Below are 72,089 nucleotides of genomic sequence, written 5' to 3' on the forward strand. Positions count from 1 at the left end.
TGGTTCTTTATTTACCTGCTTCTTTACTTGCTGAAGGTAGCAGTGAATGAATTTCACACTGTCTAGTGAAATTCCATACTGGCTAGTGAAACAGCCAGGAGACTGTCACAATTAAAGCATTCAGACTCAAATTGTGCAGCACCTATGGCAAAGCCCAGACAAGTTCACAGCTTCTGTCCTGGCCTGTGGCTGTAGGCAGCATCTATGGTTGCCATCTGTCCCTCTTAGACACTGATGGAAGGCGGAAAGAAACTGGCACAGGAAGAGGGTTTGGGATGATCCTTGGTGTATTTTGATGCTGAGACAGTGAGATGTGTCACTCTTTATTGAAGCTACAGCGCTCACTTAGTTAATTTGTGCTTTCCTCCAATTTATTAGGAGTTCCATTTAAAGGAAGAGTACATCTTGAAATGGCCTCTTTTGATTCATATAAGATATATTTTCTTCTAGGCATCCATGCACAATATTTTGCTATAAAGTCTCTGAGCAGTGTAAGACACCCTATTTCAGAGCAATAGAAATTCTTTGATATTTCATCAGATTCAACATTTTTAGCCTTTCTATTCCTATATGAACATAATTTCAAAATTGTACATTACTATTTTATATTCTTAATTGCTAATTTGATTTCCAGCATCAGTGAAATTACACTTAAAATAGGAACTACTCAGATAGTGAGTTCACCTTTATAACTAAGATGATTGGTCAGAAATTCTGTTTGTTAACTAAAATTGCCACTTGAAAATAAGATAGGAAATAGAATTTGGAAAATGAAAAAATAAATTCAATCCTAAATACAGTAAGAAGAAATCTGATAGTTCCTGTAGATTCTAAAATGGAGACCTTTTTCTGTGACAATTATGAAGGGTGTTAAAAAATTGTTTATTTTAGGTTTATTTTTTTGCTATTATTTATCGAATATTTTAAAATGAAAGTCAGTCAAAAGTATAATTTTACATGTCTTTTTCATACTCTAGCATTCTACCTATGTGCAATGTGTAGTACTTTCGTTTTTTCAGGTAATTGGTATCAAGGCTTTTTTGAAGTAACTTGGCTTCTTTAACTCATTCATGCAATATTTTTACGTGTTTCTTCCAGGAAGTTTAATAAAACAACATTTTAACCATTAAGAATTTCCTAGTTATAGAGTTTGTAAATATTAATGTATTTCTTTTTCTGTATTTTTTCAACAACAGTCTGAAATGCAAGCATTCAATTACATGGATATGTGAGTCATATGTCTTTGCCTTACCTACACTATTTGCTGAATTTGATTTTTACTGCACTTTTTTGTTTCTGTTAAACTACTGGATTTTTTCCTGGGTGTCTCATGGCTTATACAGGTATCACATTTTATTGGAGTGGTTTTCAGGTTATTGTCTTGAAAGACATATGGGATTTTCTCATAAATGTCTGTCCTTTCCAAAGTCTCTCATACTTTCCTCTTTATTGCAATTCTGGCTGTGTCACCAGACCATACATTCTGAAGATATCTCTCAAACTCTTCTTCAAGTTCCTTTTTTTTTTTTTGTGTTGAGAAAAATCTCGTTACTTATCTCTCTTCATTTATTCCTATTTTACATTTTCTGTGGAAATTCACTTCACTGAAAAATTGTCACAGACCTGAAAGGAAAACAAGCTAGTACTTGTGCAATATTTTACAAGGTCTGTAGTGATATCCAGGGAAAAAACAGCTCCCAACAGTGGCTTTATTCATCTCCTTTAATAATGGGTTTCAGTTCAGGTGTAATTTTATGTATCTTGAAGAACCTTTTAAAATCAATTACACAACTCCGCAGCAGTTCTTTTCCTTGACCTCAGTATAAAATGCAGTGAAATGCTTGAGAAGGCAGTTCAGTGTTAGCAATATTTTATAATAGTTTTATATCTTGTGTTTGGATCTTCTATTTAAAGATAAGTGAAATCCTGGTACCAAAAGATGATAAAAAGGATGATGAAATGGTAACTTTATTCTCTGTAACAGCAATATTCTACTCACAGCTCACACAGCTGAATTTTTAGCATAAGGGCAGAAACGGATTTGGATCATAAATTATTAGTAGTAATTATTAGTTTGTAGAACCTTTTCTACCATATGAGTCACTGGCTCAATGCAACCACCAGAAGTCAGTAAGTTTGATTTTGTGAAAATATTTTTCTGAAAATACAATTATGACCAGAATTCTCCAAATGTTGGAGGTCGAACAGCTGAAAGGGATATAGATTTTTGAATAGAAAAATTAATAGAATTTTGCAGATGATGATGATTTAAGTTATCAAAATGCAACTTATACTTTGGACAGAAGCAAAGAGAAGGGACAAAGAATACAACTGTTGCAACATTTTTGCTACTGAAAAGCATCTAAGAGTCCTTCAGACTCTTATATACCTAAAATTCTTTTGGGCAGCTCCATCCTCTTATCAATTGGTCCCTGAAATGCAGGAGTATAGAGACTAGCCATGCAGAGTTTCTGTAAGTCACCTTTCTATCAGACAGCAGAGTGAGAATAAAAATGAAATTATGAAGGGATCATTCACACAGAAGTAAGGTCCAAATAAGTATGACTTTTTGTACAATAACTTGCATCAATACAGGTAAATTTATATTCACATTGATTTAAACACTGTTCTATATGAAAAGTCTCCTCCTAAAAAAAAATCCCCAATGAACTTGGATGCTAGCAAATCAAGATGAATTTAGCATTATGTAAGATTCATAGCTTATAGATAAAAAAATAGTGAATAATCTAAAAACATATGTTGCTATGACTGCTTTAAAGTCTAAGAGTTTCAGCAGTAAATAATGCAACATAAAGTCTCATGCCACATATTTATATGTGGCATATAGTTTTGCATTACAGTATATGAAAAGAGTATATTTAGTATTTTTATTTAGTCATAAAAAACTGAGCACGTGTTTTGATATATTGGAGAAGGATGCTTTTTTTTGTTTTGTTTTGTTCAAATAACTATAATTTATTTTTTCAATCTCTCAAACCAGAGAAGTTTTTAATTTATATTTTGAAGGTAATTCTTGAAACTAAAAGAAAGATTTTTTTTTTTTTTAGAAAAAAAATCCTGAAAGTTTGAATTTTGCTTTTCAAAGGAAAATAATTTCAAAAACTTAAACCGAAGGAGTAATGTATGCTTTTATTTTATTTTATTTTCCATTTTTTTTTTGTTCATTTGTTTAATAGCAATTTTATAGTTCTACATTCAAGAAACCTAAGAAAGATTTGGAAGGATATGAACCAATTTTATGATAAATAATATTGAAAAATTGTAAGATTAAATACTGGTAAATATGATGTCTAACTGTTGTTTATTAGACTGGGAGCCAAAAGGATCAAAGAGATGAAAGTGAAATAGTTTCATTAAGGCACTTTAACTAAAATCTCTTTCCCATCTTGTTCTTTCCTGTTCCTCACATCTGGGTGGAAATATTGTGGTTGTATATCTGCATAACCACCCACATGAAAGCACACACACACACCCACACCCACACCCACACACACACACATACACACCCACACCCACAACACACACACACATATATGCATTGCTCAGCTGGTCACTTCATGGTGCTAACACCATAGTTGTGGGATCAAGCTCTGCATGGGCCACTCACATAAGAGTTGGACTTAATGATCCTTGTGGGTCTCTTCCAACTCAGAATATTCTGTGTATTATTCTGTGTATGATTTTCCTGCAGTGAGAGACTGGAATGTTACTGGCTGGCCATTTGCAGAGATGGCAGTGTGCTTTGCCAGGGTTTCTATCACCCTCCTTCCGCTCAAAACCAAAGGGGAGGAGGAGAGATTTTGGATGTGTAGTGGCAAAACCTCTGACCCACTAAAGACAGAGAGCACCCACTACCAGAGGCTACAGAGTGGGGTTTGAGCAACCAGGGGGACCACAACCAATGAGGAAAGAGGGAAAGGAGAAACCAAGGGAAGTTGGGACAAATGGGGAAAGGAACAGGGATAGATCATTAAGAGTCCATAAGGAACAGTGAGAGTCCATGAGGAAGACATTTCTGTCTGCCCAGGTCAGGGGGAACACTATGGTAAGTCTCTCTGAGTGAGGGCTCTGGGGATTTCCCTGAGGGGGAAGGAATCAGAGGATTCCACATAGGTCCAAGAGGAACAAATACTTTATTTTCATAAGAAAATGAAGAGACACATCAGCAACACTGCAAAGCCACAATGTTCCCCTATGAAAGGAGAATCTACTTGGGATACATTTTAAAAGAGATGGTTGACATACCTAGATCACTGACTGAAAATACACATTATTTTCCCCAAAACTAACTTCACAACAAATATTCAGAAAATAAAATATTTTTTTCATCAAAAGTTAACAAAAAAAATACAGCAAGGTAAAAATCAGGATATAAAACACCCATCTATACATCTATGTATTTGCATGAATTATTACCATATTTTATGCCAATAGTGAATAAACAAGTTCATTATGGAAGGAGCTCCTTATAGGACTCTCACCTTTAAATACAAATGAAGACCTTGCTTGATTGTACATGAGTCACAGTGGATTGTAATTCTTCTCTTCCTAATTAAACTGATTTTTTAATTTCATTTGATATGCAAAGATTTTCATCATCCTCTACAGTCCCTGAGTTTATTACTGATCTCCTAGCATAGAAAAAGGCCCAATAGAAAAAATGAAGGGGAAAATGACTGCAACACAGAATGAGAATGCTGTCTTTTCAAGTGACTTTACTGCAATATTTATGAAAAAATATCAGTCTCTGAATATCATAATTCCATAGCACAAAAATATTTTAGGCTTCTGTAAATATGAATCTAATAAGATCAAGACTGATCTATCTTTATTGGATATTAAACCAGACCAGTTTTGAGCTGGGTGTATCAACTTGTTGTGCAAGTGGCCTTCCTGGAGCTAACCAATAGAGATTGTTGCCCTCTTGAGTTGGCAAGACCAGCTTGGTGAAAGTGCAAATGTGGCTTAGTCCAACAAAGGATATAAAAACTGAAGAAAAATTAACACAGACCTTGAAGAGGTCAATGAACTTAAGCTAGCTTCAGTCTATTGTTCCTCTCTAGTGACTGGGAATGCCCAGCATCAGGATGATGAGCATGCAGAGAGACCAGTAATGGGAAGGAGATTTGTACGGATTCAGCTGTATGTTACAACTGCTATGTGCCTGTAATATGCTCTCAGTATAGTTCTTGTGTACCCTTCTTAATGTGAAATACTGCATAATGGCAGCAAATTTGGCATTACAGGTTAAATCCTATTCATTCAGTGGAGGGTTTCTCTGAAAGAAGCTAGAGACAGAGCACTGGACACTGACAGAAGAACATAAACCTTACAAGGTGTTATTTCTTTTATTCAGCTGAGTATGCTTGAATTCTCTCAGGAAACCTTCAGTAAGCCAAAGGCAGAGGTAGCCGTTTCTATTCTGTTTTGAACCTGTTACGAATTTCTCCTGTAGCATTATCCTCAATTTGATCATTTGCATATCTAAAATAATTGCAGCTTGGATTTAAATTTAAAAGGTACTTTTAAAGAGGACAATTATACACACATATTGCTGCTGTACTATATTATCATCATCAAAGAAAGAGTTCATTTACATCAACAGCGTGAAAGTCAAACAGGCAGTCATAGGAACAGTATAATGAATAAAAAGAAAACCACCTCAGCTGCTAATGGGAATAAAGCTTTGTCACAATAATAGCTTCACTAATTCCAATATGATTTCATTTTATTCATCCAAATATCATCTGGATGAAAATTCTCAATAGTTACAGTGGGTAATATCTAAAAAAATAACTTGTGGATTCTATCAACTTTTTTTTCTCTAAATGCATTTGACTTTTAAAGTTAAATAAAAGTAATAAAGTAATTAATATCATGATTCTGATTCTACTCTGGTTAATTACATATATACATTGATCAAATCACTATTGATGATTTTTTTGTTAAAAACTCTTCCAAATGGCCAGCAGCAAACTTACTGTGGAAATGTTCCTATCAGTTATTTTTGGGCATGATATTCACATTCTAACATATTTATATAAGATATGTAAGAGATTTTATAAATTATCACACTGTGCAGGACAATGGGTCATCTGTTCCATTTTTTGTAATTCAGGGAATGGCAATAAGGCAAGAACATGAAAACAAGTACAAAATTATCATTACATTGATGTATTTTTCACACCTACAGGCCACAAGGGATTTCAGAACTAGATACTGCATTTAGAATGCTGTACTTAACAGGCACTGATAACTTGTCTTATCTATCTGGAAGTAATTTATACCTACAATTATAAGTTGTGTGGAAAAATAGTTCTTTTTCTTTTAAGCCTGCTAACTGATAATTTCACTGAGTGGACTTCTTGTGCTCAATCATTCTCTATTTATCACCTTAACATCATTCATCTCTGTATAGTCTCATTCATTCTCTTTTGGCCCCTCATCTATTACTTTTTCAGTCTGATGAATACTCTTCCATTAGTATGTCCTGATTTTGTCCTGAAACATTTTTGTTACCTTTCCATGTTCTGTTCTGCTGTATGTTACTATCTGTTCTGTATGTCAGTGCTCCAAGCCATTTTCTATGTTGTGTGGTGGATCCATATCTAATTAAGAGTGAGTGCATGGCTGAGCAATAGTCTAATGAACCACTGCAAGGGCTTGCTATGAGCAAAGCTTCAGTTTGGTATTAGTGTCACATTGTGGAAGATTGAACACAAAGTCTGTTGGAGTTCATATGTCAATGTCCTGGTTTAGGGCAAATTTGGAGAGAATCCCCAAAAAGGGCTTCTCCACAAGCAAACCCACAGGCCCCTTCCCCAATTGGTTCAGGAAGAATTCCTCGGAGAGAGGTGGAAAGCATCTCGAGTGGTTCTATACTGCCGGCGATGCACTGTGGAAGTGGCAATTGGCACCTGTTGCTCTTCTCCCTTCAGAAGTCCTACTGCAGATGGGTTTTCGGACAGCCCAGGCAAAGTGTTCAATTGCTGGATGCCCTCAGTCACTACAGCTGCTATCCCAAATGCCCACCTGAGTCCTTTTGGGTCCTTGAAATACCCACTTCGAAGGTAATCTATGCCCAAAATACATGGGGCCTCCGGGCCAGTCACAATGGGGTGTTTCTTCCACTCATTTCCCGTCAGGCTCACATCCGCTTCCACCAAGGTGAAATCCTGGGATCCCCCTGTCACACCGGCAATAGACACAGACTCCGTCCCCACATGTCTCGATGGGATTAATGTGCACTGCGCACCAGTGTCAACCAAAGCTTTGTATTCTTGTGGTTCAGATGTGCCAGGCCAACGAATCCACACAGTCCAAAAAACACGGTTTTCCCTAGCCTCTACCTGGCTAGAGGCAGGGCCCCTCTAAGCCTGGTCATCCTTCTTTCCCTGGGCATATGTCTTGGATGTTCCTTCAAGGGGATCAGACATATCATCATCATATCTGGCAGTTCGGCTATGGGCAACTGGAGCTGCTTCCCTCTTGGTGGAACTCCCTCTCTGAGTCCTGCCTTCCTTCAATTCACGTACCCGTCGTGCCAGAGCAGCAGTAGATTTCCCATCCCATCTCCTCATGTTCTCTCCACTATCACGCAGGAAGAACCACAGCTCAGCTCGTGGGGTGTACCTTCTCTCTCCATCTGGGGAACGTCTGTATTGGGCACTAGGACGTCTGATCTGTACTGCTGAGATTTGGAGAAGGTCTTCCTTAATTTCCTCCCTGAGCTTCTTGTGATTCTCCTCTATCTTATCCTCTAACTTCTGCAGACGTGTTTCCACTGCTGCGATCCTGGCATGTGTTGGGCCATGCACAGCGTCTGCATATGCTCGGAGCTTCTTCGCCATATCCAGCACGGTCTCATCCCTCTCATCCCGCTTCATTATGGCTAAGGCAGAAGCATATTCGTGTGGCCCGAGTCGTACAAGTTTCCGCCACATCACAGACGTGCATGGTACCAAGTCTGGGTTCCTAGTTGTTACGTCATCTGAGAAGATAATCTCTGCCACTGCCATTTCTCTCAAGCGTTGGATCCCTTGCTCTATGGTCTTCCACTGAGTCTGCTGCATATAAAGATCATCTGCACACAGGTATCTTTGTGCAACACTGTCCAAGACCCGTGCCCAGAGGCTGTGAGGATTAACCCCCCTCATCATTCCTTGGTCGATGACAGGATCATGTGACAGGGATCCCAAATGCCTGGCTTCAGTGCCATCCAGGATTGTGGCCTCACCTGCAGCATCCCAGAGACGGACTAACCAACTAATTATGGATTCATCGGGTCGCCGGGTGTAATCCTTCCTTAGGCCACGGAGGTCCTTCAGGGAAAAGGACTCCATATGGGCTTCTGGTCTGGCACCTGCTGCTTTGACTTCTGATTTTACATCAGGAGGCGCTGAGGGTCCTTCTCCTGCATCATCCTCATCATCATCCACTGGTCGATTGGTCTTGCCCGTGCATTTCCCACTTCTAGTGCTGGTAGCTACAGCCATTGGTTTAGCTGCTGGCTTAGGCTCACTATCTAGCTTGGCTGTTTTGTCTCCCTGCCCCGCTGCCTCTGTCTGCTGGCCAACCGTATCTAGCAATGTGCGATAAGCGTATGCCAAGGCCCAGCTCAGTGCAATGATCTTTTTCTCTTTAGGGTCATCCTGGTACTTCTCTTTCAGATATTTCCCCACCTCAACTGGGTTCTGAATTTGATCATGGGGAAAGTCCCAGACTATAGGGTCAGAGAATTCCTTCAGGATTTGGCCCATATTCTCCCATTTCCCACACCACTTAGGATTTTCCACACCTGGGTCTATTCCTGAGTCAGGGATCTCATCAGCCCGGCTAGAAATCTCAGCCCTCATTCTAGAGATGCAGCAGACTATATAGAGCAAGCTTACCAGATTGAGTACTAGAAAGCATGTCTCTTTAAATTCAGGGGAACGAACATTCTCCAAGCGATTGCCAACAGATTCAGAGGAGAAGAGGAGCAAGGCTGAAAAGCTCACACCCTTGCTCTTCCTCTAACAATCTGGATGCATAACCATAGCATGAACCATTCACACCTGGAGCAGACCCCAGCATGTTTACAAAACTTCTTGCAAGCTATTACCACCAAGCCAGCAGGATAGCTACTTGGTCACTGCCCATCGGTGAAAAACTAGATTAGAGACAATAAAGAGCTATTTCTGGGATAAGAAACAAAACCAAGGCGACCATAGAGTATTAAGATCTCAAAAAACTTAGGGACCAGAAAGGCATGCAAGCTTCCCCAATAGGACATTATGAATTCAAAAAAGCATGTCTATTACTGCTTTACCTGAAACAGAATAATGGTAACCAAAATGCACTCCCAAAACAGGGTCTCTCCACTCTCTCTCGAGCCGCACGTTGGGCTGCCAGATTGTCCTGGTTTAGGGCAATTTGGAGAGGAACCCCAAAAAGGGGCTTCTCACCACAAGCAAACCCACAGGCCACTTCCAATTGGTAGAAGATTCCCGGAGAAGAGGTGGGAAAAACCTTTTATTTATTGGACAAGCACAGCACCCCCAGCACACACAATGAAACAAGACCGGGTGGACACCACTCTTCCACTGCTCTGAGAAAGATGACAAATTCAGGAAAAAGTCTTCCTGGGGGTTGCTGTGTCAGTCCCTACGGTTGCTGGGCAGCTGCTTTGCAGCCACAAGGTGTGTAACTCTCTCTCGCTCGGTGTCTGAATCCAGTCAGGAGCAGTCAGGCAGTCCCACGGGGGGGGGGGGGGGGGGGGGGGGGGAGACAGTCCAGAAGGAATTGGACTGTTAGCTAGGAAACTAATGAGAAGGGGGGAAAGAAGCAAGAGCAAGCAAAGCAGAAAGCAAGAGCGGGAGAGCAAAGCCGGGCAAAAAACAGAGAAGCCGCAAAAAACATGCTCTGGAGGGCTATCTGATGTCCCGCGAGTAGTGATAGGAGCCCAAAACAAAACTCTCCACTCTGCCAGTCTAAAGGCACAGAACATAATATCCAGCAAAAATTACATACACCCCCCCCCACTCCGCACGAATGGGGATAACAGTCACCCTAGGACAGTCAACAACACCAAAAAATAAACAAAATGACTTTCAGTATGAAAGGCACTAAAAAATGTAATGAACACAGAAATAGAAGCCTTAGAAATTGTCTGTCACTGACAGACAAGCTGCCTACCACCACTGAAAAGTCCATCCACAGTCTGTGGACACCACCAGAATACATTTGATTGGAAGACCATACAGAGTTTAAGATGTATGGACTTTACTGTGGATCCTGATATTTTAAAGGTGCTCAGTTTCTTTATAAATGCATCTTATTAAAAAACTCACTCTGCTGTGAATTAAGTCCCTACTAGTACAATTTTCTCAAGTGTTCACTTCATCACATTTGTATTCTAATGGCTTCACTTTGAAAGAACATAGCATGTGTCAAATAAAAATGTTTCCTGATGCTTCCCAGTTGTTTGCACCTCCCAGCCAATAATATCCATTCGGAAGTAGGTTACATCTTCCACATCCTTTCCCACAGAAAAAAATTTTTTAGAATTATTGTCGGGTTTTAATGGTCACATCTTCAAAAACTGTGTGTCTTTAATACCAACAAAGCCAAGATATTTATTATTTAATAAGCCAACTAATAGCTCTGTGCTGTGATACTCATATTTAAATTGCCTTAGAATTCTGTGTGAAATGCATTTCATTTGTCTGGGCCGAAGGTAAGAAATTTTCTGACCGATAACACTGCTCTATAACATAATTTCAGAAAAAAAGAATAAGATAGAATGTGATTTAATGTTTCAAAAATTGTGGGTAATGCAGTCAGAGATGAACTTATTAGATGGATGGATGGTATCCTCTTTTTGGGTTAAATTCCTAATCAGAGGGAATGGAAAGATAATTTATTGGGTGTTGGTTATTTGTTTGTTGGTTAGTTTTCTGTTCTTATTTATAATACAACATGAGATTCTGTCTTCCATAATTGATATGAAATAATAGGTCTTGAATTATCTTTCAGAGATTTCAAATAGATTTTTTGTAGAACCTGTCAAGGTTTCAGTGATCATGAGGAAGAATGGATTATAAATATCAGTTTATCATCACCTTCATTGGACATATTGTGAATTAAAGGATACTTATAATTCCAGAGGGTAAAAGTTTAAACACCAGGCAAAATACACAGGTAATGCCTAGAGAGGCTACCAAAAGAGGCTAGACAGTTGTAAAGGAATAAAGTAGGTTTGTTTATGAAAAAGCTTCAAAGGAGGCACCTTGGGCGTGCCAATGCCCCCAAGGGCGGGCCATGGCTACACCCAAGAGGGGGATGTCGGGGTCACAGAGTTGTCCCCTTTTATAAGTTTTGGTCCTTTACATTCCTGGGTTAATGTCCAATTACCGCTTCAGGTTATGAAAGTCCCATCCCTCCAGATGCTCTCCTCAGTTTGCTGTTTGATTTATGACTTTTTGGGCCTGAAGCTGCAATTTGTTGTCCTTGTTCTCAGGTGAAAAAGGAGTGGTTTGTCTATATTACTGTGAGGGGGAACTTGCTAACACTTTATATGAAATTCAGAGTGATATACTAATGCAGTACAGAATCTGGAAAATATGAAAGCGAAACCTTAAGTCATCACAAGATGTATGAAACTTTCTTGATTTTTATTATGAAGTCTACAACACAATGAGAATTTCATTTGGACAAGGCATGTCCTATTTGGTTATACTACTATGCAAAGACATGGACTAAATCTCACCTTGCTATGAAATAGTTATCTGATGTCAGTGAAGCTTATGCAGAGTCAAATTAAAATTGTATTTTTTAACCCTTATATGACACAGAGTTGATGTTGCCTCTGTTGCTGTTTGTTTCTTCCTTATTTGTTGACTGAAGAAAAATTGCTTGTAGCTCATATAGGAAGAGTACATTTTTTATGCCTTGGCTCAAAATAATATCCTGCACAATACTGCCACAGTATATTTTTTACACAAAATGTCAGTACATTGCAATAATTTTTATTTTTTCCATGCAAATAGATGTGAGCATTATTCCTACAACTAGTTGACATGAATGAGCCACACTTACAGTATCACAGTATCTGTTTATGTGTGAAATACGGGATACTATTGCATTTATCTTTCATTTTCTTCCAACAATGGAGATTTATTATTTTCAGCCTAACTTCCAGCTGTTATGTTTGGTTACCATCTATCTTGTTGCTTTTATAAAACATTAAGGAATTTGTATCATCAGTGACAGAGTTAATTTTGCCACCAACCCAAAGGCAAACTGAGTTACCTGTCATCCTTCCAATTGTTGAATATATCTATTAATTTCTGGGTTTGTTTTTTTAAGTCTTCTAGTCTCTTCTATTGACGAGTTTTATTGATACTTTATCCCCAATGCCACCATATTCTTTTTTTACCATATACATTACTGTATAAGTATTACTATATATTGTTTGTATCCACCCTTCTGAAGATATTGCAAACATTTTCATTAACTTTTTCTACAATTCTTATCCTCTCGACAGTTTTGGCTCCTCATGGAGACAAGAAAGAGAAAATTGGCAATGAAGATGAGCACAGGAAGAAAGGAGAAGCAGGAAGAAAGTGTTTTTTAACTTTGGGTTTATTTATCCTACCCTATTCTGATTTGACTGCTGATAAATTAAATACATTTCACTAAGATGAGGGAAATGTATTTTATTTATTAGTAATGTATTTATTTTATTCTCTGGACCCTGTCCCCCTGAGGAGGGGAATGATAAATTTGCTGTGTTGGGTACTTGGCATCCAGTACATACACTAAAAAAAAATATTTTTTATCAAACTTTTTTATAAAAGTAAAAAAATTTCCATGTGCTGTGTGTTTTCACATAAAGTCTCTAAGTAATCAAATTCACCTAAATTACTAATTCATTTCTCTAATTAGAGAATTTTCCAAAACATTTCACCCTTTCAGAAATATAATATTGATGATTTCCACACCAGATAGATCTGATAAGGTTGATTGTCCAATATGGAGCCATGCTACTAGCACTATTTTTGTAAATATACTATTTTGGTGAGACTTTTTTTGAGTTTGTTGTACAAATAAATTTAATAGAATAGGCTGAATGTGCAACCTCTGTGTAGAGTTTAGGTTTGTAGAGGTTTTAGAAGGCAAGCCAAAACTATACATATTCAGGGTATTAAACAACATGCAAACTTTAATTTTACACAACTCATGTTCAGAGCTGTCATACAGAGATTTTGTAATAGGCTTTCTGAAAATTACTTAAAAATTACTCCATTTTTTTCTTTATTCTTCTAAGGTATATTATTAAGTCTTCAATTCTTAAAGAAAAATAGAATTCTCTAGTGAAAACAAAGATCATGGAAAAAAGCTACATTTTTTGCTAGGATGGAATAGGACACTGATGAGAATCCCTTGCTAACCTTAAATTATTTGTAGCTATTCTCCTTAAATCAATAGCAAATAGACCAAAGACTGGGACAGCTACAGCACAGCGAAAATCTTAAGGCAAAATTGTTTTGCTTATGGTCTACAACTTGAGCACAAACATTTTTACTGCCTACAAGTTTCCTGAATGTGGACTCCCAATTGTCAGACCTAATCTGGACTGGTTAAAATGAATTTAAACATGGTAAGATTCTATCTGTCGCAAGGAAGGTTGAATATCGGAGGAATAAGTAAAAGCAATCAGAGTCATTAGTTTAAACTGCAGGAAGCCAATTTAATTTCACCATAAAATTCTTTTTAGAATGAATAAAGGAGTTAAAAAGCTGTTTTTTAATGACTATGACTGCCTTCACTTCAGGAGAGGATTTTTCATCATTCATTGCAGTGAAAAATTCATATTTATAATGTATAGAGGAAAAAAAAAAAACAACAGAAGAAGAGAGCATCAAACAGTCTAAAATTTACTTCTTCTGATCTCATCATAAAATCAAGTCCAGATGATATGCACACAATAGAATTGAGTTAGCCATTAAACTTTTGAATAAAAACCAAATGTTTTCCTATAAAATCAGAGCAAGTCATAAATCCAAAGAAGTTGCTAAATATTTCTTTTTCCACCAGAACATGAGTAGACATTATCAGATGTTGCCTGCTAGAGAAACTCTGTGGAAAAATTTGTTTATATGAATTTTTAATTACCACATAGAAATATTTAATGGTTCGGGTTCAACTCTTAAAATAGGAAAAAAACACCCTCAAAGTCATTACCATTGTTCACTTTTGTAATAAAAGTTAGATCTCCCAAGTCACCATCCTTTTCATAGGGTTTCTGACTTAAGCATCTGCTGTGACACATCCCAGAAGGCAAGGGTAACTGGGATTCTTGTTAATGGATCCCTTGGGGTGGATTAGATTGAAATTACACTGAAGGATCAGTGATATGTACAGTTTATTGGGAACAATTTGGAATGGAAAGGAAATATGTAGCCATTTTGGTTATTGTTATCTATAGAAATTCAGCAATGTAAAAGCATAAAAATAACACTTAACAAAATGCGTAAGGAAAAGGTAGAAAGAGAAAGAAATAATAAAAGTAGGAAGAAATCACCATCAGTGGATCCAGTAAGAGGCTTCATTGTAGCAATTTCTAAGTCCATTGGTGGAAGTGATGACTTAATCAGTTGGGGTTGGGGGAATCCTGTTGATGCCTTGGAGAGGCTGCCTAGAACAGAGTCTAGACAGAGTTGGAGGACAAAGGTAGGTATTTATTGAAAGCCTTCAAAGGGTACATCCTGGGCAGTGCAGGAGCCTCACAGAGACAACACCCAAGATGGATGATGGTTATGAGTTTTTCAGACAGATATCAGTTTGGTCTATTTGCATCTCAGAGTTAATTGTCCAGTTACAGCTTCAGGTAATTAAGTCATTTAGTCCAAGTTTGCCCCCCCCCCCCCAATTCACTGTTTACAATTTTTGGGGCCTGCCTGAGACAGTAAGGTGTACTTGAGTTTCAGGCCTACAGAGAAATGGTTTTGTCTGAATAAAATGGGAGAACAGTAGCTGACAGGCTATAGAGTTTTAGAGTTATACACTAAAGATCTGAAAAATATAAAAGCTAAAACTTTGTATAATAACGCATTGAACTTGGTGTTTCACAATCAGGTTCCACTGGGAATGCTCCAGTACCTCTCCTGAGTGTGAGGTAGAATTCTACACTGATGCAACACTGCGGATCATGTGCAGTCCTCTGGTAGAAGGCCCTAGAAATAGGTCTGGGAGTCTTCGGGGGTCTTTGGGGGTTTGTCACACCTTCTAAGACATGACAGCTGCCACTCACTTGTGACGTGTAGATGTCCTGGCACTTCTCTCAGGGGGAGTTTTCCCACCTGAGCCAGCTATGCCAGTTATCAGAAGGGATGAATAAGCTGAATGTCCATATTCCTTTCCTGGGACAGAGATTTACAACTGAGCCAGTTACATAAAGGACAGCATTGGCATGATAAAAACCACTATCCCACCTTGCAGAATCTGCTTCTTATTGGCCTTCCTCCCCATCTGACTCAAAACCCAGCTTGTAGCCCCTGGTGGTGGGTGCTCACCCTGCAGCACCGGGGCTGTTTCTTTGCACATCAGCAGCAAAGCACCTTTACAAATGGCCAACTGAGTCATTGCCTGTTCACATTTCAGTCTATCACAGCAGCATGACTGTGCAGAGTCTTTTTTTAACTTTAAATACCAAAACTGTACTTTTTAGAAAATTGTCAAGGACTGAAGGAATACAAAAACTCAGTTGACACTGATTTCCAGAGAACAATGACAATCTACTAGAGCGAAGAATGACATTAAAGAAGAATATGTAGTGTCACTATTATTAGTCAATTAATGTGTCAAATGCTAATATTTGATCCATTCTCCTCTGTAAATAGACTTCAGCTTTCCAAGGTTAACAGTTTTACTATTTCCAAGAGAATTCGGTTTTCATGCATCAATTTTTAAAGTAAAAAAGAAGTCTAAATTTAAAGTTTTCTAACAATATGTTTTACATCATTCTCTTTAATGTAACTGGGCAAATAAAAACCTGTTATGGCTTCAAAGCCATTATATTTATCATGCCTCCATTTTTCTCACCCTGAAGCTTCTCCACATAATAGATTTCCAGGTTCTTGTGCCTGTAACAACTGCAATATCTTGTCATTTTTAAAAGCTTCCTAATAGTGAGAGCTATTGAGGTGCTTGAGTAGGAGATGTTATTGTTTGATAAATATCCTGAGAGCTTGCAGAGACTGTCCTAACAGTGAGCTGTTTTCAGAGAACCATATTTTTTAATTATCTGAAGGGTAAAAACCAGAAATATATTTTATGTCCACCCTATATTTGTAATCTGTGGCTGCTAAAACCTTGAGGATAGGTATATTCCAAACACACTATTATTACACATTTTTGAACAGATATTTTTGAGCAATGAACACATTTTACTGCATTTCTTAAAAAAAAACCCCTTCAGCTTACTTTACTTTAGCAACAATGATTCTGTTTTCTGTTTTAACTATCATAAAGCTGTTCATGAGGAGTGACACTTTGTGTGCTACAGACTAAAGATAATATGAATCAACCTAATTATTGAGCATTCTGGAGAAACAAAGGAGTTTTTAATATATTTCTAGAATACTGAATCTTGATCTGCTAACTGCTCCCTGGTGGGTTTAGTAACACGCTAGAGCTCTGTGTTGAGATGATTGGTTGCAGTCTAAATATGAGGGAACTGCCCATGTAGTGCCTGACCTTCTCCTGTGTGGAGCATGGGAGCTGTGTTGAGGGACAGGAGGTAACTCTGGGCTGGGGCGGGGGGGAAAACAATGTCAAAAAAACAAAGTTGCAAGTTTGACTGTTAAAGGGGAGCAGAGAGAGGCAGATAAGTTTTATCAAGACAGAAAGAGATCAAATAGTTACTAAATTATTTTTGGGGAGCTGTCGACAATTTTCTGTTCACTGCTGATGCTTTGTGATTTTGCAGATATTGGCAATGTGAAGAGATACACTAAGAACAGAAAAGATTTGTTGCAGGGAATCTTATGTAATTTGATGGAATGGAGGTAGTGTATTCATTGGCTCTATAAAGGTAAAAGACATCTAGGAAGAAAGTGAATAATATTTGAAGGATTTTTATGGCTAAATCATGGAGAAATTATTTAGAGTCTTTTGCAGAAGTGGGGAGCAGGAAAGGAATCTGAACAACTGAATTGGAAAAGAACTTAGAAACTCTACCACTAAGCACTCAAACTGCACTCTCTGAACTGAAGAAAAGTTTTATGAAATTTGATAAAAGTCAATTACTTTGGGAGCTAGACAAAATCCAGGCAAAACTATTAGAGAGATGGAGGACTGATACTTTCACAAAGGCCTTCTTTATGTCTATTTGTATGAAAAGATTTCATAAATTTCAGTAGGCTTGGATTGAGAAACATTTACCAGGAAACAAAGGTCTGAAAAGAGGAAAAGTATGTGCTGAATAGAGCAAGTGTACAGGCTTAGGGACAACATCTGGCAATTAGGAGTCCTGTTGTCTTAGATAGCACAAGTGCTAACATCATTATAGTGCAAGGATTTCATATCACCAGAGCTCCACACCTCCTTGATGTTTCTTACAGGCAGCTCCTCTAAGCACTGCCCGTTCCTGGTCCTTGCAGCAGCCATCTGACTCCAGCTCCCATCAATCCACTCTTTTATACCACTTGTTCTTATTGGCTCCAGCTGTGGCCTGTTAAGATCAGGGCTGCTTCTAATCTTTAGTAATTGGTCCAGCTGCAACTCATTGGGGGATAAGATTTCCTTCTATACCACCTTCATTTACCCAACTGTATCCCCCTACAGAGTCCTGCTGGATATGTAAGAATATCAATAAAGTCAGGACAGGAAGAGTTTGCTCAGTCTGTAGAAGGCCACTAAAACACACCTGACATCAAGAAAAGATTGTGTACGTTGGGGCACATCCAAAACTGCAGTAGCACTTGTGCAGAGGAAGACTACAGCATTACAGAAACACCTAATCAAATAAATATCGCTCTGAAGAAATGCCCAAACTCCTGCCTAAAAGCCAAGTGGCCTTACTATGTTCCCTGCTCCTGAGGAAACAGCTGGTCTTTGTCCCCAGCTATGGCTCCAGCTGGGTAACTAAAACGGGAGGTGAGAGTGAGTGAGCGAGTGAGTGAGTGAGTGAGTGAGTGAGTGAGTGAGTGAGTGAGTGAGTGAGTGAGTGGATGACTGGCTGACTCACTCACTCACTCACTAACTATACTGTGTGAATACTTACCTTTTGTTAATAATAACACTTTAATTGCATTAATAATAACTGTTTAAGAAATAAAATGCTCCATAGAAAGTCTGCAGATGTTGTGAAGCGTATCTCTCCTTGACTCAATCCCCCATTACAAAACCCCCAATTTATAATTCTCTCAGTACAAAGAAAAAATAAGATATTTATACAGTGTATTTGCAGCAAAAGCACAGTTCAGTGAAAAATGGAAAAGGAAGGCTTCACAGTGATACTTCAATTAGCATAAATTAATTATAAATACATCTAGCATTTCAAATACACTGCCTTCAATGCAATGCTTCTGATATCATTAAGCTGAAGAACATTATTACATCTTTGGTACTCAACATTCAGGGAGACAATGTTGGACAGCTGACAAGCATATTCAGCTGGCTTGGCTCCCAAATCTAACCCCAGGCTTCAAAGTGTTAGCAAAAAACACTGTAGGCTTTACATATTTAAAATTTGGAGAAAGGGAAGGAAACAAAACACTTGTATCTCCATTGTAAAAAAAAAATAATGAAAATATTTAGAAACATATATTACCATGTCTTTTTCAAGCTACAAAGAAAATCACAACCGCCAATTCATATTATTGTCTGAGTTTCTGCATCCAGAGAGTCTAAAGAAATTATTGCCTTCTGATTTAACTCATATGGAAAGGATCATTTCCTTTATGAGCAGAAGTTTCATAATAGCAGCAAATAGACTAGCATGATATTATGGACTCTGCTAAAGTAACATTTTGCTGTGCTTTCTCCAAGTAAACATTTCTGGATTTCAAGTCAGATATATTGGTGCTAAAAAAATGTAGCTTTATGGCTTAGTTTGTCTTTGTATTTTCAAAAATGCATATTAAAGCTCTTTGAGGAAGACAAAATAATAAAAAGCAGTAAGCAAATATGTGATGAGTTAAAGTGGACAAGGGAAAGGTTGTTTGTTGACAGCATATTAAAGTGAGCTATTTTTCTTTTTTATCATTCCTGTATCTGATTTGTTTTTTTACATATTTTCAAGGTGATTTTTTTGATATATCTCTTCTGCTTTGCATTTTGGCAGAGAAAATTTGCATGTTGTGACTGAAAATTCTTTCCTATGACTTTTTTTCTCTTTCTGGTGGGAGTTGACCTCTTCTCCCAGGCAACTAATAACAAGACAAGAGGATATAACGTCAAGCTACACCAGGGGAGGTTCAGTTTGAACATCAGAAAGAATTTCTTTATGGAAAGAGTTGCTAAACATTGGGGTGGAGTGCCCAGGGAGGTGGTGGAGTCACCATCCCTGGACATTTGTAAGAAATGACTGAACATGGCACACTTAGTGCCATGATCTTGTTGATGTGGTGGTCTTTGGTTAAAGGCTGGACTTGATATTAGAGGTCTTTTCCATTCCAAACAATTCTGTGATCCTGTGATTCCATCATTATTATCTCTTTTTTTATGTTGTGTGTCAGGTTTTCCCCTCCTTACATGCTTATAATACTCTCTATAATTTCTCAGTGATCTTTTCTTTTCCTAGGCCTTTATTTGTGGAGGTTTGGAACTGGAAGAAACACTGCAGCACAAGATTTCCCATTTATTATTTCCTTTACTTGTCATATTTATTTAGTTCTAGAACTAATTTTAGTTCTGTGTAAAGTGTATTGTAATGTAGATGTGAGCAGCATAGAATCTACTTATTATCTTTTATCAACACTATAAAAATACAGCATGGCAAAAAATAGCTAAAAAATTTCAAGTGCCAAAACTTGAAAATAATTTTAAGTCCCATTTTTTCCTTTTCCTTTTCTTTTTGGTTTCTTTATTTACTTTTAACAATAATGTGATATGAAATGGGAAAAAAATAACCTCACAGAAAACACAAGATTCTGTACAGTATAGATCTCAGCATAATCTATAAACATGGATTTGGGGGATAAGACATGAATTTAGTGATATAATGGGCTCCCGGGATTCTTTTTTCCCTTCTTTTTTTTTTTTTCTTTTTAATGATTCAGGTCAATCAAAGTGGAATTCATGTCTCTAAAGGTTTTGTCATCAATTCAGAAGACATAAATATTATCTATTTGAATATATACATTAAACTAATTCCAAGACTGAGGAAAAATGTTACAGATTAAAATTATGGTTTCAGACAACTTAAAGAATATGTTGAAAGAATTTCACTGAAGAATTTCTGTTTTCTTTTGAGTATTGTTTCTGTATTTTATTTGATGTTGTAGAATTACAGAAAGACTGAATAATTCAGTCTGCTAGGGACTCCTGCCCAACCTCCTGTGCAAAGCAAGTTCAGCTTTGGGATCACCAGTCTGCATATACTCATAACTTCCCCTTTCCTACATAATGGCTATGAGGCCTGAAGGCCCTTATTTCTTACAGCCCATAACCCATATTTCAATTAAAACAATTTGAAATTAAAATTATTATTTCACTGAGATAAAGGGTCACTTTTACAGCTCCTAATCTTGCATGACCTAAGCACAGTAACCTTGATTTACAATGTCATAAGCTGATATTTAAGCAGTGTTCATTCATTAAGCACTAATTTTAAATTCCTCTGTAATAAGCATTTAGCTTGCCAAAGTCTTATACAATGTCATAAATTTTTAGGCCACTGACATACAAAATTCCCTTGTACCACAGAAAAAAAATTGTAAGACACTGAATGTACAAGTTTCTCAAACAAATGGCCTATGCAACATTATAAAAAGCTTAACCCCTGTGAGCAATCCTAAGGATCAAGGAATGCTCCCTTTGTACAGGGTTTTTATTAATGTCTTATGACCAAGTAGTGAGCAGTAATGAACTGCAGGTACTGAAGCAAAACCTCAAGAAAAACACCTTTTCTGTTCCCATGCTTTTGGGTGTTTTAACACAGTTTCTGGTGGAGCTCCGGCTCACGGTTTGAATAAAAGACATAATTCACAGGGACTTTTAAAAACTAAGATTTTTATTTATGTATGTATGTGAACACAATCCTGTCAGCATTATTAGCATATAGCTTGTATCTGTCTTGGCACAAAATGGAATGAACACTACAGTCAAATTGGCACCAGTAATTAGTAGAAACTGTTACATGGGATGAACTCAACTGAGTCCAGGGAGGAGCAAATTTTAAGCTGCTCCTTAAAATCAAGTCAAACCAGAGTGATGATTAGGTTAACTAATATTTGCGTCATACAGAAATTCACAACTTTGCGGGGGTAAAAATGCGGGATGCGGAGGTTCAGGGACATCACACCATAACCAATATGATCCAGTGAAGCCAAGTTTATTATCCCTGAAAAGACTGTATTTATAATAATTTACTACTGTCCACGCATCTCTAGCTAATACATGATTGGTTAACCCTTGCTGTTCATGCGTCTAAAATAGGATGCTGATTGAACCATCTAATTTTACATGCGTCTGGCTGTAGTTGTTTGGCCCACCCATGACTTCTCTTTTTTTTTCTTACTTTCCCAAGCTCACTGACAAAGTGAGCTTGCTGAGTCCTGAGAACTCTTCTTCTTGTATCATTTTCAAGGATATACCGACCCCATTTCTGAATATGTCCATTATTCTTTCTTTGTGAATGTGTCCATTGTCCATTATCCCAAGCAGGCTGGATTGTGCATTGGCTGAATATGGCCACTGTCCTGCAAAAACTCCTCAATCTGCAAAAATTCCTCAACACAGCTTTCCAGGAATATGCTGTGTGCTACTGTGCTGAGTCTTGAGCAATCCTTGCTACAGAGACAAAAAGGGAAATATTTTAGGGAAGAACTAGGATACTGGTTCTTTTAATTGCTGTTTATATTTTGATTTTCTTACCTCCCAAGTCATAACAGTGAGTCTTTCAGCCTCAGTGTATAATCCATACCAGCACATGGACTCACATCATCAGTGAATGATGCAGTTATCTTTAAAGAAACACAGTGCTGCATGGGAATCACCAAAGGAGACATGCATTAGACAGTCTGCAAGAGAAACTTCAATTTATATTTTCCTGGTTGGCAAAAATGAGGACTTCTGTGAAATCAAAAATATTTTTTCAGCCTTTAAACCAGACACACATGCCCTACACAGACAGCCACAAAACTCTAGGATCTAATGTACACAGAGTGTCAAGAAAAGGAAGCTTTCTTCAGCAGAACTGAATCACTAGACAGTAATTCTTTTTCCTTTACAATGGAAACAAATTTGGTATGTTGTAATCTTTTTGATATGGCAATTAAAGCACAGATTAACCCACTGTTTTCATATTTTCTTTCTGATGCTGTAGTCATTATAGAAGGGCATTGTGTATGATTCCAAATCCCTTTTCCTCCCAAGTTCTTCCCAGCCCACCTCAGATGAAACTCTTCTACCATAGGAAAATGATAGTTCTTCCAGAAAATATGAAAGAATTTGACTGGCAATCCATAGAAATTACTTAAAAAAACCAAAAAACTTTATGGCAACCATGGTTTCATAGCTTTGGATACTAGCTAGAAAAGTGACAGCCTCTCCCTGTTCTTGTCTGTAACAACTCAAGTAGGTTAGAGCATGGTGCTAATAACACCAAGGTTGTGGGTTTGATCCCTTTGTGGGCCATTCACTGAAGAATTTGCCTTGATGATCCTGGTGAGTCCCTTCCAGCTCAGAATATTCTGTGATTCTATGAAATACATGCACTTTTTCTCTTTTGCTACTTCCCACAGTGCATTACTGTAAGCTGTAAAAAACAGACTCCTCAGTAAATCCTATATACACAACAACCTGAAGAAATTTCACTCTAGCTATGTGTAAAAGCTGATGTTTTCAAGTACTGGATAAGCCACTCACACAAAAGAGCTCTACAGAACAATCTACAAGAAGAAATAAAGCAGTCAGGGTCAGAGTTTATGTACTCCTTTTTTAGGCCCTTCTCACTGTAATGAGTGTGCCATAGTTCTAGCTAAGTTAACCTTGTCTTATTTTAGCTAGACTTTATTTGATCCAAAAATACAGTGACTTTTCTTATAGATGAGATAAGGCCCTGTGACCCAGCTGTGAAAAAGCAAAGAGCAGAAGCATGACAGGACTACATTATTTCTGAAAGCACAAAGAAATAGCAGTGTGTGCCTGGAGACATTTGTGTGGAAGTTCAGTGTGCATGAGCCACTCATGACCCTGGGCTCCAATTGGAGGCACTTGTTACATGGAGAGGTACCTTCTCCCTGGTGCTCTTCTACAGCCACCCCCACCCCCCCCCCACGTCTGGACTGCCACAGCAATTGCCTAATTCCTTCTTTTGCAGGCTTAGACTTCTTATCCTGTGGGTACTCCACACCCTTTCCTCATCCTGGGGATGTGCCACCCCTTCCACACAGTCAGACACTCATTTCTACTACCTTTTTAATGTGGGTCCTTTTTCCCATGAATGTCCTGAAGAGGTAAAACATAAATCTCACATACAAACTCTTCTATTGTTTTCTTGGGGTTTTTCTTCCATATTTTGAAAGAAACCACAAAAAAATTATAATCTCTGATTTTTCTAAACCTATATGATATAGCTTGCTTTTGGCCTTTACATCATCCTGCCAAGCAGCCTTTAAATTACTTCATTGATATTAATAAATACACATTTAAGTAGACTTATAGTACCTTATTTTCTTGTATCTTATCCACAGTATCATCTTCTATCTCACCTAGGCAGATTAGTATTTTTGGATTTCAGTCATATGGATTCCTCAAGAGACAGGCGTGGAACAAAATAACATCTGTTTTTCATCACATACAGCTACCACATAAGTAAAAGCCACACAATTACCCTTTCAAAGTGACTGGTAAACTTAGCACACAAATACATAAGCTTAGAGAAGGAAGTTTCCAGAGCTCCATGGAGTAACCATAAAACTGGACAAGTACCTTTTTCTGATACTGTGCTCTCTATGAAGTTTCTAAATTTGGAACTAAGTTTGAATTGGAATTTGATGTAATAATTGTGAATAATTTTATAAGTTGGGGTTTCTCTGATGAAAGTGTCTTCTAGCTTTATACTTCAACCCACTCAGGAATGGATACTGGTGCATAATTCCACATTATATGGACTTCCAACTGCAAAGTGTGATAATTTATGAGTAAATTTTGCTGTACTTTCACTTTTATTTTTCAGAAGCAGAGGATAAAAAGACCCTAGTTATTTTTGGTTTTGTATGAGACATGCTTTAAACTGAAAAGTGTAAAAGTAGAAAGTACTCCAAATATATAGGCAAACTTAAACCAAGCTCTTCTTCATAATGATTTATTCTCTTGACAGAAGTTTACAGTGACTTTGGAGAATTAGGAAGACCAAAGTATCTCAGTGACACTTCTGAAGCATGTGGAAAGCCTTTTTCTGCAATAAAGAAATTACTGAGATGGGCCAACCGTATATTTCAGAGGAAAAAAATCCCCACAAATTATTTAATATGGATAATGTACAGAGCTACTGTCCAAATAACAAGAAAATTTACTATCCAACAGTATACAAAAAAAAAAACCCAGGTTTTGTTTCCACTCCTTCCCTTCTGAAAAACAAGTAAAATGAAAAGGCCAGGTTACAGCACTATGTTGATCAGCCATGGTGATAAATACAAGTTATTACTATAGCCAACAGACCTCAGGGTTATTTTTCCTTGAAATCATGAGCTAGATATCAATTTAAGTACACAATGGACACTTAGAGGAAACTACTAAGGTTCAGAAATATTGGTAGACTTTTGAATACTGGGGAACTTTATCTATGTTTTAAACCATGCAAAGGTCAAATTCTCCAAGCTAAAAGCAAACCTTCCAAAACCACACAGATAGGGAGATAACTAATGTCTATTTAATATGCTGAAAATTTCCTAAACTTAACACATTGACCTTTAAATCTCCAATCAGAAAAATTCTGGTAAATAATAATGCTACTGAATAAATTCACTGAATAATCCACATCTCACTGCAGTATTTAAAAAAATACATTTAAAAAATACGTTTTGCAAACATACTTTAAAACATCCTGAACAAATCCTGATGGAACAATGTTTTTACAACCTCTGTCTGTAAGCAGTAATTTGTGTTATTTTTTTGTTATATCAAACATCCGTAGCTCTAAGAAACAATCTGTTCCTCTCCACCACCCTTATTTTTGTGACAGAAGTTTGTTTAACTTCAGCATGACTCTTTGATAGCACGCATGTTTCTTCATCAGCTTGGTAAAAAAATACAAGCAGAAAAATGTAATGTCCCAAATGTTATAAGCACCTTATCCTAAGCACTATCCTATTGAAAATATGAAGCAATTGATTTCAAAGCTATTTAAAAGCATGTAACCAAGATACTCTTGAATGGAAAATGTCCTTGTATATAAAAATAAAACAAAATTGGCTTAGATATTTTGGGGCTACCCAAGAAGCCTCCTGTTAGTAGCTTATTGACTTTCTTTAGAGTGGTCATCTTTAACTCATACCAAATAGCCAGTGAAAGATTGAACTATATCCTGGCCCAAAATAGAGAGCTTTTCCTTTCTTCCATTGTATACCATCTATTAAATTGCTATTGAATTTAAAATGCCACAGATCTGAGTATTCTCATTTTATATACCGTTCGTTTGCTTTTAGGCACTCAGAGTATTTAGCGACCCAAGAATAAATGTCAAGAGAAGTAAAGCAACATTGTTTCACTTTCAAATCAGTGCCCTGTCTTTTGCAAGCCCTCCATCCCAAATCCCACTGGAAAGACCCTTCTTACCCCTAAGAGCCTGGAGAGACATGTATAAACTTTTCACAGTGTTTGATCTGGCCTACTTCTCTCTTCCAGAAGTCAGTTGTGATAGTTTACCAATCTCTAGTGAAGCTTGGCTCCTGAGTCTCAAGTGCTTGTGTTCCATAGGCTAGAACCAATATTGCCTATCTGTTTTGAAAGTATTGCAAAACTTCTGTAAATCACCCTAGGTCCTGGGGTTTTTTGAATAAAGGTAGCAAGTGATAAACATTTATAATCAAGACAACTGTTATTAACAAATACATAAGGATTCCATATAATCTTATAATATCCAAGAGCTTAATTTTACAAATGCTCAATTTTACAAGAAAAGAACAGACAAACACAAAACTCCTCATGGAATCCTATACTGTCTCAAAAAGGCATCTGCAACTGTCTGCTGAGTTATTTACAAAAGATGATGTGTAATATTTATCTTCTCTATTAGATAGATGGTACTTTAGATGGAGATTTATCTTTAATTTTTGAAACACACCCATTTCAACAATATTCTGTAAGCCTTCAAATTTGAACTTCTATTCAGTAATTTTAGTAATCACTCAGGAATATCTCTTCATAAAAAATACTTTTTTTGATCAGCATTCTTTGTAAAAGAATGAACATTGTATATTCTTCATTTCTTGTGAAAATTTGAGAGAAAGACTGCTTTTAAAAGTCAAGGGAATTGTCCCCTATAATTCTCTTACATATCAATATCCCGGCATTCTTTCAAATCATGTATTCTGTGCAATTGACAGAAAGTGTTAGATAATGCAGATCTGAAACATGTAACAATAATAAAGACAGTGAATAATAGTTCAGTGGCAGATTTATTTTGGGTTTCAGTAACACTATCATCCTATTTAAACATCATATTTCCTAGATTTTTCCAAAATGCTTTGATGTAGAAAGCCTTTTTTCTTATTGTCAATGCTGTACATGTAAAGAAAGTGAACTGAAATATATGCCATCTGGATAATCAAACTATTAAAGTTAGCAATCCTCTTCTATTAAACCATCGTGAGTTTGGCTTTAAAATTCATAGTTTATTTGAAGAAAATTGTCAGCATCCTATTCATATCAGATTTGAAGGGGCACTAATTTGTTATTCAGATTCATAGTACTGCCTTCAGTATAACATTCAACAAGCCCACAAACTAATAAATGTTAAATAAATAAATTATTCTGATTTACAGCACATCTCCTTAAAGCAAATACATAGGATGAGAGATAAGGGGAAGGAGCTCAAAAGTAATTTCATCACAGTAAGTATGTAAAAAATTGGAATGCTTTATCTGGTCAATAGCTCAAGCTTTCAAACCCCTTAAGTTTAAAAATATCTGGGATGACTTCATTTGTAAGACACTCATGGATGAGTTTTGAGTTGGAATTTTTATGAAGGAGTTTATCACACATAGCTTGATTTTACATATCTAATTCTTACTTTTTAAAAAGATTTTTCTCTTGAGTAAAACCAGAGTCCATTTTGAATGTTTTGGGTTTTTGTGGTGGGGGAGGTTTGTTTGTTTGTTGTGGGGTTTTGTATTTGGTTTTGGGATTTTTTGGGTTTTTTTTTTTTTTGTGTTACAGCTATAAAGAAATTGACCCTTTTCAAACAGAAATTTGCATGTTTACATTTTTATTTTCCCAAGTGGACGCCAGTAAAATTTCAGTTTCAAAATAAGTTATAAGTGAAAATTTGATTAGTTAAATCTTTAATTACCTTAATGAAAGAAAAAAAAACAAAAACAAAGTTCTATTTGTTTTTTGCATTTTATGTCTGAAAAATATACCAGACATTAGCAAGAATGATTTAAATAAAAAGCAGAAGAGGAAATGAGAATTTCTAATTACAAAATCTTGTGCATGGTCTGTCTGGAGATGAACAAGGCAATTGTAAATTTTGACATGAAATTCACTCACCTGGTGCCTCATTGACTCTGGGTACAACACGTGCTTTTGAAGTGCACAAGTATACTGTAAAATATACTTAGCACAGGAACATAAAGCAGCTAAAAGAACCCTGAGCAATGGTTAACACACTCACAAATAAACAGCAAGGAATGTCAATGTACTGTACTAAGCAGCAGTACACCCATGTAAGTCCCACGTTTTTAAAACATGCAAGCAGTCTGCAATGAGGTGAGGATGGAGCAGATTCCCCCACTCCCTGAAACAGCTCCATGGAATTGCCAAGTCACCATCTTTCAACTTCTAGAAAACAGAAATTATCTTACTGGAGGCATAGCTACTATGAGGTCATGATACAAAGTAATGCAGAACCATTCAATCCTGTTCTCCCACAGAGCAGATAAATCTTGTCCCTGTGTCTAGACCTGCAAGTAACATATTCCTTAAGAAAGTGAGCATCCTAATCATGTCTTTAAGCAGAATTCTCAGTCTCCTCCTTTTATTTTGCTGTAAATGTAATCTGATGGTATCAGTCTCACCTTTTAAACCCCCTTTTAAGTGCAAATAGATGTTACCCGTGTGTTAAGCAGATGTTGCTTAATGTTTATGGAAATCTTTGTATTTTATTTCCTGTTTGGCATTTTTTTAAGAAGTGAGGCTGGGGCTGCAGATCACATCTTATTTGGAACACAATCTTGTGTTTTCTGCATCCTAAGCTGAACTTTGCTTGAAACTGAGCAGGGGATACCTCCCAGAACAGTCCCCAGAAACCACTGGAGACCCTCGAAGAGCCCACGCAGATGCAGTCAGAAGTACTGCACAAGGTAGCCCAAGCCAAATGACTGTATTGTGTAGGTGGTGACTATGTATTAGATGGGAGGGATTATGTAAATTTTAGTGCATGAATTCTTTTTGTTTTCCTCCTTGGCATGCTCAATTTGTGGAAAACTTCTGCCTAATACCCTGCACAGTCTTCTTTCTAAACCTGAGTCATTGCCCATGTTTAAAGAATTACCAACATTTGGCAAAATTAGGATAAGGCCATTCTACATGATAAAATTAATTTTCTGCACGGTTCACTGTCCCCCATTCTGCCACAGATCAAAGACTTACTGCTCTCCTATGAAAGTTTTCTTTTAAAGAAAAAAGATAAAATAAAATTTCTTGTTCTGTAATTATTTTATTACTGTAAGAATTTGTAATGTTCAATCACTCCAATATGTAGGAGGGTAATACTTTTTCAACATGTTACTATCTCTCTAAAATGTGGTCTGTTTCCTATCAGCAAGGCTACTGAAGGGCATAATGAGAGGCTAAATTACTTTTCTAGGAAATGTGCTTTTAAGTGTTGGTGAAATCCTGGGTTTTGTCTGATCTAAACCAAAACATAAATGTTTTTTCTTGAAGTGAAGCAGAACACTGCCCATTCAAGCCAGTGGATGACCTGATTTAAAATGTTTTTTTAACCAAACACAAGAGTGATCTTTTCTTTATGGAACAATTTCCTGAACATCATTTTTTTTCCTTATTTCTTGATGGTGCTTCCAAATAAACCTCTTACAGAACTAATTATATACTTGAAATGAATCAAACTTGTAATCACACCTGTAATGAAACCCAGCTAAGATCAGGGCAGAAGAAATATTCTTCAGGGAAATTTACTAACTTGAAATGCTGCAACTGGATCTTAAGGCACCTACATGTTTTCAGAGTATGTGACAGCTTTGAGCACCTACATTCTATGGATCTTTTGTGGACCTGGGCCAACATAATTAAGAATTCCAACTGATCTTACACAGCAGTTCAAATGAATTTTAACTTCCATTTTCAGCTTTCTAACCATGTACAAAGTAATGGACCCAAGGGAAAGATATAAATCCCTGTATTTCAGGCCAGACTGACCTCTAACTGTCAAGAGTTGGGAGGAAATTCTGTCAGGAAATGTTATGTCTTAATTGTCTCTTGCAGAGATTCTTGAACTTTACTGTGAGGCACAAAATTATTAGTTTGATTCAGAAAAGCATGCCCATGCCAATGTCTGAGTTTATCATCTGCTGGTCTCAAAACCTAGCAGATAATGTTCAGCTGCATAAGTACAAAACTGTAAGAAATAAAAAAGTTAAACTTAAAAAAATTTTATAAATAAAGAATTGTATTAAGTAAAATGCTTTTCTACTATGAGTACTAGAAACGAGAGCCATTTTTTAGTGTTATAATGTTCATTAAACAATGCTCTCACTATATGTCTTTTATTCTACATTTATAAAAGAATGAATGCAGAGTGAGATTTTCAATACATAGTTGCTCTGAGATACTCCAGTGTGATCAGAGAAAAATACCTCCAAACACAAAATTTCCATGTTGACTCAATCAAGAAGTGTTTCTTGATTTAAGAGGAATTTCTATGTGAATGCAGCTTGTCATGCATAGCATGCAATTTATAATAACGACTTTTGTACTATCTTTCAAAACTGGAAATTATTTTTAAGATTTTTAATGCAGGATAAATATTGATTCATGGAATGTTTTTGCACTGTTTTTTTGAACAGTAACACTTTTAAAATATGTTTAGAAAAAATGTTAATGTAGAAACTAGAACTGACTAGTTGCTGTCAGCTAAATATAGAGTGGAGGGAACCCCAAGCTTTTATCTTTATAGTTTGCATGTGAGCCTTTTTTTTATTCTCTTAGCTGTGCAATATCTATAAAGATTACTGAGTCTGATTGCTATCTTAAAATTAAACTGGATAACAAGCCATATTTCACATAAGAAAGTCTTGGTTCAAGGATTATTACCTTTCAACAAGATCAATAAAGTAATCACTACAGATCTGTACAGTACCTCTACTAGTCAGCATTCAGGAGATAGTAATAGATTTATTTAAGATTAATTTTAGCTATTTTAATGTGAAAGATTTCATAGTGGTTTAGTTCTTTGAAAATATTTATAGGTAAGAAACAATAGCACTTATGGGGCTGGTGTGTTTGTTATTACCTAGTGGCTCTTTAGAACTTAGTATCTCCCTGTACACTTCATTATTGTTGTTATCCTATGTGCTAATTAGTGTTCTTGTTTTGTTGGACTTCTGAGACTCTAGAACACATGTATTGAGAAAGTGTGCTTTGCCAGTTGGGGCTGTCATTATCCATCCTTTACACTCCCTAATTCCTATGAGAACATTAGCCTAAAAGAGAAGTTGTCTAGATTGGAGCAGAGAGTTAAAATAGAACTGGCATCTGGACTCAGGTAAGTCCTGAGCAGATTACATAAGTGCTGAAATATTGAAATAATTCCATCTTTCAATACATGAAAAGTCCAATTTTTCAGCAAGCAATGATGAAGCTATTGAAACCTTGTTTAGGGTCGGGGGGGGCGTATTCACTATTTTTTTCCTTTTTGCCTTGTTAAGAATAAAGACATTTTTCTGTACAACGATCACTGTGACAAGTTAGGCTACAAAAACCCTATGGGAAATACAGCCTTCTTAATCTTTGCTCTTCCTTCTCCTGAATTACTAGGAAGTGTTAAAATGCAATCAAAGAAAAAAAAATCAGATCAAAAGAAAGAAGCTTTGGATGCAAAACAAAAATGGGATCCAAAGCTTCTTATCTAGTTTTGTTTTCTGAATTTTTTTTCCCCATGAAAAGGTACCATTGCTAGCTTTTAATTCAGGTCCTATTCAATATCTTCATGTTGTTAACATAATCAATTCTATCCTTAAACTACTCAATAAATACAACTTTGAGAAGGCAACTTAATAAGAACAAGTTTCTTGCCTATAGCTGTCAAATCCGCCTTTCCAGTGAAAGGACAGGCAGACTTGACAGAAGCAGATTACTTCCTCAGGAGTCATCTGCTTCCTTCCAGGTACATATTCTCTCCTGGTACTCATTCAAAATACTGTTGAAGTATTGTGGGGGCACAGAATTCTTTCTGCTTAAACTTTCTGCAAGTCTGGTACTTCTAGATTTCCATCCTATGTACAATGGATAGTTACCACAATATTATCAGGTGTTTGGTTTGTTATCAACCAAACACCTGACAATATTGCTTTTCTGAACTATAGTTCAAAACAGTGACTCCTTTATTCTCTTTCAGTTGTGCAGAGATTTTAAAGAATAGTTGTATGCAAGCTGGCCTTAGAAATGTGTATTCTGAACAAGAACTGATCCCTTGATGTTTGTTTATGCAAAGGAAATGAGCTAGTCCGAAGCAGAAGTGAAATTCACAGCTGTTTAATGCAATAAATTGAAGTTTCAGTAACAATGGATCTATCATGGAAAAAAACATTTTGAATCATGTCTCAGTGTAGAAAGCATTGGAAAGAGTGAGGAGATTATTTTAGTTTCTCCATATCCTACATTAGCAATATAGCCATTGTATGATTTAATTACAGTTTAGCCTATAGTTGTATTGGACATAAAAAAAAAACTAGAGGAAAAAAGTTTAGGAAAAAAATCAACATATGTCATTGGGTATTAAGGAATAGTTCTGATATGGGAATCACTGAAGAGTCCTGCTCTATTTAGCTTTTGAGAAAAAAAAAATGGAGATTTGCAAGGGCAGATGTAGAGATCACTAAAAACTTAATAAATATCCATTAAATCAGTGTGGTGCAGAGAACACAAATAGGAGATAATAGTTTAAATATTGCATTGTTAATATAAAAAGATTAGACCAATAGAAGTCAAAAGATAAAAAACGTGCAAGAAGCTAAAAATGTGTTGGGTTTTTTCCCCATGCATGGGATTTCTGAAACCAACTGCCAAAGGATGTGGTGGGACCATTTCCATACGATAGAAATATATTAAAAAGGATAGCAGACGCATTTTCAAGGATAGGATTTTTGATTCTAAGGCAATCTATTACTTAGAAAGTCTGCAAATGGATGAATGCTGGAACCTGAGAGGGTAATGAGAAACCACTAGATCAATGTTTGCCATGAATTTATTTTTTCTAAAAATAACCAGGGTGATGATGAAGGCTGACTTGTGTTCTAATTCACAAGGAAAGTAAATAAAGTTTCCTCAGTTAGACTGGTAGAAAAAGCAAACTCCCTGGAAATAGTTTTCCATTGTATAATCATTATAGAACAGAGATGGAGTGTGGGAAGCGGACAAAGATGTCAACAGGGTCACAGTGCTGTCTTCCAACAAAGTGATTTCTGTGTTTCTTGTGCTAATTGTAATTCCCAGATTATTCACTTTCTACCTAATTGGTTTGCAGTGACATATTGTACTTTGTTCTGGTTTTGCTAATCATAATTATGTAAAGAAATACATTAACATTCTCTCGATGTATTAGTAACATGTTGATCATCAACATATATTAATATCTGTGCCACAAAAATACATTCTATTTGTTCTTTTATCAAGTTTCCTGGCTCATTTTTATTTCAAGGGCTGTTATTTTAGAATGAAAAAATAAGTTTCTTTACCAAAAGTCAGCATAATTCCTACAAGTGCTAGAAAACCTGAGCACTTATCCTGCACATGTACTTCCACATGAAAAATATCAAAACAGGAAAACTGTACCCAGTTTCAGCATCCAAAATTGAAATTAATCTAGGGAATCCAGGTAAAAAGTTTGAATTGCTGACCAGTAAGCCAGACAGTACCAGAAAAAGGTCAGTAGCAAATGATTGCAATGGAGTTGCTCAAGTGAATACAGATTATTTGACTGAAAAAGGTGAAGCAGCCACAGATCCTTAGCTACTAAAACAAACACCTGTGAGAGGAATGGGTACATTCTCTACTGAGAATGCTTGTACTGTCATGATGTCAAAGGTACAAAATTTATTTATTAAAAAAAACAAAACAAAACAACACCCAAAAGCCCCTTAAACGTAGGATTAACATTCAAATAACATCACAAGCTTGCATTCAGTTAATTGTAAGGGAGCTGCATCAGTCTGTTTTATTATTCTGAAATATCCAGTCATTAGCAAGTCAAAACATTAGTTTGCAACAGGTTTATAGTGGTGACACGCGATAATATTCCTGTCCAAACACAATACAGGTATTATTTTCTTCACCTATTCGTCAAAATCCTTCACCTTCTCCTTTGGATAGTCACTCAACAGTAACAAAAGTGGGAACTCTTACGCTTTTGCAAACTGCCATTTTTAAAGCATCCATCCTTCTCCGCAGCAATCACGCACTGAGACCTCATTACAAAATTACACTGCGTAAGAAATGCAGGCGGTGCCGGCGGCTGCAGCGGCCCCAGCGCAGGGCACGGCTGAGCCCCTGAGCCCCGGGGAAAGCCTGGGCAAGGGAGGGCAAAACGCTGCCCGGCAGCCAGGGCTGAGCCAGGGGAAGCGAGCGAGAAACAGCGCTGGGAGCCCCGAGGGGACAGCGGGAGCAGGGACGGGCCGGGAGAGACCCGGCAGGGATGGCCCTGCGGCCTGGAGAGAGCCCGGCCGGGCTGGGCTGGCCCTGCGGTTCATGGAATGGTCCGGGCTGGAGCAGGGAAAAACGCAAGGAGGGAAAAAATAGCAGACAGGAGCCGCGACGGACTGACAGCAGCTCCGCATTCCCCATCCCTCTGCATGGCTTGGGTTGGAGAGGTATGGCAGTCAGGAGAGAAGGAGCAGAGCTGAGCCTGAGGAGAGGGAAGGGGTGAGTGTCAGGAGGGTTTTCTCATAGTTCTCTTTGCTTCTCACCATGCTGTGCACTTTTAATTGTCAATAAATGCATTTTTCCCCAGTCGAATCTGTTTTGTCCACGTCAGTAGCAGAAACAGGATCTCCCTGCCTTTATCTCGATTTCTTTTACTTTATTTTCTCCCCTGGGCAGTTGAGGAGGTAGAGTAATATAGCATCTGTGAGGCATATGGCAGCCAGCCAAAGTCAGCCCTCCGCAAAAAATATGGTTAATTTTGTAACTATCTACTTGTGGAAATCAAGCACATATTCCAAAGCTTGCAGTGCTCAGTAATTTAAAACTGTCCTCTTTATTAAAAAAAAAAAAAAAAAAAAAGTACCTAAAATGCTGTCAAAACCACATAAGCTCTTTGTAGGTAGTTCCTATTTATAGTTATAATTAATAGCATTTTAGAGGGTGACTGTATTTACAATAAGACTTCAAGAGACAGCTATAAAATAGCCTTTATTGTCTATTTAATGCTCTAAATCTTCACTTTTTAAAAAAGTAAATTTTTTAGCTTCAGCTAATCAGGAAACACACCCTCCTTGTGAACAGAAACATGACTTCTCTTTAGCAGTTTAACAACGAAACAAGAAAATTTCTCTGCCAAAAAAAACATTAGGTAAAGAAATGGAATTGTCTCCATCAGTGTCACTAGAGTTTGGATCAGCACCTTGTCTTTGATTTGTAAAGACTGACTAATCTATTTGCAAGAACTAAATTGAGGTCTTGATTTAATAGTTCCACCAAATATATAAGAAAATTAAAGATCTTCCATTCACTTTTTATGAAATGTTTTTACTTTGCCAAGGATTCTGTTAAGACTATGAAGACGTGTATCAGCAAAATATACTCCTCTCACACCTTACTCTGCTTAGGAGAAAATATTAACCCCTGTCTCAAAACTCCTCAGAGGGTTGGAAGTTGCTTCACTGAAAAGATACCTGGAATCCTAAACTTGCCTTTTCTTTTCCTAGAGCCAGTCTTGAGGCTTCCCCTCCGACAGCTCTGCTGGGGGACCTTCTAGGTTTCATGAGTTCTGCTGGTATTTTTTCTTTTGACAGTTACATTAGTTCCCCACAGTTTCTATAATGAAAGGTGAACAAGGTCTATTCTGAGCTCTTTCTAGGCCTGGGATTCTGTAAGATATGAGAGAAAATCCTACAGGATATAAATACACATCTTGCACTGATCTTTTCAGCTAGTTTCAGTGTTCGCCCCCACTCTGGCTGTGCTATTCAGGATCTGCTAAGGAAAACTGTGGTCTCTTTCCCTTATATCAGTATCAACTCCCAGTCTTTCTCTACAGCTTAATCATATATCTGTGTCTGCTTCCTCATGCTGTGAGACTAGAGGACTCATATTTAGCTTTTGAGTCTTTTTCTATCAAATAAGTATTTTTGGATGGAAGACAGGTTTCTGTTAAAACATAATGCACAATCTATTTCAATGAGTTCACCAGGTTCTAATATATGGCCAGAAAATGATGGCTGTGAAATGGTAACTGGCTACCCATATAAAACAGCTTTAACTCCCTCCTCATGTTTAACGTAATCATTTTCTTAAGGGCATTCATGTTTTTGTGGTCCCAATAAAGGTTAACAGAGGTCTCCTGGAAAAAGTGTTAGCTCTGTTTAGCCTTAGCTTGTTATTAGACCAGCCCAAATAAAGAGGAAGTTCTGCAGCATAGTCCCAGATTCCTTCTTTCCCTTATTTTCAATTTGTTTTTTTCCTTCTAAAAGGTACATATATTGCATTGACTATGGTCTTCATGCCCTTTAATAGCTTAGTATACTGGTACTTAGTACTACACTTAGTACTAAAACTAAAATTTATTTCTTTCAATGCTTTAATTATTTTATTTTTCCTGACAGAGACACTGAGAAAGCTTTTGCCCATTATTTATTTCCCTGAAATGTAGTACAGCCAGTTTTGGCCAATTGATATTGCAGTGGTTGACATATATCATCAGCTCTCAAACACCTTCTCCTGTCCAGTGTTACTCGGCAACAGCATGTCTGGTGCTGCATTGTAATGGCAAGCATTCTGATCACTGTTTCTGTGGAACTAAGTGGTTGACATTTTTCTGCACTTGATCTTTATTAAAAGCCTTTGGCTTAATTCAAAAAAAGGAAATTCAGCATAGGTTGGTTTCATGTACAGTACTGCAACACAGTCTGGTCTCAAACTGAAATAATGTTCAGAGTTTTACATTTTGAAATTGATTTCTGTCTTTTCTGCTTCATTAAAAAAATATTTTCTATTTCAAATTAAAACATATAATATTATTCTTTTCTAGGGGATTTATAATTTTTGTTCAGGTGTGCAATGCATATTAATTCCAACAGCAACAGTGCAAATTTAAAAAGGAGGTAATATTTGCCTTAGCTCCCAGGTATGAATCAGTAAAAATAGAGAGCTTTAACCCCCTTTTCTAGATAATCGTAGATGGGACACATGCTGGTTTAGACACCTGCTGTAATTTACAATAGGCTGAAGGTACCTCCAGCTGTGCCATGTGTTGAGCATCTCAGGGGAGCATTACAGAAGCTGACTGCCATCATGGCTCAGAAGAGTTTTTCCTGCTCTCTGTTCTTGATCTCTATCACCTTCTGGTCATGACTCTGACGCTTGGTGCCAACAAGATGAATGATGTAAGAACTAATACCACAGCACTATCTCAAAAAATCCTGTCAGGCTGGGTGTTCTGCTAGTTTAGGGTCATTTCATGCTGATATGAAGGTGGGGGAGGATATGGAAAAAAAGAAAAGGAAGCTGAAAAAAAGAAAAGGAAGCTGTGATAAAGCAGCTGAACTTTGGTGCTTTTAGGCTCAAGTTCAATCAGTAGTGTTGTGTGTATTAAAGACCATTGAATAACATGCAATGTTTACATGGACTATCAAGCCAAAGAGAAGCAAGACAACATCTCTTTTCCAGTTACTTTTGGTCCACTAATAAATACAGAACAGTGAAATATTCTGTAAAATATGCTGAAAGGTACATAATATGACTGTAATTCCAATGGAAGTGTTCTGAGAGACAAGTAAAGAGGACAGGGAAGAAAGAACTGTCTCTTAATGGAACTTTGGAACTTTGACATAGAATTATGTCAATGAATTACAGTCATATCTTTCTTTCTCATTCATACAATGCAATTTAGTTTAATAATATGTGGAAAATGAAGTATTGATGACAGCAAGTAATTTTTAAAGGTCCTTTTTGGAGGGGCTGCTTTGCAATAACCCATTAATAATTGGGGGAAAAAAAATCAGTGGGTTTTGAAGTCACTCTACCCTGTAATGTTTTATGACATTTTGAAATCGTTCTTTAAATTGCATTGTGAAAAGATTGAACACTACTTTTTGAAATGATCTACAAACTGAAAATTCTAGCACTGCAAACCTTGTCTTTCAAACAACACTTCTTCCATTTAAAATATTTTTTAATTACAGATGGATGCGTAAATAAATTTTGAGAGTTATTTGGTATGAAATAGTGACAGAAGGGCATTAAGTTTCCCTGCCAAATACTTCAAAGCGCATTATGCAAATATAAATAAAATTTATTTTTTGATTCAAGGCTGAAGACTGAAATTTCAAGTGCAATAGACAATTGCAAGAAATATAGTATAGCAGTATGAAAGAATGTCACCTAAGAGCCAAGCAAAACAGTATTTGAATTCTCCTTCCTTCATTTTCTGCACAGAAGGTAGATAATGGTAAATAAAAATAAATTATCAGCTCCCATTTAGCTTATGTATGTAAAGTTATAAAGCTGAGCATCAAATTTGAGATCAATGATGACATATCTATTAAGCTATCATCCAAGTATTCACATTTGTTACATTAACACTTGCTAAACCCCACAGCTGGGTATCAAAACTGAACTAAAAATCATTCATAGCAGTGGAAATAGGTAGTGATATTGATTTACTCTGTTGGCTTTTCAGATCAATGTATGAGTCCTCTTTACCTATCTTGTCAAGTTTTGGTAGGACGATCACCTCTTGGGTGTTTTGGTTTTTTTTGTTTGGTTGGTTGGTTGGTTTTTTTTCTGTTTTAACCAGTAGCAGAAGTAAAAAGGCTTATAAGATTGCAATCTTATGCTGTTCTCTCCATCTCAGATGATAATTGCCATTTCTTAAATGTTCCATGGAGAACTAACCATAAAGAAATCCTTCTTCCAGTTCAAAGAAACCCCTCTTCCAGTCCATTCAAACAAAACAGAGTAGAGTCAGGCATCAGGCATCTTTCTCAGATGTGTGGAACTAGAGAAGACTTCCTCTAATGCATCTGTGAGCTATTCACATGCACCCCGTCACTGCATAACAGGGTGGAGAAATCAGCACATTCCTGTCTCCTATCCCTCCTCAGATGTCTTTAGAGAGCAAGGAGGTCTCCCTCCATCCTCCTTTTTTCCAAAACAGACAAGCCCAGAGTTCTCATCCATTCATCAGCAGACATTCCTTCCATCCCTTTCATCAGCTTGGTTGCCCTCCTCTGGACATATTCAAGGACACTCACATCCTTCCTAAGTACTCAAGGTGAGACCACACCAACACTGCAGCACAATCTCCTCTTTTGATGGGCTGGTGATGTGTTCAGTGCACCCCAGGATGTGAGTTGCCCTTGAGACTTCCAGAGCACACACTCCTGACTGACATTGAGCTGCTGCCAACCAGCACTCCCAGGTCTCTTTCAGCAGGGCTGCTTGCCAGCTGCATGTCTTCCAATCTGTACTTCACTGGGGTATTTTTCCATCTAAATAGCAAAGTTCTAAAAGTCCACAGGCAGTGAAAGTTCTTCAAAATTGTGCATATTCTCTTCCCTAAATTCCAGTGATCCACAATTAGCTTCCAAAGCAAGCAGCATGACAGATATTTCACCTTCTGCCACCTGTTGTCTTGATGCTGAAACAAGCAATTGTTTCCCCTGATGAATTACACATGTGCATTCCTGACAATTCCAGTGTCCGAATTTTAGGGGTTTTGATCATGCATCAGTTTAGGCAACATCAGGACTGCTGGCAAAAATTGGGGTACACTGTCTCAAAGGGAAAAAAAAAACCCATAACTCAGGACTTAGCAGAGATAATTTTACACTTTTACAGTGAGAGCTTTAAACTAGATATGAGGGGGAAGAGGATAAAAATCAGGACTAGACTGTGTCCACGTTCCAAATGATGAGCCACAGAGAAGAAGACTTGCCTGGTTGAAGAGAGTTGTGTCTGGAAGTCAGGAAAAAAGTGAGAATTTATGAGATTTGGAAGAATGAGCAGCCCACTCAGGGGGACTGCAAGGATGTCATGAGAATATGGAGAGAGAAAATTTGAAGCTCAAAAGCTCAACTAGAATTTCATCTGACTACTGCCATTACAGACAACAAAAATGTTTTTACAAATATCAACAACAGCAGGAGAGCTAAGGAGAATGTTCAGGTTTTATTTGATGCAGGGGAAAACAGAGTCACAAAGGATGAAGAAAAGCTGAGGGACCTAATGCCTTCTTTGCCTCAGTAGTAAGACTGGGATACTAAGGAGGGTCTGGGTCCTCAGGGTACCCAAACCCCACAGCTGGAAGACAGAGATGAGGAGATGGGGAGTGAAGTCCCCATAATCCAGGAGGAAATAGTGGCCTGCTGTTCCACATAAACTTGCACAAGTCCACAAGGCCAGATGGGATCCACCCAAGAGTATTGAGGGAGCTGGAAGAAGAGCTCACCAAGCCCCTCTCCTTCATTTTTCAGCAGTTCTGGTTTACTGGGAAGGTCATGGATGTCTGGAGGTTAGCTAATGTGAATACCTAGCTACAAGAAGAGCCAGAAGTGGAATCCAAGGAACTACAGGCCATTCAGCCTGACCTCTGTGCTGGCAAAGATCATGGAGCAGATCATATTGAGTATGATCACACATCATGTGCAGAAAAACCAGGATATCAGGTCAAGCCAGAATGGGTTTATAAAAGCAAGTCCTGCTTGACTGACCTTGCCTCCTTGTCTCCTTCTATGACAAGGTAACGTGACAAAGTTGTGAATGCTGTCTCTTGGGATCTTAGTAAAGTTTTTGATTGTCTTCCACTACTTCTCCTGAAGAAACTAGCCATTCACATCTTGGTTGGGTGTATTCTTCAATGGGTTAAAAATGGCCTGGAATGGTTAACTCCAAAGAGCAGTGATGGATGCTAGTCACGAGTAAGCTTCCCCAGGACTCAACACTGAAGCCAGTTTTCTATAATATCTTTATCTATGGTCTGGATGAAGAGAACAAGAGCACCCTCAGTAAGTTTAGAGGTGATGCCATGATGGCTGGCAATATTGATCTGCTGGAGGGCAGCAAGACTGCAAAGGCATTTGGGCAGGCTGGATTGATGGGGCAAAGCCAGTTGTATGAGGTTTAACAAAATGCCTCATCCCACACTTTGGCTATAAAACCCCATGCAGGCTGGGGGCAGAGTGGCTGGAAAGGTACCTGATGGAAAAGGACCTAAGGGTGCTGGTTGACATCCAACTGAACATGAGCCAGCATGTGCCCAGGTGGCCAAGAAGGCCAAAGGCATCCTGGTTTATGACAAAAATAGTGTGCTCAGCAGGACCAAGTCATTATTCCTCTGTACTCAGACCAAGCGAGGCCACACCTTCAGCCCTGTGCTTGGTTCTGGGCCCCTTACTACAGGAAAGACATTGAGGTGCTGCAGCAAATCCACAGAAGGGCAACAAAGCTGGTGAAGGATCTGAAGCACAGGTCTGAGAAGTTGCTGGGTGAGCTGGGGTTGTCTAGTGGGAGAAAAGGAAGCTCATAGGAGACCATATGACTCTATACAGTTACCTGAAAAGCAGTGGCAGTGAGGTGGGAGTTGGCGGCTCCTCCCACATGAAATAAATAGGACAAAAGGAAATGGTTTTAAGTTGTGACAAGGAAGGTTTAGATTGGATATTAGGAAAAAATTTCTTCATGGAAAGGGTGGGCAGGTATTGAAACAAGCTGCTGAAAGAAGTAGTGGAATAACCACCCTCTGAAGTGGTCAAAAAAATTTGTGGATGGGCCACCTGGGGATGTGGTTTAGTGGTGGACATGACAATGATGGCCTAACAGGTGAATTTTATGATCTTAAAAGTCTTTTCCAACCTTAATGATCCTATGACTCTGTGTAACATGCCTGTGGGAAAATTCTATGGGATATGGAATTAATCAGTATTTAGTAGACTAGGATGCCTTCATTAGTGACCTTGCTTGAAAATCCACCCTTTTATGTAGCAGTACTGTCTGAAATAAGTTCAACTAAATTTCACTGAAATCAAAATCACTGAATTTTCCAAAATCTCACCAATAAGATCAAAATGCTAAAATTCCCAAAAGAAAGAAAATCATAGTTGCGTGTCAGTGAAATTCAGAATTTTGTCACTGTTCCAATAAATTTTGTAGATTCCTTTCCAATATATTCAACAGATATAAGCCAAAATTAAAACTGGAGATTCCATTTTATTATACAAATGTATGTATTCAGTTTCCCCATAAATATCAAACTACCTATGCTGGCACAATCCTAAATGTCCACTTTATGGCAGAAACAGAATACTAGTCTATAGGAACCCAAATGAACAGTTTAGTCCAATTTGAGAGACTCAAATTCAGAAACCTTCACTGATCACCTTAGTTTTACCCTTTCCTTTTTAGTTCTATTTTCATTCTCAAGCCTGTCACTTTCAATTTTCCTGCTGATAGCCATCTGTAATTCCCTCCTGAACTTGCTTGTGTTCTCTTAGTTCCTTTCCAGTTTACTCAGTACCTTCTCAAAACATGAGAATACAACAAATGGGTAGAGAGAAGCAGAAACTTTATTGTAAAAGCAAAAAGTGGGAAAAAATTCTCATTTGATCATTTATGTTGAACATAAATTTTAAGAATGACAGCTGGAAAGTATTCTTTCAATACAGTCAAAGCAGAATATCTTTATTTTATTGAAATTCCTTTGTGAATTTATTTTTAAATAAAATTCTCTCTATACTGAGAAACTCTAATAATATTTCGTGGATTAAAAATCATACTTTACAGTGAAGGGAAATTGTCTTTGAAGCTTTGCACTGACTTACTCATGTAAAAATATCTTCATATTACATATTTCATGTATGAAAGAAAATACTTTAAATATTTCCTTGTATGTGCTTTATACACCATTATTTAATTTTTAGAACTTTCATCTCAAAATCATGTTAATTACACATTGTAAGTTAATGTAGTGCTTATGAATAAAAGACTGTAAGGAAAACTAGAGAGTTTGACTATTGATACTTATAAATTTCGTGTTGCTCTAGCACAATTAAATATTTAGGTGTTTCCATAGATCAGTGCAAAAAAAAGAAATAATTTTCATCCCAGAATGCAGATATTTTTGGCATATAGATATTCTTGGGTTAACATCATATTTAAGTAAAGTAGATTTTCAACTCCCATGTTATTTTAACTCTGAATAAGTGTATAAAGAACAATTTTATCCTCTAAGAGAAATAATAATCTTCTGGTCACAGTCACTATGATAAGCTGCTCAAATTCCTGATTCATCCTGTAACTGTCTTGGTTTGAATTCTAATTCTTTTAAAGTCAGTGGTCAGAAATATGCACAGCCTTTCAGAGGATGATTTATTAAACCATGTTCAATTGTACTAGTATTTCTCTCTATTGAGAAAAGATATTATTATCAGCCATAATAAATTGGCACTTCACATCATTCAGCAATGAACTGCAAAACTCTATCTTCTTTGGCCATTTCCACTGGTAAACTTCATAGATTAACACTGGTGTCTGTAATTACATTGATGTATAACATAGTATCTTCTGCTATCAGCTTTCAAATTTATTTTGATTACTCTAGCTTTCAGAAAACAGACACTATTGAATGTTATTTTAACATTCTCCGTGTTAAGAATACCCATAATTTGCTATTTGTGTCACAATACTTCTGAAAATTTTATTTACTATTTAAATACAAAAAAATCCCATTATCTACCCAATGCTGAAGTTAATGTCAAAGCTGTTCGCTTTTAATTGGATACTTTTTTTCACAATCTCTTTACTAATTTCCTCTTATCTATTTCCACTGATTCACCTTGTGGTGCTGTACCCAGTGCTTTTTACCAGATAGGAGAGAGCTACATTTGTTTTGTCTACAAAAGTCATTATGCTTGTTTAAAAAGAACAAACCTAGCATCACCTCAGCCCCACCAAAGAAAACAACAAATTAGAAGTTAGCTCGAAATTATCTACTTTTCCATTTAATCTCAGCTATTCTTTCCCTCTAGATTATTCAGAAGTAACACTGACTCTTGGCCATGAACCAACTTTTTGTTCTCATTCTTGCCAGCGTAGATTTTCACTTAGCAACAAGTGGTGCTATTTGCAGCAATCATATGAATCATACTTTTGCAATTTCAATATAAAACTCTCACCCATTGTACAAAAAAAAAATCCTATAATTAGAGTTTTCTGAAACTTTAAGGTTATACAAAGTTTAACTACCATTTTAGACAGAACAGATAAAGTGTTGCAAGAACATATATCCTTATTCAGTGACGGAAAGTCTAAATGACTGCTTTTAGCCTGGTATGACCTGCAGTAACTATAAAATTATTGCTTAGTCAAGCAGGGAGATAGCTGCTAGGAACTGAGCCACCAAGACAATTTTGGATAACAGAAGATATAATCTGCTGTGAGTGTGGTTCACTAAAATGTCAGGTTTAAGAATAATTACACAAAAATGTCAGGTTGAAGAATAATTCTAAGTGGTGAGTATTTGTTACAAAATAAACTGTGGCCGTCTTTAAAGTCTATTTGTCTTGTTAGGTTCATCACCTTGCTCTGCATCCTGCTAAACATAAAGAATGTTAATGCACTAAGCAAAGCCTTAAAGAAAAACAAGCCAAAACAACAAGCCTCAAACCAAAAAAAAAAAAAAACAACAAAAACCAACAAACCATAAACAGGCTAATTCCTATCCTTACTTTTAATAAATACCAGTAGTTGAAAAAAGAGTCCTTAGAAAAACCTCTTTCATAACAAGCTTAATCTGGAGCTTGCTTTCTAAGGTCAGTTTTTGAAAACTAAGTCCATTTAAAAAGTAAAGCACCTTGAAGACACAAATTACTAAAGCTGACAAAAGAGATACAAGACTGGTGGTGATGCTAGCATGGGACCAATAGTGGCATATCTAGTCTAAGACTTTTCCTCAGCAGTATTTTACAGCAAGTAACCCATGGGAAGATGCAACACATCACAGCCTTCCCCCAAAATATTTAAATCAGTCTGTCCTTCCTCTGATCTCCCTCCATGGTCTTCTTTTGTCCAGTGAGATGATTGCTCTGTCCTATCCAAAATCTGTGGGATTTACTAATTTTTAATGCCCTGTCATAACTTCGATGTTGGTTTCTTTTTCATTCACTCCCCTGTCCAACTTTTTTAGAACCGTACAATATATCAACTTGTCTGAAATTTTGTGCAATGAATTTTTCAGGCTCCTTTTGTGCTCCAGCAAAACATGCTGTATAGTTCAGGAAAATATCACTTTTTTATTGACTTTAAGGCAGACAAATTTAAAGTTTATTAAATGTAATTACATATTTGTGAGGGAGTCAGAAAGCATCTGTGTGTTACTTGGCTGCCTGTCACAGTCAATTTATACGCAGGGAGGAATAAATGTGATCTCTTTTTTAAGCAAAATAATTTTTAAAAAAGGATGTTTTGGTGTATAAAGTTATCTTTATTCACTCTTAGGCAATGCTGAATTTTCTTCTCTGTTTCATTTAATAGAAATGTTCAGAGGCAGTTTTAAACAACAAAGGCCAGTAGCCCATTCACTGAGAGCTAAGTTTTTCTAGTTGTAGAAAATTTACTCTGGAAATTTAAGGGCACAGTTAACTGGCATTTCTCTCAGTAGCAGTGACAGCTTTGAAAAAAACATCAGTGCTCTTACTTACCTGGGAGCATCCTTGTATCCAATTCAAGACTTTGTGGCACACCTGTGAAGGCATGAAGGAGGAAAAGGAAGCAGCAAGGGTCATAGATGGCTCTACACTGCCAAGAGCTGTACTTTGTCTCCTGTCTGGCTATGTATTATCCCAGAAATTCAGTCTCTTAGCCTAGTTACAAATAATTGCTGAGATTGCCAACAAAAGAAATAAACTGCATTGTGATGGAACAAGGCTTGCTGTCCCTTAAATGTATGACAAAGACAATTGTCATCTCACTAGTGGAACACCTAACCTTAAAGTAGGGCATGGGCAAGAGAACATTCTTAGCCTTCTCTAGCAAAATTAGCTCCTTTAACCTTGATTGATATAATGGAACTGACATTTGCTCAAGTGCAACACTCACAAGTGCCCATGATTATTTTTTAAATAATAAACTTATTTTACCAGCTCCTTTAAAAGGATGCTAATTTTCCTTTTTCTAATGAGATTTCGATTTTGCTTATGCAACATTTCTTCCACAGTTGCAAAAAATTCCTGACTTATTTGCTCAGGTGTGTGGTGAGGTCCTGGGTAGCTACAACATATTTCTATTGCATGTACAGTGAAAAGTAAAAAAAAAAAAGTAAAAGTAATTTACATGACTTTTTGCTTATAAACAAAAAGCTAATTACCCTTATGAATTCTCTGAGGTTAAACTGACAACTGTCATTTAGTATATTACAGTGTTTTGCTTGGTCCACGAAGAAATAAGAAACATACTACATCGAAGTAGATTAAAATGTAAAGACTGACCTGCCTCATTGTGGATGTTAAATAAGCCTCCTCAACAGATCAAAATGACTGCAGCAATTTTGCCTCTTGTTTTCCATAAAAATGCATTTTAATTCTACTTGATCTAATTTTTTTTCTCAATTCAATAGATTTTGCTACCTGTTTGATTGAAGAAAATCTCCATTTCAGAACAAAGTCACAAGGGTTCTATCTCTCATAGAATATTAATGCAAATAATCAACAGTTTTTCTCTTCACAAATAAACACCTCCTTTTGAAATTCCCTTGAATAAAGCTAACCTAAATGTATGCTTTTAGAAAGTGTTGACAGTGTAAGATAGAACAGATATAATATGCCAAAACATTAATACTGTGTCACTGTAGCTTTTTATTATGATAATTTCCTTGTTCCTTAGGTAACTGAAATCTGTTCAAGATGCATAAGACAAGACAGGATACAATCCTGTGCAGATACGTGGAAGGCACACACCATCTTCTAAGATTATGAAGTGTTTTCTAAAGCAAATCCTAAAGTGAAGAAAGCTCTCCTAAATGTACACTAGTGGTGTTAAGAGTAGATTTTGGTTTCACTGTTATGTAACACAGTTCAGGTGCCATCTGGATGTGTTGCCTCCACATATCTTGTGTGTTCATGCTCAGTACTAGCATGTTGTCAGCTGAGCAGTAGTCATCTATATTATAATTAGTTGTCACAAAGGTGAATAATTTGTATATTCACTGCTTTCCTAATCTCACACTCCACATACTCCTCTCTCAAAACAGTTATGCTACTATTCTATTGTCTTAAAAAGGAGCATAACTTTCTTCTTTTAATTCTGCCTTATTTTGTTTGATTTTTTTTCCGGTTAATTCACTGAGAAATGGTGTAAAATCATGGAATTGTTTAGGTTTGAAAAGACCTTTAAGATCAGATCAGCAAGTCCAAATGTAAACCAGCACTTCCAAGTCCATTACTAAACCATGCTGCCAGGAGTCACATCTACATATTTTTTATAAGACCTCCAGGGTGGTGACCCATCCATTTCCCAGGGCAGTTTTTCTTGTACATCGTTAACAGCCATTTTCTAATGTTGCTTATCATTGCAAATTAAAGCATAGGATGCTTGGGCGTTTGTTTTCAAAGAGGCTCAAATTGCTGTACAACTTGTAGAGTGATTTCAAATTATTGGAGGACTTCAAATTTTATGGGCACTTCAGTATGGAATTTAAAGCACTCCAATAATTTTAAATTGCTCTGTCTTGCACAAAGCAATTTAAATTTATTGGAAGGGAAATTTGGCAGTGATCAGGGCTCTGGGCATCTCATCATACATTGGTTTAAAATTAAAAGAGCAGTTTAAATTTTTATAAGCACTTCATTTAAAGATCGGGTCTTTGGTCTGGGATGGTGTAATTTACAGCTGGTAAAGGTTTTTTCACTTGCACTCAAATAAAAATAAAAATAAAAAAAATAGGCTTCTTTTCAGAATTATCTTATTTTGCTTAAAAAGAGATCTAAAATACAATTTAGACAGAAAAGTAAAAAAAAGCAAACAAGGTACAATCCTGTTAAAGCTATGTCATCCCATTCACTTCAGAGAAAGTCATTGCTCAACTAGTGAAACCAAAATCCAAAGAAATACAGACAAAGGTGTAATCAAAATATACACAGAATGATACTATGCAAATAAACCACAGCTATCCTTTTTCTTCTCCTTTTTTTATCTGCCCCTAATCTAGAAAAATCTTGTAAACGCCACGGAACAGGAGCAGGGTTTTAGCTCTGCTGGAAGAGGTTTAGCACAGTACAGGTGTTGACAGCTGTGCAATCCTCCATTTGCCTACAGCTATCCATGTGAGCACAAACTAAAATAAATGCTTTCAGGGCAGTGTACTGCCTGTTCGGGCTGAGGCGTCCCGGCGGTGGCAGCAGTACCGGGGCCGTGCCTGGGCCGTGCCGGGGCCGTGCCGGGGCCGTGCCGGGGCTGTGCCGGCGCTGCCCGGGCCGGCCCCAGGCGGTGCCAGCGGCTGCAGCGGCCCCAGCGCAGGGCACGGCTGAGCCCCTGAGCCCCGGGGAAAGCCTGGGCAAGGGAGGGCAAAACGCTGCCCGGCAGCCAGGGCTGAGCCAGGGGAAGCGAGCGAGAAACAGCGCTGGGAGCCCCGAGGGGACAGCGGGAGCAGGGACGGGGCGGGAGAGACCCGGCAGGGATGGCCCTGCGGGCTGGAGAGAGCCCGGCCGGGCTGGGCTGGCCCTGCTGGTCGTGAATAGTCCAGGCTGGAGCAGGGAAATGTGTGAGGAGAAGGAAGGAGCCGCAAGGAGGAGCTGTTACTCACTGACAACAGTCCCCCATTCTTCATCACTCTTGGGCAGCTCAGGAACAGAGTGAAGATGAAGAGGGAAGAGGGCGGCAGAAAGGAAGGGGTGCATGCGGAGAGAAAAGAGAAATTTTTTTTCATACTTGCTTTTGCCTCTCACCATGCAACTTTCTCTTAATTGTCAGTAAATGAATTTTCCAGAAGTCGAATCTGTTTTGCCTGTGATGATAACTGGCAAGGCATCTCCTTGTCTTTATCTCATCCCACAAGCTTTCTAAGTCCTGTTCTTTCTTGTTTTCCACCCCATCCCTTGGAGGCTGGATGTGGGGTGGGTAGCTGAACAGATGGATGAAAGTTTGGCTGTTGGCCAAAGCTAAATCACAAAAGCTCGCTGGTCTAAAGCTACTTCAAAGACTTTTCAGTAAAACAAAGGCTTTTACAAATCTGAACTCCAAGGGTAATCCCAAATACCCTAGTACAGAGATTGCTAATTAGTTCAATTGCTTTATCTAAACTAGAGAACTACGTGTAAACAGCTAAAAGTGTTTTCACTATCGATAAACCTTCCCTCCATTTCTGAAGGCAAGTGTACTTTTTTTCTTCCAAGGCTCAGCAATGGAAGAAAAAAAGTTACAGATTTTAGACCATTTATTAAGACAGCACAATGAGAATGAAAAACTCTACCCAAATTTTCTCTTTAGTTATATTACGCTAGATGGAATGTGGTAGGCAGAATACTTAAAAACTATTCAGGAGAAATCTATGAAGTCTTGGCACAAATAAATTATTGCTTCATTATTGGTTTTTTATAGGATGCCCCTTCAACAGAGTGAGGTCCATGGATTTGGTATAGATTTTTAAATTATTTTTTTCTCTTTAACTTCTAATAGAAGTCAGCCTCAATTCATATTTTCAATATATATTGTCACAAGCCATGAATGAACTGCCAAGATGGATGCTATGCATATGTTTGATTAGAAGGAAATATGATTCTACTAGACATTATTGGGTTCCACAAGACTAACTTCTGGTAACTGAACATTCACAGTCTGGCAGCACCTTCACAAATGAATCCAGAATGGTTGTTCACGGTAATTTGCTTCCAGTGCTATTCTTGGTAATTTAATTGTAAATTAAACAGTTTTTCTGTAAACAGATGCAAGATTCCCTCGCTCTGCTGCCCTGAGAGGCTGAAAAAGTAAAATTAATAATTTTTAACATCGCCTTTATAACAATTCTGTATCTACCTACAGATAAACTTTATATCTTCATATCATGGTAGCTTTGGTTGCTTAGAACCACATAGACATTCAGGTTGAAAGGGGCCTCTGAAGATTGTCCCATGCAACCACCTGCCCAAGGAGTCTCAGCTACAGCAGGTTGACTGGGACTGTGTCCAGCTGAGTTTTGAGTTAGTTCAAAACATGCTGACATCCTGGACAAAAGTTGGCAAGGAATACTCAGCTGACTTAAGGGTGGGTAAGCAAACCATTACCATGATGTTAGCTTCATCATTCCCATGAATTACACCCTCATCTTTGCTACTGGATTGCCATCCATGTCTGATCATTTGTGCTGATCATTGGTGCCCCCAGCATCAATGACAACAACTGGGCTGTTGTGTTAGAAATCCTGGATTATCCACAAGAGGCTAATGCAGTGTCTTCCATTTCCATCTAGGACCTCCCAAGCATGTAAACCCCTAGGTTTTTCTGGGGTCGTGGGCTCAACACCAATAGAAAGTCGCTTCAGCCTGACAGGTCAGCCTATGTGTATTATGGAAACTGACCCTTTTCATTGCATATGTAGTCAGCAACTTTGGTGGCTTTTCAGGGCAAACGCTCTGTTTTTGGAGCTCCTGTAACTTCTCTGCTGGTTATTAATGGAAAGAATTGCTAGTGTGAGCTGTGTGTCTCAGTTGGGTGAGGAGACATCACCACACCTTTTAATCAGGCCATTGGTCTGCTCAGTAATCCCATTCTCTTGGGGCTTCTATGGCAAAAGGAACACTCACTTAATGCCCACCTTTCAAGCCCAGTCTTGAAACACTGCATCAGCAAAGGATCTGGATGTGCTGGCTGAGCATGAGCCAACATGTGCCCAGGTGGACAAGAAGGCCAGTGATATTCTGGCTTGATCAGCAATAGTGTGGCCAGCAGGACCACGGCAATGATCATGCCCCAGTACTTGGCACTGGTGAGAGCACCAAATGAGTATAGTGTTCTGTTTTTGCCCCTCATGATAAGAGGGACATTGAGCTGCTAGAGCCTGTCCAGAGAAGGGCAACGGAGCTGCTTAAGGGTTTGAAGCCCAGGTCTTAGGAGGAGAGGCTGGAGGAACTGGGGTTGTTTAGCCTGGAGAAAAGGAGTCTCAGGAGGGACCATATCGCTCCCTACAGCTACCTGGAAAATAGGTTGTAGCCAGGTGGGAATCGGTCTCTTCTTCAACAGGTGACAGGACAAAAGGAAATGGCTTCAAGTTACACCAGGGAAAGTTTAGACTGGATATTAGGAATAATTTCTTCACTAAAAGGATTTTCAAGCACTGGAACAAGCTGGCTGGGTAAGGGATTGAGTCACTATCCTGGGAGGTAGATGTGGCACCTAGGGACATAGTTTAGTGGTGGACTTGGCTGGGTTGACAATTGGACTTAATGATCTTAGAGTTCTTTCCCAGTCTTAATTATTATATGATTCCAAATGCCTCTTAAAAACTGACTGTAATGAGGCACTAACCACTTCTCTAGGAAGCCTGTTCCACTGTGTGACTGCCTTTTCTCTAAGGAAATACTTCCCAATGTCAAGTCTGAAACTCTTCTGTTGCATCTTTGAAAATTCCCACAACTTATAGTTGTAAGAGACCATGATCAGGATGTCATATTACTAACACGTAACTACCACAGAATGCTACAGCATTTCTCCTTTCCATTGATGACATTTGTAGACTATGTAATGAAGTAAACTGAATCTTGTTAGCAAGTCTAAGGAACCTCTTATCTACTGTGGGCTGGTGACATAGATTCATGCAAATTCCCTTTACTAGGAGCAGTATCATTATGGCCTGAGTTCAGACAGGCAAGGTACAGAGAAGGAACAGTAGGAGGACCTAGTTGCCACCAGTGATTACTTGTTTTATGTCAGAAGGAGGTGGTCAGCAGAGCACATCTGTTGGCTCTATCCTTTGTGATAGCTGAAGCTCTGAAAGGAGGGAATGGCTAGCAGTGGGTTATAGCACACATGGGTGAATCAATGGCAGAAATGTGAAAAAAAAAAAAAAGCAGCTTACATGGAGGTCTGTGTCGAACTCCTCTTGTGTTTGGCTATGAAGTCGCCTGGCTACAATAAATCACTGTGTAATAAAAGTGACTTTGCAACCTGACCCCTTTTGCATCACCTTCTCCATGCAGATCCAACATAGATTCAGCATTAGCTCTTCTCAGATTTTCCTATATATGCTTTATTTATGTCACAAGCTATAGAGTGAGCCTTGCTACAGAACCTGCTAAAGTCACACTTTCACAAATTCAAGTTAAAACCTGTTTTTTGCTGACACCTTTGATGATTATTCTTTAAATGACTCAAACCGCTCAGTTGAAACAAGGATAGGGAATGAGGCTTGCAGTCAGTTCACAATGCTGTGTTTCTGCTGCTCCTTCCTCCCCACACTCTTCCCCTGCTCCCACCCTTGCGAGACAGTTCTCCGCGAACTTCTCCAGTGTGGATCCTTCCCACATTTTTCAGTTTTTCAAGTGCTCCAGTGTGGGTCCTTGTACAGAGTACTGTCCTTAAGGAATGGGCTGTCCCAGCATGGGTCCTTCCAGAAAACCTACTCCACTGAGACCTGTCTGTGAGCTATTGCTTTCTTCAGGGCACATCCACCTATTCTGGCATGTGATCCTCCACCAGGCTGCAGGTGGATCTCTGCACCATCACAGTCCCCCATGGGTTGCAGGGGCACAGCTGCCTCACCATGGTCTTCATCATGAGTTGCAGGAGAATCTCAGCTCTGGTGGCTGCAGAACCTCCTCCCCCTCCTTCAACACTGACCTTGGTGTCTGCAAGCCTCTTTCTCTTACATATTTTCACTCTTCCAGCTGCTGTTGAAAAACACTTGTACCCATTCTTGAGTATGGTATCAGAAAGCTGCTAACAATGTCCCCACTTGGCTCAGCTTTGGCCAGAGACAAGGCTGTCTTTAATCCTGCTTGGAATGGCTATTTTGCAGAATCACTGAATTTTCCAAATTGGAAGGGATACACAAGGATCATCAAGTCCAGCTCTGAAGTGAATGTCACATATGGGGAATCTGTCCAACATGAGGTCAGCTTCTGTTATCTTTGCACAGAAGCTACCCCTGCAACTCCTTGCCCCCAAAACTTTACCAGATAAACCAAATACAGTAAGGAGCAAAAGCAACAACAAAGATCTTAGGTGAAATATGGACAGACCAATTAGAAACATCATTAGAACTATACAGACAGGCAATAGAAAATCTGGCAGAACAAATGACAAGTTAAAATTATGCTGAACTTTTTTTAAACAAATTTAAAGTGACAAGTCAAACATATGCTATGTCAGAAATACGCATACTGTTGCTCAAGGAGTTGGGTTTTTTTTTGCCTCTAGTACTATATTCCTTCACAGTAATTTTGTTGTCATAATTGAATGTGAATTTCTTTTTAAAAATAAAACACAGCCACAAAACCACTTTCTATAATCTTGTACCTTTTCTCTGCCTTTCTCATATATTACCCCATCATATATACCTATTTTGTTAGGGCCTTTTTCTGCTAATATTTTCATACTGAAAATCTTTCTTGGACACATCCATACCATGTATTTTAACCCTCTGTTTTTCTGGTAGATTTCATACCACATGATGAAATAATTTACCATTAGTTCTCTTTGTATCTTACTAATTCACCACTCTGTCAGCGCCTGCACTGATGGGATGTCTTCAATGTTCCAATCTGTAGCAGTCTTCAGTACTGTATTGATCTTTAGAACCATTGTAGGTTAACTCGAGCAACTATTATATATTTTGGAAATGGTGTTGAAGGTGAATATGGAGCTGAAGGTGGAAATACCTTATTTACTAGTACTGGAAGCTTAATCCTGTTTCTGGATGAATATAAATCAACTGCCTACTTACTTTTCAAGACTCTACTTACTTTCCATTGATCTGTTTTATAGCAAAACTACAGAATAGTATCTTTCATCATTTTAGCTGGTTTTGTTTCCACCATGGGAATCTTCTTTTCCAGAACAAATGGCTAACGATGCTGCTTAAGTATGCCCTCCAAAGTTAAAAATTGGCCTTCTCGTGCAAGAGTTATTATTTTATCAGTGGTTATTAAATGACTCCACAAATCCTTGAAGATATATTTGCAACAAAAATGATATGTCACTTCTCTTGTGTGACTACTTTGTGAATTTTCCACTTAGATTGTACCTGCTCATAAAGCGCTGACTACATAGATTTTAGGTTATTTAATAGACGTAAGGCTTCTGAGGAACAGGAGAAGATCTGTTCTATAATATATTCTCCCTCTGCCTCAGACAATCTAATTTTGGTTTTGCTTTTTAAACCTTGCTCACCTCCCAGCTGATTATTCTGCACATTTATTAGGTTACATGTGGAAAAAAAAAAAAGGCAAAAAACCAACCAAACACAAAAAATATGCTTAGTTCACTTTGAGTTCTTTAGATATTGCCTTTAACAGATGCACTTTTGGAGTTTAGGTGAATGCCCTGTTTGCTTGTTTCAGTTCCTTTGGGGCCATAATTGTGTTGTGAAATATTTCCCTTCTAGCTTGTATGCCAGCTCTTAACCTGATAAAATTTAGAACAGTAAAGATACTGCTTAAATAAACTCCATTTTCCAAAATATGGTTCTTAATGAAAATACTGACAGGCACTTAAATATAGTTACATTATAGCCAATAAAATGCTAAAATGTATTAATTTTAAAACATTCCATGAAACATGACCTACTGTCTGCTATTTCATGGTTACTGGAAAATCTAATTATGTCAAAAAATGATCGTGTTAAATTCCAAGTTTAATTGCACACAGTGTATAACACACCCTCCATATAGCCTACCCCCTTTCCCCTTTACAAAGCACTGGATGACTCAGTTGCTTGGAATCAAAATTTTGTGGAAGTTAAGACTGAAAAGAATGCATAAACATTAGACACTGATGGATGCAAATCAAACACTGAACAGTCCCCCCACACTCCGCCCACTCACCCCCTAGCATTTTTAGATGCCTTAATACCTTGGAAAATCTGGAAACAAGAGGGATTTAAGAACAGCTGCATACTGTTTTGTAACATGTATTGGATTTAGGTTCCCAAATACAATTTTTTTCAAATTTGATTTAAGAGACCAAATTACTATAGTTTCTGTGCAGCTCTTTTTTATTTACTGTCACAAAGCGATCTGAAAGGAAAAAAGGTAACAGAAAAATAATTTAAAAATACACAATTATTTTGCTTGAAAGAAACTCTTCACCAATCTGCCCCCTTCATATATAAAACATTCTATTCAGGCACCCCATGCACATTCAGAGACAGAAGTGTATGCTTATACCCACTACCACCTTGCTAATTAGGCCGGTGGTACTCTACAACTTGTAATGCATCCCCTTTCTGTGATTTGGCCATTTTTAACTTGATCATTTAGGTTAAATCCTTTTACTTCCTACCTTGCAGAGGGCAAGGGGTGAAAGGAAAGAGGGTTGAGAGCACCTTTCTTCACAACTTCAAATGTAAAGCTATCTTTTAATTTAAAACCTTATTTCCAGTAATAAATTTAGTCACCTATAGTAGTATTTATAGGCCACGCAAGACATTCCTTCCCTCCCCACTGTCTGTCACTGAGATCCCCCTAAGCTAGGGACTGAAATGACAAATGGCCCAAAAGCTACTTCTGATAAGCCTTATTTTATTAATATTTTCTGGCATGAATCCCTTCTCAGAAAGATGATAAAAATGGAGCAAAAATAGCTAATACCTGCACTACTGAAATGATCAAACGTTATTTTATGACCTAGTCAGAATAAAAATGAAACTTTTGCTTTATAATTGTCTTCAAAATTCCAGAAGTTTTTTCCCCCCTGTGGTGAACAGGTGCTGAGAAATATCTAAACAACACTAATAGATGTTAGCATTTCAATTTAAATATCTCTAGTATTTCTTATTAGCTTATCCACCAAAACCATTTTGAATTACACTTCAGCCAGCGCAATTGTATCATTTGAGAATAATAAAAAAAAAAAAAATAAAACTCTGGTTTTACCTTTAACCTGAAATTATGTTTTCATTATAAAATTACACCACAGAAATCACACAATACCATATTGGGGATTACAGGAATTTTAGTGGTTAGAACAGACATGAGGAGGACAAGGATTAGATGGTCTCGCCTAATGAATAAGGTCAGGAACTAGGAGTGGGAAGAAACTCCAGTGTCAAAAGTTAACACCCAGGGTCAGGGTGGCAAGCTAGAGTCAGAAGAAGAGATTACATGTCAGAAGCATTTATCAGACAGAAAATGACTGTTCTAAAGAAGCTTTTTGCTCAAATACAGTTATGGTCACTCCTGCAAACTTTGTGGCTGAGATTCCCTGTGTGAGGCTGAGGATATAATGCTGCTGACAACACCTCTGTTCTCAACATGGCTGCATGAAGAAGAGCAAGAACAGCTCTGCCAACTATGAGTCACAGTTAAATCTTCTCTCTCATTGTTTAAATTATGTTTTAGTTATTAAAAACTCTACAATATATCTAAGATGCGAAATTCTCATGGAAGTGGTGCCTGTGTCCTCATAGGTGTTCCTATTCTGCCCACTGGATAGCTGTACTAGTTACAGACTTCAAGTACATAGGCTTTCTCCCTCTGCCAAATGGTGATAATGTCTTTGAAGACATAAAACAATGTAATATGCAACATGAAGTTTTCTCTCTTAAGCTGTGTTTGATTTTGACACAGAGCAGTACCATGTAAAGTTTAAAAAGATGAAAAAAATTGATATTTTTGACAAAACCCCATGACAGGTGAGAATTGTAACAAAACTCTTAACTATTATTGATAATAATAGTTGCTGTTAATATCAGTAAAATTATTGTCTGAGACTATTTCTGTCTATTTAAAAGAGGAAAGTTTTCCTATTGATGCAAGAGGGATTATATTCAGGTGCAAGATGCAGTTATTTATTATTCCTCATTGCTAAAAATCTTAATTTATTGTTTGGAATATTCAGTAACTTTTTCCAAAATGCAGTTTCATTTTCATATCTTAGTGTTCTTTGCAAGTATAATTCAGCCCTGTGTGACTTTATTGGTCATATATTGCATCATAGCACTGACAAATACATTCTCTTTGCAAAAGTGGAACACCAAATATTTCTGTTTCAGCTAATGTGTTCTTTCTTGAAGTTCAGTTTCTGTATGAAATAAGACTTAGGTGACTGTACCCTGTCTTCATCTGTCATGGATGACAGGTACTTTTGAACACATTGCACGATCTCAACAGGATTTGAGAGAAAAATGTGAAGACAGAAAAATGTGAAGCCTCTATCTTGCTTATGAAAACTGACAGCTGAGTGAAATGTATAGGCCTAAATTAATTTTGCAGGCTGGAGAAGGCAAGTTGAATTCAGTGCCGAAACCTGGTCACTTTGGAAAGCCATAGTGTGAATTAGCTGTCAGCTGCCCAGTCAGAACAGGGGTGCAACCAAACAATCTACAGCAAATGACTAATTTTACCCAGCAAAATATGTAAAGTATGTAAGAATAGACATCAAAGTATTAGGTAAAGGATGGCTTGGCAAAAATTCCTTGTGTGAAAAGAGTCAGTCATTTTAGCTTAAATATTTCTGGAAATATTTTTCTCTCTCTTCTTCCCCAACCAGCCTTTTCTTCCCTCATTCATCAGATAAAGTTCTGAGAACAGAATTAGCTCCTTTGGTGTTAATTTCTGAACATCATCTTTATATCTTTATATTCAGTACATATGGTAGATAATGGGAGGAAAAAAAAATATTTAGTTCTTGATCCTGTCCTCTAATGCATCTCTATCTTTTCACAGGGCAGACCTATAGACCAAAAAGACATTACTTCTGTAATCATGTAACACAGTAGAACTGGTGTGAATAAAACAGGAGACATAACCTTTGCCAGCAATGATGCCATAGGAAATGAATTAGTATGATTTTATAATAAAGTACTCTTCCAGTGGAATATTTGACTTGAGTTTCTTAATGAAGCTTTAATACATTTCTGTTTTTAGACTAATATCTGTTCAGGTACACACACTCAAAAAATGATTTATACCTTTTATACTGAGGCAATGTCTAGAGGGGATATGGATTTATGCCTACTATGTGTATAATAGAAAGAGGGACCCCTAGAAGCAGAGATCTTAATACAAGGATAAATGAAATATGTGGTTCAGCAAGAAGCCATCAATGGAGGTAGTTGGGCTTGGCACTTTGCATGATATGGCCCAACACATTGGCTACAATTTTTAAATAGTTTTACGTGTAAGAATCTCAGACATGCAACAGAAACAGCCCTGGTCCTGTGAAGAAATATCTTTCATGAACAGCAAAAATTAATGGAGAAGTTCAGAGGCAACCAGGCTTAGTTATGATGAACACCTCTGTGGATATTCTGATGCCTGGTAAGAACCAGAGTCTTGCAAAATTTATGTTACTGGGATGTTACAGAGTGTCTCTTTGCTCCATCTGCCTATTTTAGGAAAATATGTATTGAGACTTGTAGGTTTTATGTAAATTTGCTTAAAAGTGGTTAGTGGGTCCAGGTGGTTATTCTGAAATTAAAAAAAGGGGGATGAGATTTGAGAGCCAGTGCTATTACATATGCCTTGTACATTTAGGAAACTGTATTAAAGACCTTAATATTGACATTTTAAGGTAATAAGTTAAGATATATATGTCTTTGCTAAACTGAGATACAATATACCGTGCTATGTCCTTTAAGTAATACCAAGAGATGATCTCCCAAGGAACATCTAGTGTCCTTTACTGAATAATCCCTTCAATTCAGTTTTGTGGCAACAGCTATAAAATGTCTTTTGAATATTATCCAACAAATGTTCAGCTGAGACTCAAAATAATTGGGAGGAAAGTAATCACAATTATTTCCCTTGACCTTAAAAATCAGTTATGGTGTCACATCCCCCATCCCTTCTCTGAGTCAGGAAATTGCTTCTTTTTTATTGAATCAGTCTCTGTAGTGGTAGAATTCATAGGAAGCACAAACTTAGCATTATCTGCTGCTAAAAGTCTCAGTCCAGTAACACACAGTAAACTTAAGGGCAGCCTTAAAGGATTTGCTGAGTAAGAGTGGATCTACATGAACAATTAAATTTGGACATGATCATATGCTTGGGTGACTTCAGCTTTGAATGCAATGCTGTAAGGGTATGAAAAGAGATTGTCTGCCCATGTAGTTGAAAGATTAGCCCATCTGAACACTGATGTCATTAACCCTGAAAAGATATTTTACATAAGGAGTGAACTAATAACATTCTACATGTCTTTTTGCTATATATATGTCTGCATGTATATATATATATATCTAAACATACAATATCATTATACAGTCAGAAATGGAAGAGATACCAGAGGGTTTGAAATATAAGAATAGAAAAGGTAGCTTGTTTCAAGTTCTACACCAAAATAGATATGCAGGATATCATTATGAAACAAAGTGATCAAGCTACCATCTGAAAATGTCACCCACAACAAAAATAAATCTGCTCTGCAATTGACTATATTTAGATGAATTATGTAAAATCATAAGCAAAATGCTAAGTAGTCCTTTATAGTATCTTGAGCTGAGATTATTTATAACTCATTAAGAGATTTATGGTAAATGGGTATGTGTTGGGTTTTTTTTTTCTTCCTTAATCATCCTGGTAAAACAAAGTACTGTGAAGGTCTTACAGGACCTTCAAGGCCAGAAAAGTCAAGCATATACATTCATCATAGCATATCTGTATATAGTCTCATATTTTCAGTCTAAAACATTTCACTGCCAAAGGGCTGCAAGTGTAAGTGGAATTTCACAATCTATCTCTTCAGTGCTTAGTCGGCTGCCCTTAGTATTAAGTAGTTGGTCAGGAAAAGTCAATGGGTTCTAGAAGTATCAGGATAGACATAATTAATGTTATAAATAACTGTTAACACTGTACCTGAAATAGTGGCAAAAAGTATCTATTGGTGAGATTTACTGAGATTGTCAAAGTTTTTCAACTGTGCTTAGTGTTCATTCTTGCAATGTATTGATCAGTCTTATAATGTACCAATTGCAGCAAGAGTGCAAGAATGAATTGGTTGTCTAATTACCAGTACCCTTCCTGTGCTCATTGAAAAAAAAAAAAAAAAAAAAAAAAAGCACAACCATAGAACATCCTCATGTCTCCTTATCTTGAAAATAATCAAATCACTACTCTTGTTTTGTATCTTGTTAGCCTTAAAGTCCACTACGGCTAAATATCCTGACATTAAATGTTGAGCTGTTAAACTGGTACTGGATAGAAATCACTTTCTGATCACTGTTGGTCTTCAATGAACAATATACACAGGGATAAGTGGAAAAGTCATGGGTGGCCTTGCCAGTTCTTATTGTTATTCAGTGAAACTTAGAGGCCAACATTTTACCATATTACTAATAGAAGACTTTCTTCTTTGTCTACAAAACAATACTAATGCAAGCCTATCAGGTGTGTTCTTTGTGGGTGGAATATAAGCTGTGCAACAACAAATGATATATAACCAGAATTTAATATGTCTTGTTTAATTTTCTATTTCTTGTCCATACATCCTACATTTATAACTGACGGTAGATGCATGGAATGCATGGCATATAAATACATCTATTTTATATATAATTACCCATTGCAACAGAAAATTAAAAGCAGCAGAATGTTTAAAGTAGAAGTAGGATTTTAACATTTGGAACTATGCCTCATAAATCTAATTTATAGGTGTAAAAATTGGTGGTAATAATTTTGAATAGAAAAAGTCTATGTCCAGATTCACTACTGCAAAACCAGGATTACAGGCGCAATTCTTGCCTGTTTACTGTCTGCCAGTTTTAATATGGCCCAGTTTAGGGTGAAAACCCAGGGAATTTTTTAAAAAATTTTGTGAAGTCAAATAAGCCACCCTCTAGGCATTTTAAAAGATGAAATGTTTATGCTGAAGACAAAGCAGAAAAAGTTAGGGATGGGAATTTTCTTCTATTTTCCATCAATTCTTTTCGTCTTTTTAGATGCCTGCTATCAGCAAAATATTCTGGCTTCCAGTGGAGTGCTGAGACCTCATCTGCAGGTGTAATATGGGAATAGAAATTCTGGGAAAGAGAAGAATTCAGACAGAAAAGTAGTGACTTAAAAATCTTGCTGTTAACCTTTCAGCCTAGGAGGTCTTTGGAGTATTTTCATATTCCATTATCTCTCCCCATTGACAGACCCCAGGGAGACACAGTGATGTGTTTTGTTCTTCTAGAGCTAACAGGTTTCCCCAAGTTTACAAGGTTAATTTAACTATTTTTTGTCTAGTTCTTCGGTCACTAAGTTAATCCTTATAATCCTTTTATGAGAAAACTATTGTTCACATCAGCTTGCCAAAGGAAACAAAGACTTTCTAGTATCATGACTGCTTCTTACATCCTAGTAGCCAACTACACAATTTCCAGCTATTAAGCAAATATGTAATTCAGAAGTTTACTGAGGAAGGAGTTGTAGACTTACTGAATAAGTTATTAAAATACACTGTGATGGGACAAGCAGTATTTTCCTTTCATTTCTCGCCTCCTAGGATGGTTATTGCATTCTAACAGCTCAGAGTCTTGATAGTGAATATTTTAACTCACAATTTTCTTTGCAAAGTACTACTATTTACAGAAGTATTAAACTGCATATCTATGACAAAATATACATTTCTTCTTGCTCAACATTTTGTACAAAAAGTAAGAAGAAGGGAAAAAACAAATCTGCTTTTGAATTTTCATAAGTACATAAGAACAAAGGAAAATATTTCAGAGTATGCACATTTGAGCTAAAAATAATTTTAAAAAATGAAATAAAGTCAGCTTGCTGAGAAAGTAGAACAACTTTTATCTGTACTTCAGAAAATCATACTTTAAGCTTTTGCAGGGAATAAGGCAGACCAGGCATGTATCTGCCCCACCCTTAAGGGGAAAACAGCACCCAAAATATGTAGATGCCTGTGGTCAAAAAGGAGTGGTAAAAGTCAGATGGTCTACAAAAACTTACAAAGTTTTATTAAGAAATTACACAGTTGGCATGGAAATGGGTATAAGTTAGTCTCTTATCCTGTAGTATAAAATTAATTACAGCAGATTTGGAATAAGAAATAGGGTAAAAGAGAGACAGATTACGAGGCAGAGAAAAAAAATGAAGGAAAGATCACCACTCCTGGCTGCGGTGTTGATCCAGATGGTGTGGTGTACAAGGTCCTGGGGGCTCTGCCCAAGTTTCATGAGGGTACCTTCTTGTAGACAAGCTTTCCCCACTCTGGACCCAAGTTTCTCATGCTCTATGCAAATCAGTTATCTTGCACAATTAGTTCCTCTAAACCTTTCTGTAATGAGTTGAGGGCTTCAGGGGTTTTTGATGGTCTTGATTTCCCTTTACTTGGTCAGCCTTTGGTCAACAGTCCATGGCCACTCCTTGACCTCATTCCTGCTCTTGTGCTGCGCTGTGTAGTGCTTATATCCAGGAGCTAGAACAAGGATGTTTGTCCAAGAAAATGCTGCTCTATCTCTGTGTAGCCCCCCTCTTCAGTCACATTCTGTTCTTTCTCTCAGTGTGGTCTCAGCAACAAGCCTTGGCTGGTTCCATGGCTACCCACCTGCTGGTGTTTGAGATGTACACATCAGCCCCTTTTCTTCTGGCCTTCTACACCCTGTCAGTCCTCATGTCCCGTATCCAAGTTATTTTCATATGAAATGTATTTCCAGTACTTTGAAGTTATGGAGTGGAACTGAATGTCTTCTGTTGTGGTACTTGTACACTGCACTTCAGTACAAAGGATAAGATGTAGGATGCCAGAAATTTTAATGTAAACCCCTGCCCCACTGAAAGCATGAGAGGACTGCAGGAACATCAGTAAAAACCTTTGCAAGTGTAACAGCTGTCTCAGTTTGGAGCAGGAGCCAAGTGCCACTGGACAAATCCAAATCCAGCAATGATTTGCACATGCTGCAGCTTTCAGCAGTTCATTGAAACAATTAATTTTTTTCTGAAATAAAATAAACCATTTATTTAACTGTCACTGTAGAGGAAGATTAAAGCAAAAATTTAATCCTTCCTCTGTTGAAAGTAGTTTTACTTAAATAAAATATTGTCAGTTAGATATTTCATTGTGTGGGATTCATGCAAATATAAAGTGCCTGGCATTTGCACCTGGAGCATTATTATTCCTAATCTTTCTTTTGCACAGCAAGGTCTGTCATAGCATGCCATTGGAGATGCCAACCCTTAAACTCATTGAATTAAGATAATCCTCCCACTCATTTGCACTTTGACTTTTTGACACCAGATGTTCATTTATGAGAGAAATCACTTGGTAATAAACTCTCATTTCCAAGCTTTTCTAACTTAAAACATCTTTCTTTAATAACTCAGATTTAGTCATAAATGAACTTTTATATGGTATTAGTGAAATGTCAATAGTCAAGAAATAAAAAATTCTATTGTAGAAGCATCAAGAACTATTTGAATTGAACATTTTTAAACCCTCTCTCTCTGTAGTCTGTGGTTTTCAGAGCCCCATTCTATAACGCTGGGCTGAGCACACACAGGAAAACAAGGGGTGGCTGAGCTCTGTCTCCTTCTAGCAAGCTCAGTACTGAACATAGACAGAGAATCTTTCATGGAGTCAGGAGGGAAAAAATTAGGGAAATAAGAAAACATTATTGATGATTCTGCAGGTTTCAGCAGTTCTGTTTGGAGAAATGATACAGTCCTGGCAGGTGTGTATGCCCATGGGTGTGTAAGAAGGATTCAAAATAAGGTAGAAGGACATTTATGTTATTAAATATGTGTCTAGATTCTTTCTGATATCTTCCCAAACATGCTGCTCCCATGGGATATTTCGCAGATTCCTGGTGTCCCAGGGGTCTCTTCCAGAAATCCCACCCAAAACAAATAAAAGAAAGTTATAAACATTTTATTAAATTTCAGTATGTTGAATCACTGTTCTGATTCAAGCCCCTGAAAATGCAGTTAATTACTACACAAACTGCCTCTATCTTCCCAAGAATCAGCACTGAATTCCTTGATCTTACTTTCCTCTTATTGCAGTATTGTGGCAATATTTTTAGAGTGCATGTAGCACCAGATGATAGACTGTAATAAGATTTTAACTTTCTGCCACATAAGAGCAGATAAAGTGCTGATAACATTATAGGTTTTCAGATACTGCCAACACTTTAACAATATTCTCAAGTTTAAGGTTTTTAAAATGTGAGCCACTGTAGGTGCACTCAGTGAAGTCTTTACTACAGATATAATAACCTTTCACACCTTGAATCTGAGGCTTGCTAAACTCCAGGGATATCTTGTGATGCACCATTGGGATGGCCACAAGTCTGCAGTTTGACAAGGTATAGTCCTTATCTTGAAGAGTGCCAGACACCTGAGATTCACAATGATTTCACTGGTAGAAAAGAAAAAAGGTGCTTGACTACTTCACACACTGGGTCAGGTCCTGAAAGCTTTTCTTAGTCATTAGAACACTCTGAAAAACAAATCTACAAAAATTGCTGTAGTTCTAATGAAGGACTTTGGCCTGTAGACCTTCCTTCTTAGCAAACTTGTACAGTCACCATCATAAAATTTAGCATAGCATTAAAAAACCCAAAGTGCAAGTAAGCAGACAACCTGTCTTGTCTGAATAATTTCAAATTATTTCACTTTCCCTTATCCTTTGGTAAAGATTTGAGACAGATGAAAAGCCAGACAGCCAGCATGACTCCTTTCAAAATGAGATTGGGCAAAATAATCACCTTAGAAACCTGCCTAACCCAATGCAAATCATAGTGCTTAAAAATTGACTCAAAAATTAAATTAGAATGTACTGGGCACAGCAATATTGTTAGTTCTTCAAACAAGATTTTAAGTTTTAGGCAGTGGCATAATGTCTGTTATGCAGAAGCCTAGAAAGTCTGAAAGTTCTGGTAGACTATTTTTCTAAGCCAGTATTTGTTGTGAGTTGGAGTCCAGGGCAATATTTTTGAGCAATATTTTCAAATACCAGTAGAGCCTAGATTTTCAGTTGGTATAGTTCTCTTTCCTCCATCCTTCTTTCCAGGTATACCAAGCATGATCAGGAGTTCATATTTATTCCATGACCACTGAGCACTGGAGAGCAGAAGCTAGGTAAAGTCAAGGAGAGTGAAAAGAAAAAAAAAGTTAGTGTTGTTTATCCTTTCTAGACTCAGCAGATCCTGATTATATTTGTCCTGAGCTCCTAGCCTTTTCCTGCTACCAGATAATGTATTTTCTGAAATTTAGGCTCCTCTCGGGGTTTGAGTCTCTTCATTCTGCACAGTGTGGAGTTTTCTTCAGTCAGAGATAACATAATGTACTTTACAGACTTCTGAGTAAGCTGTAATTTAAAATACATATTTAGCACTGCAATTTCAGCTAGAAGCTCTGAAATGTCAGACACCCTTGGTGGTCAAACACTTTTGGATGCCCTACACTGGCCCTGTAGTGCTGTGATTTCAGGTTCACAATTGACTAAAGACTTGGAGGTCATCTGGACCAACCACCCCGTTCAAGGAGGGCCACATAGAGTGGGTTGCCCAGGGCCATGTCCAAATAGTTTTTGAGTATATCCAAGGATGGAGACTTGACAACTTTGGGAGGCCTTGCCAGTGCTCAGTCATCCTCAGAGTGGAAAAGGGAACCTCCTGCATTTCAGTTTGTGCCCATTACCTCTGGTCCTGTCACTAGGCACCACTGAGAATAACCAGATCCCTTCTCTTCACGCCTTGCCTTCAGGTACTTGTAGGCATTGCTGATATTTCCCTGAACCTCCTCTTTTCAAAGCTAAATAGTCTCAGTCTCCCTCTTCCTACTTCATGAGTTTACAGTTCCATTTAAATGGTTAGGTGTAGGAACTGAGTCAGTTTCAGACAAGGCTCTATGCAAATAAAACATCAATGCAAAAAGCAAAACATCTTTTATAAATGAAAAAAAAAATTAATACAAGTTTTTGGAGGTCCTTAAAGTTTCATAGTGAACTTGATGATGCTTTTGTTCTTTCTGAAAGGGCGGGTGCTGAGACTGCATTTGAAAAATAAAGAAAAATAATTTGTCTTACAAATAGAGAGCTGTAGAATTGAAAGCTGTTGACATTTGGAAAAAAAAAATCTCATATGCTTCTGAATACATTAGAGTCCTAAATTATGCTGGTGTTTTGTATTTAGACAGAAAAACAAGTGTGTTGGAAGTAATAATAAACAGACCTAAAATCACATTTGGATTAAATTCACCAAGATGCAGAAATGTATACTTTCTAAATTTCATTATTTTTCTTTTCCTTTCAATCCTGAAGGGAAAGCTATTGTTTGTTTTAAGTGGAAACCAAGACTTGCAGAATACACTGTTACCCAGAGGAGCAATGCAGTCTTCTGAAGGCTACAATGAAAACCTCCTTACATAGAATCTCTGGATTTATTTTTCTCTCAGAAAAACACGAATGCAAAGAATATTCAGGATTTTGAAGGGACCTCTCTAACATAATTTTCAAGTCAGTTGTTTTATAAGATTAGAACCAAAAAACCCAACACTTCCTGCTAATTAAAAGATGACAATTTATTTTTTTACTCTGTGGCATGTACAGACAGAAAAACTCAGACTTTCAGTATTTGTTGCTGTGAGAATTTTTCAAAATATAAACACAATTACAAATTCAACACAGACTTCAGACAGGTGGATTGAAGGTTCAGGGAAAAATCCTGGGGAAACTCCACTGAAATGAGTGGAAATATTCAAGGAAAAAGGTGCAGTCATAATTCAGCAAGTATTTTCCATGAGGTAAATGTTTGTGGGTGAATTGTTTCATTTCCTCAATAAACAAAAAATGAGCTCATTGTCAGTAGGGTAATTAATTTTGAGAAGCTATAAATAACCAGTTCTGCATTTTGTCATATATTCTGAGAGACAGTCCAGGAATAGAAAAGTGTTCTCAAAGCAGACAAATAAGGCCTCATAACTTTCTGTTCACAAATAAGGGCTAATAACTTTCTGTTTGCTTGCATTTTTTCTTAACTGAACAATATATGGTTTTTTTTAAGTAACAACACATCATGGATATTTGTTTAAGTAACCAGTCTTAGCTGGTTGGAATTGCATTGATGCTGTGAACAAGTGTGACCCAGTTGCCATGAGGCCCAAGGCACACAGATCAATGAGCAGCAAACTTTACAAATGCAAAGAAGTGCAGTCCCTGTGTAGGAAAACTCAGTCAACTTTTAGAGTTCTGACACTTCAAAAGGGTCATGGGACAAGAAAGCTAAAAACTGTTCAAAGCCACCCCCATCCCAGTCCTATAGTGCAACAAAAGGGCAAAGACTTGTTTTGCCTTCTGCTAATTAAAATGACCATTCACCAGAAGCTATTGTGGGAATATACACTTACAATAAACTCTGTCCTCAGTTTGAGTTAAGCTACAGGATTGTTCTAAAAGGACTTTAAATAGGGGAAAGAAAGGCACTTTTCCATGTTCTCTGTATTTGAAATGCAGTTTGTAGGACTTCCTAAAAATTTGTTTTGTTTTGCAATGAGTTTCAAACAGAAAATTTAAGCAAACATTAGTAATTATGCATATTTCAGAAAAACAACAGATGTGCCTCCATTAGAGGTCCTGAGATTTGAGATTTTTATCAGAAAATGATGCTTTGCAATTCACCTGCTCCCAGCCTCCTCACATTTCAGTTTGGTGTATGTTACCTCAGGGTTTTTGGGCACATTACTTACTGAGAAAAGGCATTCCAAAAACTGTGATATTTGAAACATTAATTTAGAAAATCTAATTTAAATATATAGTTTGCCTGATGTTTTAGTTCATATCATTTCTTTAAGAAGAGGTATGTTTGATATGTTTCTCTAAAGTATCATTTTAATTAGAGTTAAGGCCAAGTGATAATTAGTGGGGCTTGAAAAAGAATCTGATACACCAGATTTATTTACTTTTTTTTTCAAGAAATAATGAATATTTAAATTTCTGTGAGACACAGAAATTTAGGATTTTGATTCAAAATTGTTTTGACATTTCAGGAGTACTAGATTCTGAATCCTGTACTTGTTGTTTTTAGATACTCTTACCAGAAATTTACAATGCATTTTTAAGTAGATTTTTTTTAAACTTCTGCTCAGATCCCTGAATAGCATGGCTTATCACTTTTTCTATCTGATAAAAATAGGTCATTCTAACTGCACAGGTTCATTTTTTGATGTTCTTCTAGATGTCAGTCTAGATAGATCACTGCTCAGGTATAATTTTTCTCTCTTCTTGGATGTTGACTTGAGATTTTGTCCCATGAATTTTCTCCATATTTAGTTAGTCCCATGATAGCCACTGCATTCAAGAATCAAAATTAAACAATCAAGTTTGCTTATTACACCAAGCTGTGTGGAGCAGTTGACATGCTGGATGGAAGGGATGCCATCCAGAGAGACCTTGACAGGCTTGAGACATGGACCCATGCAAACTTTGTGAAGTTCCGCAAGACCAAGTGAAAGGTCCTTCATATTGGTCAGGGCAATATCAAGCACAAATTCAGTCTTGATGGAGGTGGGATCAAGAGCAGCACTGAGGAGAAGGACTTGGGGGTGTTGGTAGATGAGAAGCTTGACATGACCTGTCAGTGCACACTTGCATCCCAGAAAGCCAACTGTATCCTGGGTTGCATCAAAAGAAGGAAGACCAGCAGGTCTGATTCTGCTGCTGTACTGCACATGTGTGACCCTGCCTGGGGTACTGAATACAGCTCTGGGGCCCCCAAGACAAGAAGTGTGTGCACCTGTTGGAGGGGGTCCAGGGGAGGGTCATTAAGATGATCAGAAGGATGGAGCACCTCTCCTGTGAAGACAGGCTGAGAGAGTTGGGGTTGCTCAGCCTGAAGAAGAGAAGTCTCTGGAGAGACCTTACAGCACTCTCCAATACCTGAAGGAGGCGACAAGAAAGATGGAGAGGGACTTTTCACAAGGGCGTGTTGTAATAGGACAAGGCTTTAAACTGAAAGAGAGTAGTTTTAGATAAATATAAGAAAGGAATTATTAATTATGAGAGGGGTGGTGCATTGGAACAGATTGGCCAGAGAAGCTATGGGTGCCCCATCCCTGGAAATGTTCAAGGCCAGGTTAGATGGAGCTCTCAGCAGCCTGGTCCACTGAAAAGTGTCCCTGCCCAAGGCAGAAGGGTTGGATCTAGATAATCTTTAAGCCCACTTCCAACCCAAACCTTTCTGTGATTCTATGGTTGTATAAACATCTACCTCATTATATAAATAACATACTTACTACAGCCAGCCACTTGTTCTATTTGCAGCTCTTCCTATTAAAAATAATTTTACAATACACTTTGACTCCTAATTTGTATGTCTTACAGAACCTTGGAAAACATTGATCACTTTATCAGTAAAAGGGATATTTCAACTATACAATCTTGTGTTGTAGCATGCCAGTAGTGGTGCTCGCAACCTTGCTTTATCTAAGAAACTGTTTGCATATTTTTCCTGTGAGATGTTTTATTTTAGTGTTGATCACAGAGGTCCCTATGAACATTAGGTACCTGAAAAGTTTTGGCATCATGTCTGTTTTCTAATGGCATTGTTTGACACTTCTATTCCTGCTAGAACATTCCTTAGATCACTTTGATGTTGGTGCATATACACATTGTGTAATGTATTGTATAAAAATATTGAATGTTAATTGATTTTAAATAATGTTATTGCTAAGATAGCAAAAATAAAATATTTTGATTGTGAAAATAATAAAATGGATAATAAAGAGAGTCTGCAACTGGATGCATGGGCACAGTGATGACAGTTTTGAATCTATTAGATTATGAGTGTCATAGTGTTTTGCATCTGTGATTACATTCAGAAGTTAAAAAAAAGCAGGCAGGGAGGAAAACAGTGAAAAAAAGACAGGGTTGAAAAACCTGACATCTGCAGAGGGTGAGGAAGGATCTACAGAGAATTGTGTTTCTGTCAGTAAAGAATTATTGCATGACAGCAGACCATAAACTGCAAGGTAGGAACCTTTACATTTTTTGGTAACTAGAAACAGAGTTGTGTCTGTTTGTGATACTCAGAGCCAGACTTTCCTGTCACCAAGTATTTTCTCTTAACATATGTCAAGTGCTGCTGAAGGTATCAGCATAGCAGACTGAAAAAATCTGCTTTGGAACAAAAGCATCAAGTATCTTATTCTTTGTAAACAATATCACAACGAGGTTCCTACTTTTACCTCATGAAAAGATGTGGCAACTTTTGTAAAACAGCATAGGAAATGCATAATTTATGAAAGGTACGGAATTGAAAGGAGGTTGTATTTTGAACAATTTTTTGTGGTTTTTTGCAGAATATGCAAAATTCTGATTTTTATGCCCTCAATATTTCCAATTTCTGGTAACTCAAAATTTTGAACTTGGCCAAAGTTTTAGTTTATGTGTTAACTTTTTAGATGTTGCAATAATCACAAATGACAATAATTTTGATTATTTTATCTTTAATTTATTGATGCACTACAATGTATAAGAAATAGTAATAGTAGTAATAATAGTAGTAGTAATAATAATAATAATAAAAAAATTCATCCAATCTCCAGATGCCATTTATGTGAACTGTTGCAGCCTTCTGTGTTTTAACATTGTCCAATCAAAATAAGTTCACCTGATCCGTGAAAAATTTATTTTATAAACTCTAGGTAACATAAGAAAGACATTCGGGATACTGGGCACAAGGAACTCTAGACAAACTATTTTAGGTCTGCATGGTCAGTTTTGTTATAAGTGCCATATTTCCTGTTCAGCCTTGGGCAAAATAATTCATGCACCTAAATTAACAAGATAGTCTCCAAACCTTTGCAGGCATTCAATGAAAAGGAAATTGCTAAAAGACAACCCACAGCATTAGATGATCTAAATAATTTCTCGAGAAACTATTATTTCCCTGGTTATGTCTAAGAGAGACTCAGGAAAATTTTTTGGGATAAGAGCCCTGAACTTGTCCTGGTTTCATGATAGGATTTAGATAGCACATATCTCTTCCTTTCCTAGTTATCCCAATGTATATGCTAAGTATTTTATATTATTTTAGTAGAATAAATATATCATTCAGGATAACGTCTAAAACAAAGGGTTCAAAAGTTCAAATTATTAATCATACAAAGAAAGCTATATGACAAATACATTAATCAAGATCCAGTGAAGTTCAAAAGAGCCTTTTTTGCATCCCTTTTCCACATTATGGTCCTTGAGAAGAAAATCAAGACTAGAAAAAGACTCCAGGGGAACACAGCAATGACATGCATTTGTTTAGTATACTTTGTTTTGTTACATGAGTACTATTGACTACTTCAATAAATAGACATAATTCTTCTGCTCATCAAAAATGAATACTAACCTGCTCTTTAAAATTGTGCACTAATTTAGCTTCTGAATAGCCTTTCCATAGAATTTAAACCATTTTTTTAAATTCTCTGTTTTCAGTTTAACTCAATTTTATACCTCATTTTCTTTTTAATACTTCTGATTATATGAAATTTAACTCCAAAGTAAGTTACAAATTTTGGACATTTTGCAAGACCTAATAGTCTGATTTTATAAGACCCACTTGTCTCCATTGATAACCAATAAAACCTGCAAAAAAGTGCCACAAGCTCACTCATCTAGAAAGAAAAATCTAGCATTTACTTTGCAATCATGTGGAACATGACCATCTCCATCAAATGTCTGGAATTCAAGAATGAACTTCATAAAGATTCAGACAGGTTCTTGTAGTTACATTTCAGTCTGAACTATGGTCTAGGGAAGGACATCTCTGTTCTTTCAATGAGATTGCTACGTTTGTATTTTATTGCTTTGAACTTTGGAGGACAAGATGACAGATGTCTAAACAATACAAAAAAATGAACAAATGGATCAGTTAGTCTGAAGTCAGGCTAGAAATGCTCCAAAAGTAAGTTCACTGAAACTTTCTTTATGGGTGTTTTCTCCATAATTTCACTGATTTTTTTTTCCAACCTGGATATTGACCAGCAAGTTTTAATTTTGGCTGTTGCAATATGAAGAATCTCATGGCTTAATGATGATCTCAAAAATTTAAAATGGTTTTACTGAATGTTATTTATGTAAAGACATGAATTCTTTGAAGTAAGTGATTAATTTTC

Source organism: Serinus canaria, chromosome 2 (assembly GCF_022539315.1).
Source record: "Serinus canaria isolate serCan28SL12 chromosome 2, serCan2020, whole genome shotgun sequence".
Lineage (NCBI taxonomy): Eukaryota > Metazoa > Chordata > Aves > Passeriformes > Fringillidae > Serinus > Serinus canaria.